This window comes from Saccostrea echinata, unplaced genomic scaffold (assembly GCF_033153115.1).
Source record: "Saccostrea echinata isolate AGI-Se365-2 ecotype Australia unplaced genomic scaffold, CSIRO_AGI_Sech_v1 ptg000014l, whole genome shotgun sequence".
Classification (NCBI taxonomy): Eukaryota; Metazoa; Mollusca; class Bivalvia; order Ostreida; family Ostreidae; genus Saccostrea; species Saccostrea echinata.
The window spans coordinates 1,057,687-1,129,775 of NW_026889763.1; the positions used below are offsets into that span (position 1 = coordinate 1,057,687).

At 34.4% G+C, this 72,089-nt stretch overlaps 3 protein-coding genes across 3 annotated transcripts; 2 read left to right on the forward strand and 1 right to left on the reverse strand.

Moving 5' to 3' along the window:
* Nucleotides 1-5,894: 5,894 nt before the first annotated feature.
* LOC133186610 (exportin-7-like) lies at nt 5,895-34,065 on the forward strand. Its single transcript, XM_061321839.1, has 29 exons — nt 5,895-5,934; nt 7,440-7,586; nt 7,762-7,855; nt 10,288-10,358; nt 10,798-10,893; nt 11,439-11,516; nt 12,870-13,019; nt 13,172-13,298; nt 13,694-13,767; nt 14,134-14,253; nt 14,852-14,998; nt 15,406-15,581; nt 15,933-15,990; nt 16,138-16,267; nt 16,656-16,761; nt 22,164-22,299; nt 22,743-22,816; nt 23,272-23,416; nt 23,734-23,893; nt 24,241-24,308; nt 24,525-24,613; nt 25,047-25,237; nt 25,417-25,471; nt 27,022-27,181; nt 27,744-27,882; nt 29,025-29,179; nt 30,831-30,929; nt 33,164-33,291; nt 33,535-34,065. Exons 1-29 carry the CDS (start codon nt 5,920-5,922, stop codon nt 33,641-33,643), a joined length of 3,297 nt encoding a protein of 1,098 aa, XP_061177823.1. The 5' UTR covers nt 5,895-5,919; the 3' UTR covers nt 33,644-34,065.
* A 3,634-nt stretch (nt 34,066-37,699) lies between these two features.
* On the forward strand, nt 37,700-40,974 carry LOC133186612 (uncharacterized). The gene is made up of 2 exons (XM_061321842.1): nt 37,700-37,870; nt 40,307-40,974. The coding sequence occupies exons 1-2, from the start codon at nt 37,724-37,726 to the stop codon at nt 40,778-40,780; spliced, it is 621 nt and encodes a 206-aa protein (XP_061177826.1). The 5' UTR covers nt 37,700-37,723; the 3' UTR covers nt 40,781-40,974.
* On the reverse strand, nt 40,897-52,166 carry LOC133186611 (uncharacterized). The gene is made up of 19 exons (XM_061321840.1): nt 52,095-52,166; nt 50,840-50,953; nt 50,359-50,452; nt 49,947-49,992; nt 49,732-49,859; nt 49,493-49,588; nt 49,317-49,378; nt 49,092-49,188; nt 47,701-47,908; nt 46,995-47,312; nt 46,566-46,693; nt 45,410-45,489; nt 44,579-44,905; nt 44,144-44,340; nt 43,542-43,731; nt 42,813-43,210; nt 42,471-42,596; nt 41,877-42,003; nt 40,897-41,483 (listed from the first exon to the last, which is right to left on the reverse strand). The coding sequence occupies exons 1-19, from the start codon at nt 52,157-52,159 to the stop codon at nt 41,411-41,413; spliced, it is 2,874 nt and encodes a 957-aa protein (XP_061177824.1). The 5' UTR covers nt 52,160-52,166; the 3' UTR covers nt 40,897-41,410.
* Between the last annotated feature and the right edge of the window lie 19,923 nt (nt 52,167-72,089).

Genomic DNA, 72,089 nt, shown 5'->3' on the forward strand with positions numbered 1-72,089 from the left:
ACAGTATTAGATAATTATGTGATTATAGAAAAGTTGGTATGTCTGGTGGTTTGCTACAATCATGTTTAGTTTTCTTTAAAAAAAAAGTTTAAATTTAGATTTTTTACAATATGCTACACAAGCTAGAGAAAATGTTAAAGGTTTTCGGCCCCCAAAGACACCGACCCAGGCTCTTCCCTGGCAGGTCTTTCACAGTGTCACTTCCAGGGCATGGCATGGCACCAACTGTAATGGGAGAGGAGAAAAATTTGATGCACCAGACCGGGATTTAAACCTGGGCTCCCTGAATCTCCAGTCAGGTGCTAGGCCTTTCAACTGCCGCTAGGGTTCGATGAAAAGAACGATAACCCATTACCGGAACTTGTTTAGAGCGTGTCCGAGGAAGCTAATTGTTTTTAAGGATGTCAAGTTTTAGCATTTCCCAAGTGTCCCTTCACTGTCAGGGAAATCCAGTGGTTTTGAAATTTAGCTCAAATGTTCAACTTAATTATAATGTAGTTATCGACACTGCACAATAATATATAAGTGAATTTTTTAATAAAAATATAAAGTGCAATCCATCCCCCTTCTTAATTTTGACCTGATTAAATTTTTATACTTGATTGTTCTTCTTCGTGCTTAGTGAAAAGAATAAGATATTTCATTGTTGCATTTAATTGTAGAAATATTTATCTTTATAGATGAAGCACAACAATGCACAAACAAAAAACATGGCATTAAATTTTCCTCTTCATAACAAATGTTAGGGAGAGTTAAAAATCTTGAATATAGTCCGTTCCCCATTCATTGATCCCGTTATTCCAGGTATAGAGTGAAGGCATTCTTGTTTTGGTCAACCCTTTTGTGTACCAAAGAATATAAGGAACCCTTTTGTGTACATAACAATACCAACTGAAGCAGCCTATATGTCATTCCTATAAACGATAACTCAAAAATCGGCACTTTGTTGGTCATGTTTTACATTTGAGTTACTTGTCCTTAAAATATCACATCGTACAAATCAAATATTAATAATTAATTTTTCTATGATTTAATTAAAGGTATGTATAGGTTATGATCTTTTTTGAGAATTTCATGTACCTACAAATGTCTATCAATTGTTTTTTATCATATGTATAACTTGAAAAATTAGTTGAAAGGCCTACAGGTGCTCTACCAACTGAGCTATCTGGGCACCAGCGATCGAACCCGTCTGACCGCCACAATTCATAGACAGACACCTCCACTGATTCTCAAATGACAGTCTGTATGATGGTGATTCCTGAAATCCTAAGAGTACTGGTCTTGCTTCAGGTGCTGCATATAACCCATATTTTACAGATGAGAGGTCAGGTTTAAGTTAATGGAGCATTTCTATTGATTCCTACATAATATAACCCCTAACTGGAAAACCCTAATTGACGCTTTTCAGCTATTTTAAAAATAAAACTAGGCTTTAAACATCAACCAGAAAAACTATAAAAAAAATCAACCTTTAAGCCTATTTAAATCCAATGGGACAATGCAGGGACCTATTTGTACTGTCCAAGATTATTGTGCTCTAGACACTCATAATGAAAACACGTCTATGGCACGCCAAATTCACAAAAAAGCTAATCATAGTTTCACAGTTGATAAACTAGGTTTATCGACTGTAAACTATAGTTTACAGACCGTAAACTATAGTTAACGATGATAATCTATATTTCACATATGTAAACTATAGTTTACATGATAATCTATGTTTCACAAGCGTAAACTATAATTAACACGGAAAACAATCATTTGCTACTGCAAAATATAGTTTATCTGATAAATATAGTTTCACGATTTGTAAACTATGATTTACAACTCTAAACTATACTTAACAAATGTAAATTATAGTTTAGGCTTTGTAAAGTATACTTTACAGACATACAAAGCGCCAAATTCACAAAAATGCGATTAACATAGTTTTACACTTGAAAAACACAGTTTAGGAACAGAATCTCTTATTTTGTATCGGAGATGCACAATTTTCTGTGAAACTAGATTTCACGACTCTAAACCATAGTTTACGATCAAAACTATAGTTAACAATAGTTTTTTTTTTTTTGTAAATTATAGATCGGCTAATCCTAGTTTCAGCATTATAAGATTTTCGGCTATGTAACGACAATTGCTGTTAAATATATATGCATGTATATTTCTTGTTGGCGTTATAAGTAAATGTTCTATTATTTTAAAGCAAATCTAGTTGGAAATAAAAAGAAAAATGACTGGAAAATTATTAAAATTTTATTTTTTTTATTTAAAAGAGAAAAATAGAGACCGAAATACGTGATCTGTCATTAATAAAATACATGTATATCTTATATTCATCTGTAAATAAAGACATAACACAGTACATGTAACATTGCAGGCGCGGAATTTATTTTTCAACAACCGAATTTTCTTCATCATGTTCATACATAAATAAAAGTGGCCTTTCACGGAACAAACACAACAAATATTTGGGACTCCTCTCTCATTCTCTCTCTCTTAAATTCAAAGGAGGACGTTGAAACCCCCACAACCCTATCTATATCCGCCACTGCACTTCCTCTCTTTCAGTTTCTTTGTTTTGGTGATGAGATGTGGGGGATAAATGCTTGGCACATTGTAAAACGCGCTTCACCCTCCTCTCCTTGAGCAAAAATCTCGTAATATTCTGTCTTTTAAAAAATTAAAATTTTATCATATTTCTAAAAATTTCCCCATAGGAAATGTATATATGCACGACATTTTAAAACAAATACAATTAATCCTGTTTAAATAGAGAAAGTAATATTGATTATATATAACTCAGTCTTTGCTTTAGATAATGCCCAACACATGTCCTTAATATTCTCCGCACTGATATACTCCATTATTGCTTCTCGCGATTGGTGCCGGGAAATTTCGAATTGAAAACTCGTTAACAGTTAACAGGTGTTTAGATTCATAAACTATATTTAACAACTCTTAAAAACTATAGTTTACGAGTGTGAATTATAGTTTATTATGATAAACTATGATAGGCAAATGTGAATCATAGTTTAGCTCTCAAAACTATAGTTTACGATCGATAAGTATAGTTTACGTCTGTTAAATATAGTTTGTGAGTATAAATGACAGTTAACTATAGTTTACAACAGAAATCTATGGTTAACGAATGTAAAACATAGTTTATCTGATAAATATAGTTTCACGATTTGTGAAACTATGATTAACAACTCTTAACTATAGTTCACGATTGTAAATTATAGTTTACAGATGTGAATCTATGTTTATCAACAAAATCTATTGTTAACGTTTAATTACAGACAGATAAACTTAGATTAGCATTCGTAAACTATAGTTAACAACCGTTAAATATAGTTTTACAGATGAAAACTATAGTTACCGAATCGTTAACTATAGTTCACGGTTTGTAAACTATAGTTTACAGTCGATAAACCTAGTTTATCAACTGTGAAACTAAGTTTCGCTAATTTTTGTGAAATTGGCGTGCCATACACGTCTGTTCAATTTAATGCTTTAATTCTAAACTACATAACTAAGCAATTTCACAAGCCACGTGGCTGAGGCTGTCAACATCAATAATTACTGACTTAGTATTAAACATATAACATTCTGCTAATAGAGTATATTCCTATGCGTGGGAAACATTAAATCTGAATGAACTATTAAAGGTATAGATATTACACTATATGCTATATACTTAGTATATGGTCCCTGGATAATGAAAATAATTTCTTATAAATGTCAATTTCATTTTGTCTTCTTAAAAAACTCATAACTAAACTGAATCATGTTTATAAACAGGGCTTGCTGTCAGTGCTTAAAAAGGATACAAAAATTTCACAAATTAAGTTTTTTTAAACTTTTAAAATCAGTAACAGTATACATGGTTTCCATAATAAACATTAGAGGAAATTCGAAATGGTAAAGACGGAATTCTCCAGATTTGTTTCCTTAAATCTATTTCAAATACAAGTTTAATCTGAAGAGTATATATGTTAACTTCTTTTACAACTATTTGTCTCTTCTTTAACTGTATAATGGGAAAAATGTTACCTTTCCTAAGTGAGAGTCCGTCAAAAGCTTGATTTCTAGATTTGGCAATAGTTTTTGTTTCGGATTAAAACGGAAAAGAATACGTTTAAAGTCAGTCGAATGCACGCAATATTGTTTCAAAATCTTAAAAACAAGAACCTGGTTCACACACAAAAGTTTATTATAGTAGATCAATAAATCTATAAACGTAAGAAAAAGTACAGTCAGCTTGAACGAAATGTGCATGTGATTGGAGCGGAAATCTCATATTTTTGAAAAATTATAGGATCTACGATTTTTTTTTTAATTAAGGGGGGGGGGGGTATCCATAATCCTCATCAGTTCAAGTTCCATGGTTTTAGCCTGAACCAAAGCGAAATTAACGCTGGTCTTTATATATTACTCTTGATATTAATAGAAAATAAAAGACTAAATAATAAACAATATAAAATAAAAAATAAAATAACAGTTCGAAAATGTAACCCTTTATTTGCTGTTAGAAAGCAAAATATGTCACAGATTACTAATTTCAATGAACACGCAAGTAGTGCTAGTTAAAAAAAAAAAACATTAAAAAAAAACTTCTGGGGATGGGCTGAATTTCGAGCATAGATGGAAAGGAGGGGGTCTGGAAAAATATATAATTTAAAATAATGAGATTTTTTCCATTTTTCCAAGATTAATTATTTCTTAATAAAATTGAAAATCCCCCCCCCCCCCCCAATATCTAGATAAATATGAAAATTCATTCAAATATGTGTGACAGCTGGCAGTAAGCAGTGAGCAGTTGGCAGTAAGCAGTTGGCTGTCGTATATGGAATTCCATATATAAACTTTATATAATTCCATATACGACAGCCAACTGCTTACTGCCAACTGCTGAATTTTCATATTTATCTAGATATTGGGGGGGGGGATTTTCCATTTTGAAGAACTTTTAGGTCAAAATTCATGAAGAAATCGTTGCTTAAACGGAGAAAAAAGGCTGTTTAAGGTCAAGATCTAGTAAATGAAAGGTGCCTACAGATTTTTCAAATTTGAGAAGGAAGTGTATCAATATTGCCCACAATCTCTCAGAAAATGGTTTTTCGTATCTTCATGACCTCTACTTTAAAATGATATTAAATTGAATATAGGAATCGGAGTTACTTTTGACATGATTTAAAATTGAATTCCATGAAAATGCTTCATTTTTTACATTATTCTATTACAGCCATAAAGTACGGGAAAATTAAGTTAAAATCAATTATGATGTCATAATGGATCTAGCTTCAAAAAGACGATCAAAACTCATTTACTAGATCTTGACCTAAGTCAACTTTGAAAGTTTTAATCACAAGTTGCACATCATGAAGTTTTAGGTTTAAAAATGTAAATCTGAATAATTCAGACATATATAAAGTAAAAAAAAAAAAAAAGTCATGAACATGTATTGTAGGTTGACTTTCTTTTTTTTTTTTTTCTCTCAAAAGTTGTTCTCTTTCAGGCCCGTAGGAAGCAATTTCAGTTTGGGGGGGGGCACAGCCAAACATTTTTCAGTTGACAGTTGAGGGGGCACTACCAAAAATTTTTTGACAAGCAAAAAAAAAAAAAAAAAAGAAAAAAAAAAAAGAAAAAAGAAAAAAAGAAAAAAAGGTCATCAGGCGGTTTTATTGAGGGGGCACAAGCTGATAGTATCTATGTTTACTATAGTAATCTATATATCGGCAAAATTATTGGGGGGGGCACGGCCCCCCCCGTGCCCCCCCCCGGTTCCTACGGCCATGTCTTTTTTCTAACGTTGTCCTGTATAGTGATTCAGGCAATAATTTCCAAATTTATCCGAGTGTTTTTTTCCTTGCGCATGCTTAGCACGTTGAAAAAATTTGAGAGGGGAAAACAAAAATGGCGGAAGAACAGGTAAGCCTTGCGCAAATTCATTTGAAAAAGTGTCTATGCATTTGAACTGTGGATGTCATTTTGACGTAAAAGTAAAAGATCGCGATTTTTAGCACCAAAGAGTTGTTTTTTGCTGAAAACATTATACCTTTATGAACACTGAAATGAATGATCTTCGTTGATATTTTTGGAACCCCCATTTCCAAAACAAATTGCCATTACTCTCCTGTTCAGGGCTGATGTCCGGTTATCAGACCTGTATTTACACACTTCGTATGATTTAACATAATATAGCTGGCTTTCATGGTTAACTCTTGCTGAATCAGGCAACATTTCACATTACGAATAAGAAGATATTGCCATTGACCTATAAATAATAAACTAAAAGTTCTAAATATATGGCAAGAAATTAGCCCCGACTTTCAAGTATGTTCATTTGTAACCCTGTTACAGAACTATTAATCCCGTTACAATGGTAACTAGCGTCCTTTCTCTAAGGCTGAAGAACCTAGACCACAGGCGATAATGTGAAGAAGCAAGGGTGTGAAAGCAACATACAATGGAGCAAGGCTGAAAGTGATTTAAGGAATTGTGACCTGTCTAGATTGTTGGGTATGCCAGGATATTAATGACAATTGGAAACGTGGGATAATTTGTAGGGCTGGGACGATACAACTTTTTCTATATCGATATGTATCACGATATTTGAGCCACAATACGATATGTATCACGATATGTTGACTTGGTTATAAAATGTCTTTTTTTGTATTGAAATGAACAAAACATTTCTCCACAAATAAGAATAATTTATTCAAAGAAGTTGTACCTGTTGTAAAAGAAGATAATTTTACACAAGTAGTGTTAATTATTATGTATTTCATATAATATTTAGCATATTTATATATATTTAACCCAAAATGTGAAGTAAACAAAGAAAAACATAAGTCAGAATTTTTTTGCGATATTTCTTCATACGTATCGATATGCGTATCATCCTCACATTGAATCGATATCTCGATATATCGTCCCAGCCCTAATAATTTGCATAAGGATGAAGTCTGTTATGCATAAATTATCCAACATTTCCAAATGTTGTTAATGTCCCTGGGATACCCAACGAATTAAATAGGGAAATATAGATAAAAAAATGCTATCTAATAGAATTAAAATACACGAAGCATTACATTTCATAGTCCCATCCACTGATGTCAGACATCGTTGAATGAATGTGCATTAGTCCGAATTTTCTCTTTGCACAGGCGTTGTCGTTAGAGCTCGCAGTGACAAGCGGCACTTTGTCTGTTTTTCTGCTCCAAATTATTTTTGGTTAATTATCTTACTTTACTTTACTTAACTGCTAAATTATGAATGGAGAAAAAAAAACATGATGAAACAATCTCTGTTATTGTGTTTAAGCTTTAGTACTAATAATCAACCAACTTCAACAGTTTTTGTTTTTTTTTTTTGACATTTGAAGTTATGAAATTTAATAATGATTATATCACTCTTACACATTGTATTAACAGGAGCTGTTACAGCTTGAACTGCTATGTAAACAGCTTTATGAGACAGCTGATGCAAATCTCCGCACAGAGGCAGAGAAGGCTCTAGTATCCTTTGCCAATGCTCCAGACTGTTTGAGCAAATGTCAACTTCTTTTGGAGAGAGGAAATGTAAGGAAACATTGCATTCAATGGAATTTTATATATTGAAAGTAATTTTCTATTTGATAACAAAATATGTCCAAGGTTGTATCCCTTGACTAGCATTGGTACAAAACTGTTGCATACATCATTTGATGCAGTAACCATGGTAACTAGAATTTTGAATATGCTGGGTTTTTTTCAGTCCCCATATGCACAACTTCTTGCAGCAACAACTTTGACAAAACTGGTGTCCCGGCCCAATGTTACCCTCCCTCTAGAACAAAGGATTGATATTCGTAAGTAGATGTTTCCAAAAATCTACATCATAAACACAGGCACTTGTTTCTGTAATAAATTTTTGACCCATAGTGTAATAATAACACAAGTCAAACTCAACCATGAAATTGTATGTGCTAATCCCGGGCAGAGAGCAAAATCAAAAAAATGAGTGAGTTTAAAAATTCAATTCCAGTGTTTAAGTATTGCAGTGAATAAATGAAATTTGTTTACCTCTCATTTTCCATTAAAGCACTACAACATTTTTATGATGTAATTTTAAAAACAGAATTTTAGCCAATCAAAATCTTTGCCTGGGATTAGCACATACCATTTCATGGTTGAGTTTGACTTTTCCACTTGGCGAGCAGAGTTTTGATGCTGTTTACGGGGATAAAAGAAAATAAAGACACGCATGTCATATATGGTTGTGTAGATAAATTATTGTAGAAGACATAGGTATAAACAGTTTGCCAGTGCATGTCCTCTGAATTTGTAAATGAGTACGATTCTGTGGGAGGGGGTACTCCGTGTAATACAGAGTTGGATACCTTGTGTTATTATTGTACTATGGGTCTAGAATTTATGTTACGGTTCCCTATTTATTCCCACTACTATGGGAAACACTTCTGTGGAAATACACAGTACAAATTAAACAATACTCCCTGTAACATATTGGAATATAAAACGACGAATAATATGTTTTATTAATTGTATGTTTATTTCATCATCAATTGTATAGTTACCATGTTCATCATTGAGACGAGGTCGGTAATTAGCGTTACCCCGAAATTCCTCGACATCTTACATTCCCAAGTCACGCTTTAACTGTTTACGATTGCTTTTGTTTATGTTTACGAAGTTCATCAGCACAAGTCCCAAATATACCAAACAGTATATTATCCGCGCCCTAAGGTGCGTGATTCCTTTCGTCGATCCGATCGGCATGGCAGCATATCAAAGCTTCTTTGCATATAACAAAGATGGCGGGTATTTTCACTTTGTCGTGACGTCACGACAATTGAGCCCGATGCCTATATAAGCCAGCGCAGATCGATCGACTAGTCAGTTTGTAAGTTGACTTTTACAGCTCACATCTCCAGAATATCTGGGAGTGAAAGTCAATGGATAACTCATATTGAAAAATAATTCATTTATGGGAGCTGATGAACTTTGGGCTAATATTTTATTTTTACTTTTAATAATTATATTGTTCTGTGGGAGAAAATTATTGGGAGGTGAAATAACTCTCCCATAACTATAAATTGTATTGTGAAGGGACTCCCAGTATTTTGGGAAATACTTTTATACTTTTTTTGTAAATTTATTTATAATTCCCTAAAACTTAATTCTCCCATTTGAAAATATTTTATTCCCATTTCTAATTGGGAGAGAAATAATATTTCTACGGGAGCAAGAAATAGGGACAATCGTTCAAAGAGATTATGCAAATTAAATACAACAAGCAATAATAAATTTTTATACATTTTAATCCTGACTTAGAGTTCTTTTGTCCAATATACAGACTTGGGAGACCCACAAGTTGCATAAGGGAGAAAACCCCTGAACGGCAACATTTATTACAGAAACAAGTGCCTGTGATCGTAAATCCTGAAGAAACTTGTGTAACAGTATTGTAAGATATCACTTCTGTTCGGACAAGATGGGACATTGTTCACAGATTATAGATGTATTTCTCTCATTCCAAAAAAAAATGTAAAACTGAAAAATGTCAGAAAACAGCATATCCTCTCTATACTGTAGAAGTACTTTTTCCCGTGTGGTATTATTTTACATTATGTATGTGGTCACAAATTGTCCCAGCGTACTTGAACTACATTTAAGGCATATTATGGCAATCAAAGAAATCCGTGTAATTTTCTACCTGAAGATTGCACAGAAATTGTGATTCTGCAAATTATAACCCCATGGAAAATCGTACATTTACAGTATTATGGAAACATAGATCATCTATTAGATGCTTAATTTGAGTGAGTCATCCGTACTTATTCCAACGAGAAAATGAATCTTGCCAGAGAGCTATGTTTTTGTGTTGCTTGAAACCAGGGCTGCATTCAAGATTGTTTGGGCTATGTAGGTCTACATAAAGCTACATTTTTGAACAATATAATTATTGCTACATACATGTAGCAGCTACATAGGGATACCAAGCATTCATTCATACAGCTAAACTAGCTGGCCTGCTATGACCTTGAATACAGCCCTGTTACCTGAATTTATTTTTATGAACTACATTCTGCTTAACCTCAAATGCCATTTTCATTTAATTGCCCAACTGCATAATAATCAATTAAATTTCATGGAAGCAAGTCCAAAATTGAAAAAGGCTACTTTAGAAACTTGACATTTCATCTAAAAAATAGTCTATGATGTTATAGAGTTGTACATCATGTACATATTGAAATAACTTTTTGTGATTTTTTGTTTTCAGGGAATTATGTTTTGGGGTATCTGGCATCACGTCCAAAGTTAGTGCACTATGTTTTACAAGCCCTTGTACAGGTTAGTTTTCCATCATAGTTGTATAACTTGATTATGTATGAAGACAAATACATACGTCTGTACTTGTATACATATCTTTGTCCTATTTAGGAGCTACAGTGTAATATACATTGTACAAAAGTTTAGTATGTTTGTTTTGTACTTTCTGAGATATGACATCATGATCACTGATTTAAAACAAGGATGCCATACATTCAGTGACTTGTATACTATGACAGTTGTCGGCTATAATCCTTGCAGTTAATTCTTGTACACAAGTAAATATTGACTCTAATCTTCTTTTTTTTTTAGCCAAGACTTTGTTTTTAGTGAGTCCTCTTTTATGTCAACTAAATGATTTTAACCCTGATTATTCATTTCAGATTTTCGTAGGTTTGTCCTGTATGTCTTGTTCAGCCTTGTATTTCTTGAATTATATTTTGTTCTACATTGATTTCAGCTCTTTGCTCGTATCACAAAGCTTGGGTGGTTTGACATTCAAGACAAAGATTATGTTTTTCGTAATGTCATCACAGACGTGACCAAGTTCATACAGGTATGATTTGAAATCATCTTAAAAAGTGAATGTTTAGAATCTGTTTAAAAAATTGTGCGTATAAAATAAATGTAGTTTTGTCTTGTTGTAATGCTGTATTATATGATTTAAAGTCTACAAAATCTTCACAGAAAATTTTGAGATTTTAGTATTTGTGACCATACAAACACAATTGCTTTATGAGAAGTCTAAATCTTAACACTGGTTCAATAGCTGACTCATTCCCTCTAAATATCTCACCTTCAATCAAACAATCAAAGCCATGTCATGTTTGCTTATTCACTCGAAGAAGGGGGAACTGATTATAAATGTTTTGATTTTACAAATTTAAAGCATTATTTTCGAGAATGCCTGGCTTAAAATATGGAAAATGGAATGTGATAAAGAGGTAAAGTGTGACCATACATAAAACTATTTACTTCCACTTTTTCCCACAATGTAGGCCTTCAACAAATACTAGGTGGTAGATTGTTTGAGTCGACTTCTTATAGTATATGTAACAGAGTTATGGTAGATCATAGCAGTGAAGATGTTTGATTTTACAGAGTGGATCTACTCAACATGTGATGATAGGGGTCCAACTTCTATCTCAACTGGTGTGTGAAATGAACCAAGTCAGTGAGGTAAGGGTCACAAGTCACGGGTCAACTGTGCAGAGAGGATTAAAAATATATACACAGTGTATAATTATTCATTTATTGACAGGAGAAAATGTTCTAGGGAAAAGTTATTAATACAGAAATTCTACATTGTACATTAGCATGACTTAGAGATTTATTTTTTAGTTTGATTTCCAAACACAATTTTGAAAAAAACAATATGAGTATTAGTAACACCTTGATAAAAGTATCTAGGGATCTGATTCTGTGAAAGTGTTTGATCACAAATTGTGAGAGGTTTTGATTCTCTGCAGGACGATGATGACAGTGAGGTAATATGGGGTGAATGTGTGTGTGTGTCTCTTTCATTTAGCATTATTTTATGTCTTAATATTACAAATAAAAGTCATGAGAACTTGTTTATTGTTGGATCAATTATTTTTGGAAAAAACATGTTGAAAATTGAAATATGGTCGAACTTCATTATCTCAAACTTGATGGAACCAAGTAAAATAGTTATGACATATCCAAGACTTCAAGATATCTTAAACAATAAATGGTTTGGGGCCTCCAATTCACTTCGATATATCCATGGTATTTGAGATATCAGTGTTTGAGATATTGAAGTTCAACTGTACAAAGAAAGCAAAAGAATTACATTGTAAAAGAGTGCTCTCTGTCAAAATGTCTCAAGAATACAGTTCACATTACATGTGCTTATGTTACAAGGAGTGATGATACCTGTAGTTCTATTGGACTGATAATTTTACATAATGCTCAGTTTTAAATTTTGGTTCAAACTCATTTTATTACAAAGGTTTGTTTAAATACAATGTTCAATTTACTTGGTAAGTTAAAGCATTTTAAGTGTACATATTGAATTTATTTTTTTTAAGTTGTAATAACTTGATTTTAGGGAGTGCTGCTGTTTGGCTAGCAAACACATTTCTGTAACATGGGGATTATGTAAAATTTCAGTCTTTCTAGAAGATTTGTTTTTTTCATTAATCAAAATAATCCATTCTTTTTCATGCTATAGTATTAAAATCACACTTTCATTAATTTTAATAAAAAAAAAAAACCCATCACCTAGACAATATTCACTCTTTTTTCCACTGTTTAGTTAAGACGATATGAAGGGGTGGGTGGGGGTAAATGCTAACTTTATTTATAGCATTATGTAAAATTATTGGTGCAGAAAGAAGGGTAATTGAAATGTTTAATGGATGTCCATTTCTAGGGAATAGAAGACTTTACTGATAAATTCATGTCCGAATTGTCATTTTAGGAATAAATAATTATCTTACAAAAAAAATTAAACTGAAGAAAAAAATTAGTAACACAGACTGTTTTAGATTGTTTTTCCCTTGTTTTCAGGCAGATTCCAGCAGGTCCTTGACCAAACACAGAAAAATTGCCTCGTCATTCCGAGATCTACAGCTGTTTGAAATATTCCAGTTATCTTGTGAACTGTTACAGACAGCAGCTGGGAATATAAAGAGTATGGACTTCTCTGACGATTCGCAGGTAATGCTGACATTTGATTCATTTTTACGTGGCAGGACTCTTAATTACTTCAAATGTATAAAATGGTCCCTTTGTTACTTTACACTTTATTCAATGTTCAGAAAACCTATGTATGTTGGCTATGTATGATTTAATATTTTGTTGTCTTTTAGCATGGATTGATTTCACATGCATTACGCTTGGCTCACAACTGTTTGACCTTTGACTTTATCGGCACCTCAACAGACGAGACAGCTGATGACCTTTGTACAGTTCAAATACCCACAGGCTGGAGATCTGGTAAGAATTTAAATTAAAGAAGAATTAAATTATTGATTGTAACTTTTAATGAAGTATTACATTTTATAAACCAAAAAAATAAGAATCGTATGCTTTGTTCTTTCTCGAAAGATACTGTAGATTTCATAGTAGCATTGTAAGGTTTTATAAACCATGTTAGGTAGAGAAAAGATATAGTGTTCCCCTGGATGGATCACACCTCACATTTAGGTGGTACACACAGTGTAGGTCATGATTTTGGTAAAGTGTCTCTGAAAAAGTGTACATCATTTTACTATACCAGGATTTTAATTAGCTTTAAATATGTTAAACCAACCAGTCTAGCTTGATAAATTACTGAGCCACATAAGGTAGATCAAGGTGGGAGTAAAATGTCTGAATGTCTGTCTTTTTAGCTTTCTTGGATGGGGCCACCATGGAGTTATTCTTCAGTCTGTATTCCAATCTTCCTCCATCTCTTTCTTCAATGGTAAGATTCCAGTAATGGTGACATATTTATTTATCAATTTCTCCTTGCTAGTTTGAAAGTTTTGATTACGATTCATGGGTTTCTTTGCGTAAGTTCAAAAATCAAACTTGAAATTGTGGCCAGTTCAACTTTAATTTGACATGTTACATAATGTTTTAATGATTGTATGAAAAATAGTCTTCTGAACAAAGTAATTATTCTGGAATTATCTTTGGAGTGTAAATATTTGATATTTTTCATTCCTAGTGTTACAGTAAGTTATCTAGGAATTATAATTTTTTGTTGTGGCTGAATCATTTGTAGACTAGATACATGTACATGTACTTCACACTGTCTTATGGTTGTTTTTTATTCTCTGTCCTTTAGGCCTTATCATGTCTTGTACAAATTGCATCCGTTAGACGGTCATTGTTCAACAATACAGAACGTGCCAAATTTCTCAATGAATTGGTGAGGGGTGTCCGCACCATTCTAGAGAGTCCACAGGTATGGCACAAAATTACAGGTTCTTGTAACAAAGCTGGAATTGGACCAATATTTGCTAACGTTTACCATATCTGTATGATAATATAAAGTCTTTATGTACATAGATTGAGTAATGTTTTAGATGGTAATTCCAGAGTTAATTTTTTATAACATTCTACAAAGACTTTAACTCCTCTACAGGTATAATTTCTGATTAGTAAGAAATGTTCGTTTTTATTTTGTATTCTAATTTTGAGTATCGTAGAGAATAATGTGTATGAAAAAAGAAATTGATCAGGAAGAGAGAATTTGATATACATGCATTTTATGTCAGCCACTGTTGCTTTTAGGCTTTCAAAACATACAGTTAAACTTTGGTATCTCAAACATGGATATCTCGAATACCATGGATATGTCAAAGTGATTCTGAAGTCCCAACTGCTTATTTCTCAAATATTTTACCCTGGATAACTCGAATCCTTGGTTATCTCGAACTATTTTCTTGGTCCTGTGAAGTTCGAGATAACAAGGTTTGACTGTACATATATATTTATTCTATGATTGTATGTATTTTAAAAATTGACTTTATAATTATAATTTCTTATTTGATGTTTTCTAGGGTTTATCAGATCCAAGCAACTATCATGAATTTTGTCGACTGTTGGCGAGACTTAAGACAAATTACCAATTGGGAGAACTTGTCAAGGTGGATAATTATCAAGAGCTGATCAAGCGTATTGCAGAGTTTACAGTCACAAGTCTCAGGGTAAGGAGTTTGTGTAATGTTTTTGCCCATGGTTTAAAAGTAGGTCACAATGACCTCATTTAGAAATTATATATGAATTTCACCCTTATCATATCTTGCACACTGTGAGAACAAAGATGAATTTGCCTTGTCAGGGGATCTGAAAACTAGAGATATATATACATGTATGTTACAGGTGGTAGAAACCAAATCACTTACCTTGTTTTTGAAATACTCTGTACTTAGTAATGATGTGAAAGAACCATTAGACTTATCTAATGTTGATGAGTGAATATTAAGTTCATTTACCTATGCATATACCTAGTTTTTGAATTTCACTGTACTTTATGCAGTCAATGACGTGAAAGAACCATTTTGTAAAGTTGTAAGTAACTGCAGTTTTAATGATGGTATTCTTCATCTTGTAGCAAATGTGGCAGTTTGCTCCCAACAGTGTTCACTATCTGCTGAGTCTATGGCAGAAGATGGTGGCCTCTATGCCATATGTAAAGGCCAACGAGCCACACTTACTAGAGACCTACACACCAGAAATCTTCAAAGCTTACACCATGTCTCGGCTCGAGTCAGTCACTGTGGTTATCAAGTAAGTTTAGCTTTGTAAATTTGAAACTTTCGATCTGAAATATATACCTGTTGTAAATGTTGAAAGTGTTTACTCCATACATGTATGCTTTATATTTACATGTATATGTAGGTATTTCAAGGCTATAGTTTGTCACTTTTCAGTTGGGTGTTCAGGTGTTGTACATACACCTATTTACATTATGTTGGTTGGAAAATATATATAAAGATGCAAAATGTAAAGCTTTAGGTTGAGTTTGATTATATACCCAACTCATTAATATTCCATGGAAAATTTGTCTGATTTAACAATTTATAAAAGTCAGATGTTGTGCTTTATATGGAATTGAGTGACACTGTACAACTGTTTTAGAGATGGATTAGAAGATCCTTTAGAGGACCAGGGGATGATAACACAACAGCTTGATCAGGTTAGCTAATGAGGAGTGATAGATGTAATTCATTAGAGAATTTTTGGAAAATGGCTGGGTTTCATTAGATACATGCACAGTAATTTCAGAAAGGTTGTATGGAATCACAGATTTAACATTTTAAATGATAGAAACATTTCTCTGTAGCTCTCCACCATTGGGAGGTGTGAATATGAGAAGACTTGTGGTCTTCTTGTTCAATTATTTGATGAGGCAGCACAGAGATACCAAGAGGCTATATCCTCAGGAACCCAAGTAGATATCACCGTACAAGAAGGTAAGGGTCATCACCATGGGGGTGTGTAATCAGGAGGTACAAAAAGTACAAAAAGGTAAGGTCATTACCATGGAAATGTATAATCACTAATCAGGGAGTACAGAAAAGGTCAGGTCATCACCTTGGTGATGTCTAAAGTCATTGTTCCAGGTGTGCTGTTTTTCTTTTCTTTTTTTTTTTTTTGTTTAATGCTGAGCCTTTTTGAACAGTTCTACAGGTCATATGGTAGATTTACATTTACATGTATGGGAGTGTTTTTCTGCAAAACCCAGTCAATTTTCATCAAAACAGTGATACATTTTGTGATTTCTTAATTCACAGGTATGTATTTCATCTACACTTTTCAGTTTGAAATAGATGAACAGAGGTTTTTTACTTTCCTTTGTAGGTCGTTTATCTTGGTTAGTGTACATAATCGGAGCTGTGATAGGTGGACGGATTTCATTTGCCAGTACTGATGAACATGATGCAATGGATGGGGAGCTAGCTTGTAGGTAAGGGGAGATAACTCATCAAAACGCAGTCTCACAGGAATAACTAGTGAAGTTTGAGTACATATAATGATGATATAAATATAAGACACATATATAGCTGAACTTTGATATCTCCAATACCATGGATATCTCATAGTCAGCTGGAAGTCTCAACTACTTTTTCTTTGTGTATTTTAACCTCAGTATCTTAAATGCCTTGATATCATGAAGTTTTTAGCTCACCTGAGCCGAAGGCTTAATTGAGCTTTTCTGATCGAAATTTGTCCGTTGTCTGTCGTTGGCGTTGTCGTCGGCGTCGTTGTAAACTTTTCACAATTTCATCTTCTTCTCCACAACCACTGGGCCAATTTCAACCAAACTTGCCACAAAGCATCCATTGGTGAAGGGGATTCAAGTTTGTTCAAATGAAGGGCCACGCCCTCTTTCAAGGGGAGATAATAGAGAATTGGTGAAAAATAAATAGCATCTTTTAAAAATCTTCTTCTCAAGAACCACAGGGCCAGGAAAGATGAAACTCATGTGGAAGCATCCTCAGGTAGTGTAGATTCAAGTTTGTTCAAACCATGACCCCCGGGGATAGGGCGGGGCCACAATGGAGGATCAAAGTTTTACATAGAAATATATAGGAAAAACCTTTAAAAATCTTCTTCTCAAGAACAGCAAAGCCATGATGAGTCATATTTATATGGAAGCATCGTCAGATAGTGTAGATTCAAGTTTGTTCAAATCATGACCCCCGGGGGTAGGGCCGGGCCACAATGGAGGATCAAAGTTTTACATAGCAATATATAGGAAGTATCTTTAAAAATCTTCTTCTCAAGAACAGCAAAGCCATGATGAGTCATATTTATATGGAAGCATCCTCAGGTAGTGTAGATTCAAGTTTGTTCAAATCATGACCTCCGGGGGTAGGGCCGGGCCACAATGGAGGATCAAAGTTTTACATAGCAATATATAGGAAAAATCTTTAAAAATCTTCTTCTCAAGAACAGCAAAGCTATGATGAGTCATATTTATATGGAAGCATCCTCAGGTAGTGTAGATTCAAGTTTGTTCAAATCATGACCTCCGGGGGTAGGGCCGGGCCACAATGGAGGATCAAAGTTTTACATAGCAATATATAGGAAAAATCTTTAAAAATCTTCTTCTCAAGAACAGCAAAGCCTTGATGAGTCATATTTATTTGGAAGCATCGTCAGGTAATGTAGATTCAAGCTTGTTCAAATCATGACCCCCGGGGGGTAGGGTGGGGCCACAATGGAGGATCAAAGTCTTAAATAGAAATATATAGGAAAATATCTTCTTCTGAAGAACTGCAAAGCCATGATAAGTCATTTTGATATGGAAGCATCCTCAGATAGTGTAAATTCAATTTTGTTCAAATCATGACCTCCAGGGGTAGGGTGGGGCCCAATGGGGGATTGAAAATTTTACATAGGAACATATAGGAAAATATCTTCTTCTCAAGAACTGAAAATCATGTTTAGTCATTTTGATATGGAAGCATCCTCAGGTAGTGTAAATTCAATTTTGTTCAAATGATGACCCCCGGGGCAGTAGCGGATCCAGGAAATTCGTAACGGGGGGGGGGGGGGGGGTTAGATGCAGTGGGTCTGGGGGCTGCATTGAAGCCCCCAGTGGGTCTAGAGCAAGGCCTTGGTAGGGATCTGGGAAGCTGACAAATTTTTACAAAGAAGAGATGTTTTTTTCCTTGATTTTAGGATAATGAACATATAAGTTCAATCTACATGAAAAAAATTCAAAAGGGGGGAACATGCCCAGCGCGCTGGCCCTGGATCCGTCTTTGCGGGGGTAGGATGGGACCCAATGGGGGATCGAAAGTTTTACATAAGAACATATAGAAAAAAATATTCTCAAGAACAGAAAAGCTATGTTTAGTCATATTGATATTGAAACATCCTCAGATAGTCTAGATTCAAGTTTGTTCAAATGATGACCCATGGGATAGGGAGGAGCCACAATGGGGGATCAAATTTTTACAAAGGAATATATGGGAAATTTTTTTTTTAAAGCTTTTCAAGTACAACATAGCCATTTGTTAAATTGACATGGAAGGTAATTTAAAATTCAAGCCCCCCCCCCCCCCCCCAATCTTTTCAATACTGAACTGATTTGTGCTTTTGCCTAACCAATGTGCTCAGGTGAGCAATGTGGCCCATGGGCCTCTTGTTTCTTGGTCCCACCGAGTTCAAGATAATGAGGTTTGACTGTAATTATAATACACATGTACATGTAGATGGGGACAACTAGGGGCATTTTTTACTAACCTGTTTGTTGAATGAGAAATGTATTGTATTCTTGGATTTTTAGCTCACCTCAACGAAGTTGGGGGAGCTTATGTAATACCCTCGGCATCGGCGTCGGTGTCGGCGTCAGCGTCCCAGGTTAAGGTTTTTGGAGCAGTTTTCTTTTCAAGTACCGTATTTGGCCGAATATAATACGCATTGGTGTAAAATACGCACCCCCCTTTTTGAGCCTGAAACTGGGGGAAAAAACGCAGTTCGGTTGTATTATACGCAGCAGAAAATTTTACCAAGCGGTGTTCTGAACTTCTGAAAATCGCGGTAATTTGCTATGAAAATCGGCGCGAAGATAAAGTGCCGAAAATTTACAGAACACGATATTTTATTCAAATGCGTTTTTATTTCGTAATCTTGACTTTCCATATCGCGGCAATCTGGAGAAATTATTTATTTTTAACAAAGCACGAGATAATGTTGCATTAAAGTATTAACAGAGTTTATTATTAATTTTTTTAGCATACGGTGATATTGAAATTATACGTCGCCGTATACTATTCTTTGTAGAAATAATTTTATTTCAACAAAGCACGAGATATTGTTGCAAGTTTAACAGTTGTCATATTTATTTTTAGTTTAAGGTAATCATGTTGAAAATTACGTAAATTTAACAGGGCAAGCGATATTGCAACATAAAAGTATTCATAGACTACGATTTTCCTCTTTTGAATTTGAAATTAATTAATTAAATAAATAGCTGATGTTATAAAAAGAAAATCAAAATTTAACAAGCGTGTAAAGTTAACACATCTCCAAAGCTGTGAAAAATGATGTACAAAGGTGGGATATATGTCTTCATACATCGAGGTAATCTTCGTGGATATCTTATATTTTCTACAGAGCACGGGTAAATGATAACTCTTAAGTTTCGTAAACTTCGTGGACAACCAGAGTGGCAGCATATGGCAGAGCTTCCGGAGGATCGGTGTAGACCATGTCCCCCATTTTCTTGTCATATTTCCTTTTTTTAACTCTCAATCATTTTAACACGAGGCTGATATAAGATAAAGTAAAATTTCATTTAACAAGCGTTTAACTGTTTAATGTGTCGTAATCACATACGAAAGATCATAAACCAACCCCCGATTTTTAACATAGAAAATAATCAAAGCCATTAATAAGGACAGTAAATAATCAGTGCTCTAACTGTAAAAACAATGCTTTGGAGTTGGTAAACAATTTAATTGCAAGGAGGAGTGTTGAGGGGTAATTATCAGGTGACAAGCGCACGTGTTCACAGCATTGGCTTCCATTCATTGGGACGTATAGAGGGGTGTTTATGTTGAAATGAATTTTCACTGAGTTATTTAAAACCTAAAATAAATTTTATTTTATTGTATTTCATTAAAAAATGACTTATTACTTTTTTGACCGGTGTCTGACAGATTAGGTACATGTGTACGATGATTACGGAAGCACGTGGCAAAGGAATGTGTGAACATCTATAAATAACATCGTTAATGGCGGCCTACACGGAGACGATGAACATGCAGCTCAAATTAATTTGAACTTGCTTTTAAATTTAATTTAACTATCAAAACGTTATAAATATAACATTTTTAACAAGCCTACATTCCAACAATAACTTTCCGAAGTTATAAATACGGCGATAAACAGCAAGAAATTGCATAAGTCTCTAGGTAATACTACGGTATGTGCGTATGATAGCCGTGTTTCACATGAAAGAAAAACCTATCAAAATCCCATTGTGGTGTAAAATACGCACCCCTTTCTCACAGAAAATTATTTTGGGAAAAAAGTGCGTATTATATTCAGCCAAATACGGTACTTCTATGGCCTATATTAGTCAGAGATGCATGGAGGATGCTTCTAGTGTGTTTTATTGTACCAGTCAAGGTTTCAGATGCTGCAATTTCAGCTAAAGAATGACCAGGTTAATGTTTTTGGAGCAGGTTAAAGTTTTTGGAGCAGGTCTCATTTCCAAGTAACTATAAGCCCTATATTGACCAAACTTGCATGGATGATACATCTAAGGATGCACACTACTGGACTTGCTTCGGATGCTGGATCTGACATATATTTTCCGGATGAGTGACCAGGTTAAGGTTTTTGGAGCAGATCTCATTTCCAAGTAACTATAAGCCCTATACTGACCAAACTTGCATGGATGATACATCTAAGGATGCACACTACTGGACTTGCTTCGGATGCTGAATCTGACCTATATTTTCTGGATGAGTGACCAGGTTAAAGTTTTTGGAGTAGATGTCATTTCCAAGTATCTATAAACCCTATATTGACCAAACTTGCATGGATGATACATCTAAGGATGCACACTATTGGACTTGCTTCGGATGCTGGATCTGACCTATATTTTCTGGATGAGTGATCAGGTTAAGGTTTATGGAGCAGATCTCATTTCCAAGTAACTATAAGCCCTATATTGACCAAACTTGCATGGATGATACATCTAAGGATGCACACTACTGGACTTGCTTCGGATGCTGAATCTGACCTATATTTTCTGGATGAGTGACCAGGTTAAAGTTTTTGGAGCAGATGTCATTTCCAAGTATCTATAAACCCTATATTGACCGAACATGCATGGATGATACATTTAAGGATGCACACTACTGGACTTGCTTCGGATGCTGGATTTGACTTAAATTTTCTGGATGAGTGACCAGGTTAAAGTTTTTGGAGTAGATCTCATTTCCAAGTAACTATAAGGCCTATCTGAACCAAACTTGCATGGATGATGCATCAAGGGACGAACAATCTCAAAACTTGCTTCGGATGCTGGATTTGACTTACATTTTCTGGATGAGTGACTAGTTTTAAGTTTTCAGATAAGTCTATTCCCAAGTAACTGCAAGCCCTATCAGATCAAAATTGCATAAATGTTGCATCTAGGGATGCACACTCCTAGATTATTAGTTTAGTGTGGGACTTTGCCTTACTTAAAGACAACATTCGTTGAGGTGAGCTCTGTAATCTCTGATTACCTATGTTTAATATATTGAGTCATTTCTGTGTGAAAAAATGAGCATAAATTAAGCTTGAGATGTAATTCTTCTGTATTCTGACACTTGTAAGAAAAGAATTATGTTTCTTTTGCAGGGTACTACAGTTAATGAATTTAGTGGACTCCAGGATATCTCAGTGCGCATGTGAAAAATTAGACCTTGCCATCTTAAGTTTTTTTGAACAATTTAGAAAAATATATGTCGGGGACCAAGTTCCTAAAATGTCTAAGGTAAGATGAAAGCATTTTACAACATTGTTAATGATATGAAAAACTTTTTGTAATGCACACATTTGTATGAAATATATATATATATATATATACATGTACTGTAAACCACCTATTATTGCATCATCTTTTATTCCCATTTCGTCAGTTTGAAATCAATCTGTGACAATTTTCGCGACTGAGGAAGCATTCTCTAAAAATACAAAGCAAAATAATTGGTTTGCGGCGATTAATATTCGCTACTTAAAGTAGGTCACAAAACTCGCGGATATTTCTCTCATGCGAATAAAAGTTGGTTTACAGTGTATATTGCATTTCAAAAAAAGAACATGGTTACATGTAGTTTAGGATAAGGAGTTTTAAAGGTTGAGAAATGAATTAAACTTTTAAATACAAACAAAACATTGTTAGAGTGTGAATGTCTTTAATTGCAGTTTGCTTTGTAGGTTTATCGTCGTTTATCAGAGGTGTTAGGATTAAATGATGAATCTATGGTACTAAGTGTTTTTATTGGTAAAATGTAAGTATATTTTGTTTTGAACTTTGATACAAAATAAATTTAAGATGCAGTTTCTGTCAGTGATGTTGTTTCCCTCAGTTTTAATTAATTACTGTTGAAAATGAAGAGAGGGAATATAAAATTTGTATACTGTGGAATCATTTTGATTTGTTTGGGTAAAAGTTTGTGGGCAAGCAAAATTTTACTTGGTTGCAGGGACCTAATTTCATGGGTATCTTGTTTATACAGAAGATAAAATGAATTAATACGCTGAGAAAATAATCATTCATGGGGATGTTAATTCATGGGTAAGGGTAACCCACAAAATCCTCGAACATTTCCTCCACCCCACCCCCCCACCCCCTCATGTACAAAGATGATTCCACAATAATTTTTAATTTTAACAGACATCTAAATAAACATGTACATGTATATCCACATTTGACTGAAGATCTGAATTTTGATCTACTTTACAGAATTACAAACCTAAAGTATTGGGCCAGAAGTGAACAAATAACCTGGAAGACTTTACAGTTGTTGAATGATTTGTCTGTAGGGTACAGTTCTGTCCGAAAACTGGTCAAGTTAGACGCTGTACAGTTTGTGTTAAGTAATCATACAGTGAGTAAAAGATGTCTCTTTAAAATCCAGTTACAATGTTTTATGGTATACAGAAGATTTCAAGTTAATATTGTCATGAATTATTAGATCTGACAAATGATCATCTTCATACAGCATATGCATTTACGTGTAAGTGCATGTAGAAGTCAAAGGTGTAGATTATCATGTACTAGGAGCAGAAGAATCATATTCAGGAATATATTCTTGAGAATCTTTTTTAAAAGAAAATTCTTTAGAAGTAAAAATTAAGCAAAATAAATCAAATTCTTCCTGTTTCTGTTAATGTATAATTTTGATTGGTATTATAATTTTTTCAGAATGAGCATTTTCCATTCCTTGGTTTGAACATGAACAATCGTTCCTTTGCTGATATGCGATGTCGGACCACGTTTTACACAGCGTTAGCTCGACTCTTAATGGTGGATCTCCGCGAGGATGATGAGGACAAGTTTGAAGAATTTATGATTCCTTTAACATGTATGTCTGTGCTGTAACTAAGAACTTATAGTAATAATATTGAAAGGTTGGTTGTCATGCAGGGGCACCTGCGGAATATTTCTTCATGTAAATTTTACAAAGAAAATAATAAGGTTACATACCATCATATTTTACTCTCATGGCTTTGTTCCATCAAAATTTTCTATGTATATTGAAATTAATATTGTGGAAGAACATTTTACTTGCTATTAGAAATCTGTCATCTTTTACAGCATTATCAGACTTTAATAAATAAATTATTAGTTCTACCCTTAACAGCATTGCAAGACATCAAAATTGATCAATACATGTTTTCAATTTGATAATTTTTTCCCTTCAATTGAAAGCTGCCTTTGAGTCCGTGGGAACAATGTTGACAAATATGGACACACCTCAAAAGGAAGATGAAGCAAAGGTCAGTACACAAAGTTTAAGGGTCAATAACATGTACATCTATGTTGTTTTTCTAACATTTTATAAATGTGTTCAAAAATCTTGTGTTATATCACTTTTCTGTTGACAAGAATTGCAACTGATTATGTTCAGTGGATTAAATTCTATGTTGTAAAAGGTAAATCATAATGGTTAAAGCTTTATAACTTTAGTTGATTTATTTTTTTTTTTGAAACAGAGAGCTGTCGTTGGATTAGCCAGAGACTTGAGGGGAGTGGCTTTTGCTTTTAATACAAAGACCAGTTATATGATGTTCTTTGATTGGATGTATCCTTCTCAGCTTATTTGAATATACTTTCATTGTGTTACAATGATCACATAAACATGCACTAAATGTACTTTGTACATCATAAAAAAAGTGCTTCTGTATACATAAGATGTTCCCATCTTATATGGGGTGGGGTGGGATGTTAAAATGCCTATACAAACATACTTGAAAGTATGTTGTACATATATATGTATCATTGAATAGATAAAGTATCCCAGACATAAATTGGCTGTTGCATAAAGTGAATTGAGTCTTATAAAGCAGTACAGAGGTTCTTTATCTTTGATTTAGCAAGAAGATTTAGTAAATAAAAAATAACATGCATTCCATTTGTGTATTATACAATTATACATACAGCAGGTTATTGTTTATATGATCTGTATAAATATTGTTTAAAAGGAATTATGAAAAAAGTTTAACTTAATGGTTCAGATACCCCTCCTATACCCCCATCCTACACCGAGCCATAGAGGTGTGGTACCATGACCCAGCTGTCACCACCCCAGTGCTTAAACTGATGGCAGAGCTAGCCCAGAGTCGCTCCCAGAGGCTGCTGTTTGATGTCTCCTCTCCAAATGGGTACCTCCTTTTTAGGGAGGTCAGCAAAATGATTGACAGCTATGGTTGGTTCCGCCTCCTGTTTTATGTTTGTTACTCTGTCTTCCTGAATGTTATGCTTGAAATAATCTAATTCAAAAACAGTAGAAATTAAGTGATTGGCTGCAAATTTAAGCCTCGTAGTTACATTTCAAGTTTATATTTTTGATGATTTTGAATGTTTCATTTTCTTCTTTTTTTTCAGGGTCAAGATTATTAACACTAGGAGAAGTTCCTAAAGATCAGGTGTACACAATGAAATATCCTTTTTATCAGTCATTTATCGGGGGGGGGGGGGGGGGGGGGGGGGGGGGGAATTGTAGATGAAATTCATGTTGAAGGAAATCTGTTTTTAACTTGATTATGATTAATTTGATTTTGATGCCTTGTGATTTTACTAGAGAAGTTGCGATTTAATAAGTATTGTGACATGACCCGGCGAGTTTTCCTTTGAAGTCAGCCGTACAATAACTGCGATCTGCGATACAGAACACTTTTAGTGGGCGTTTCTTATGCAAATGAGCAGAAACTGTACTGTATCTGAAAAATATCAACGATACAGTACGATTTATTTTTAGCGATGACGGAACAGAATCCGTATCTTAAATAATATAGAAATAAGAATCAATCAAATCGCAAGATAGCGCTGTTAGTATTTATTCAAAATCTGAAATGAATTTAGAATCGAATTTTACAACGTAAAGTTACCAGTGGCTGATTCGAAAATTTTAGAAAGGAGGGAGTGGGGGCAGTACACAAATGGTTTTCTTCGAAAAAAAATGTCCAAACTAGAAAATCGGGAGTTTCGTGGTTGGTAGATTCATAAGCAGGCCAGACACTATATGTGCGTGATCATTTCGTGTTGATAAATTAAAAGTATATACAAATTTAGCAAACATAATTTTCGAAAGACAAAAAAAAAGAAAAAAAATAGAATGGGGGGGGTGTGTACCGACGTGCGTGAGTGAGTGCTGGATCTGCCTTTGTTTCTCTACATTTTGTTTCAAACATGAAGGTAATATGCCCCCTTTCTTACATCTGTTTATTTTAATTCGGAGCCAAGAATTTTGTATACACATGTATGACGACCGGTCAATGACATTGTCGGACATTTCTCTCAGAATACAAGCTCCCCGAAACATTTTTGCTTCAAATACAATTTCCCATATATGATTCTTATGTATCAAAATGTTTTGCACCAAATTCGTAGCTTAGGTTTAAAAAAAAATTCTGCAAGAGCTAAATAGAAATGAAAAAAACCTACGCAATCAAAATAAATTAAATTTTGGGAAAACACATTATATAATGCATCTCATAATTATAATTATTTAAATTGCTATCGCTCTCGCCTTAAGCCCCGCCCTGTATCTCCGATACAGTAAGAAACTCGTACTCTAAATATAACATAAAAGTTGAAAAGTCAGTATTTCAAAGTATTGATGAAATGAAGCATAATTAACAAATTTGGACAGATTTTAGTTGTCCCCCTTTGTTTGTCTGGATGATACATGTATTTGCAAAAAAAAAAAAATGTAATAAAAGTAACGAGACTTGTGGGGCTAATTCTGAAGGAACAATTAATCAGAAAATGAGCAGGGGTAATAAGTTTGTGCACTAGTTAATGCTTATGTAAATGAATCTCAACTTTACTATGAATTATTTGGAATGGTGGGCCTCTTGCCAAGAGACATTTGACTATTCAGATAGACAGGGTTTGTTCATGTACAGGGTATGTACATGTATCTATCCAATTTTTTAAGAAAGAAAACGGCTATTGTACTGGCTGTGTAACTCCTTAACTGTCCTTTACATTAAAAGGTATATCAGTGTGTTTCTCTATGCTGAAGGCAGCACTCTGTGGTAACTATGTCAACTTTGGTGTTTTCCGTCTCTATGGTGATAACGCCCTCGACAAAGCCTTTGGCATGTTTGTGAAGTTACTACTGTCAGTCACACAGAGGGATCTAATGGTGAGTCTGTGGATGCAGAATATAATATGGAGAGAGTGGAAAAATTGGTGTGCAGAGTCAGAGTACATGTAGTGTAAAGTGTAGACATACATTTTTATGTGTTGTATTAATTAACGCTATGTACGTGGTCACAAATTTTCCACTTTGTCCACGGAAATTTGTCACCGCGTACTTAAAGTATCTAAGACATAGAATGACAATCCAAGAATTCAGCATAATTTTCTACCCATGGATTGAACAAATTGTGATTCCGTGGAATTATGACACCGTGGAAAATAGTACATTTACAGTATTTGAATTTCAAAATGTACTATGGAATCATCATTTTTCATGGGGTCCAATAGAGACTGTCTTACCCAGAAATTTACATCCCCATAAACAATAGTTTTTCAATGTATATGGTCATTGAATATTCTTTTTATTAAAGTGCCACGAAATGCATCAAATCCCCATGTAAATGTTACTGACATTTTAACACTGAACCCTCGCAGTATAATGATTCCACAGTACTTGTTTTTATGACAAGTCATAAAAGCAGTGACAATTTGTTGATCTTTGACAGGACTACCCTAAACTGAGTCAGAATTATTATGGACTTCTAGAGTGTCTGGCCAATGATCATATGGCATTTATCAGCAGTTTAGAACCACAAGTCTTTCTCTACATCCTGGCCACGATATCTGAGGGCCTAACAGCATTAGGTAAAGACATTAACAAAAAATTGATATCTGTATAGAGAGAAATAATTTATGTTTAGCTATTGTTGATATACCTGTATACATGTACATGTATTTGCTTTTTCAAGAAATTTTTTAGAGTCGAACAATGAATGTGTTATGGTTAAGTAGAACCATTGTATTAAAAAATTATGAAAAATACTTGCAATCAGGTGCAAAGGGTGGGTGGGGGTAACTGACATTTTAAATTTTACTTTGCAGTATAGCTGAAATTTTGAGTTTGCAAGGATTGTAAAGTTTTGCTGTGTCAGAAATGACCTTTCAATTGATAAAATGGAATGGGGTTAGATCTGTGGAAAAATTTCTCAATATTTTTATCCCTCAGATTAAGAATAAACTCTCCATTGTATTAATAGTTAGCAAATGGAGCTCTGTTCGAGGTAAGATGTCACAGACTTCAAAATACATGTATTGTTTAAAAGTGAAAATGTATACCCTCTCTTTTGCTTGGTTAATTTTAGAATGTGTACCGTGCACTCTGAAAATCATTTTAAATATACCTGTTTATTATTTATTGTCATGTCCTAAAGCTTTGTTTGGAAGAAATTGTTTTAATAATCAATGGTTACAGGGTGGCTGTTTGTGAAACATGTATTTTTATTGAGTATTGAAAGTGACATATAATTTACAGTGTTAATTTTTGAAATGCTGAATTGTGTTGGTACAAAAATATTTGAATGATGATTGTTTATTAAGCAAAGTTCAGTTGTGCTAAGTGCATAGAAATACAGTTAAACCTCATTATCTCGAACCTGAAAGGTGTTTTGGGAAATTTATCTTTCTTTAAACAGCTGATGCAAACTTTCTCCTAGCATGATCTATGAGTAATAAATATTACTATGAAATTACTAATTTTCATGGAGGTCGTTTTTTTTGGGGGGGGGGGGGGGGGGGGGAGTATGAAGAGATCCACAAATTCATCTTCAACACAAATTGTAAAATTCCATTTATATAACTACGCAAACAAGTCTTCTTCCATGAAATCAAATCCCCACAAACCCATATTTTTTCCTCAAACCTTGAAAATCTGACCCCATAAAAATATGTGATTTTACAGTATGTGTCATATTCATAGCAATGAATTTTGTTAACATTATTTTGTGTAGATACAATGGTGTGTACTGGGTGCTGTGCTACACTGGATACTGTCATCACTTACTTGTTTAAGAACCTCACAATCAAAAAGAAGAAACGAAATCACATGCAGCAAAACGAGGCTTTTCTCCGAATCCTAGAACTTCATCCTGAAATCCTTCAACAGGTAACAGGGCTGTAAAAAGGCACTTAACTGTAAACATGAGTTTATGTGCTGTAAAGAGACATTAACACATGGTTAGGAATTACTGTAGACATGAGTCACTGAAGAATGTAAACTGTACATATTAGTTACTGCAACTTTGGGAATACTTTTTTTGTGCATATACATGTACATGTATGTACTATTTTAAACGAGGATTTTTTTGGGGGAGGGGGGAGCTATTTACAAATCGACTCTGTAATAGCTATCATTTTGTTATGCCCCGCCATGAATATGGCCGGGGCATATAGTGTTTGTCATGTCCGTCTTCCGTCCTTCCGTCCTTCTGTCCTTCCGTCACACTTTGTGTTTAGCTCTGTTCAAAGCTCAGTTTCAAAGAAACTATCCAAGATATTTTTATCAAACTTCATATGCTGATAGATATTGATGAGGGCTATGCAACTGCATCAACATTTTTTGACCTTGACCTTTCCTTTGACCTTGACCTCACTTTTCTTAAATTAGTGTTTAGCTCAGTTTTAAAGATACCATTCAAGATAGTGTAATCAAACTTCATATGTTGATACATACTGATGTAAGCTATTCAATTGCATCAACATTTTTTTGACCTTGACCTTTATTTTGACCTTGACCTCATTTTCTTAAATTAATGTTTAGCTCTGTTTTAATGAGACCATTCAAGATATTTTTAACAAACTTCATATGCTGATACATACTGATGAGAGCTATTCAACTGCATCAATATTTTTTACCTTGACCTTTCCTTTGACCTTGACCTCACTTTTCTTAAATAAGTTTTTAGCTCAGTTTTAAAGATACCATTCAAGATAGTGTTATCAAACTTCATATGCTGATACATACTGATGAGAGCTATTCAACTGCATCAACATTTTTTGACCTTGACTTTTCCTTTGACCTTGACCTCACTTTTCTTAAATTAGTGTCAAACTTCATATGCTGATACATACTGATGAGAACTATTCAACTGCATCAATATTTTTTGACCTTGACCTTTCCTTTGACCTTGACCTCACTTTTCTTAAATTAGTGTTTAGCTCAGTTTTAAAGAAACCATTCATAATATTTTCATCAAACTTCATATGCTAATACATACTGATGTAACCTTTTCAACTGCATCAACATTTTTTGACCTTGACCTTTTCTTAAATTAGTGTCAAACTTCATATGCTGATACATACTGATGAGAGCTATTCAACTGCATCAATTTTTTTTTACCTTGACCTTTCCTTTGACCTTGACCTCACTTTTCTTAAATTAGTGTTTAGCTCAGTTTTAAAGAAACCATTCATAATATTTTCATCAAACTTCATATGCTAATACATACTGATGTAACCTTTTCAACTACATCAACATTTTTTGATCTTGACCTTTCCTTTGATCTTGACCTCACTTTTCTTAAATTAGTTTCTGAATCAAACGTCATATGCTGATACATACTGATGTAAGCTATTCAACTGCAGCAATATTTTTTGACCTTGACCTTTCCTTTGACCTTGACCTCACTTTTCTCAATTTGTGTTAAAATGTTGCATTACTAATATACCCTTGGCGGGGCATTCATGTCCTATGGACATATTTCTAGTTTTCAGAAGTAATTTTGATTGGCATACCTGTATTTTACTCAATATTACAGATGCTGTCCACTGTACTTAACATTATCATGTTTGAAGATTGTCGAAATCAGTGGTCAATGTCACGGCCTTTGTTAGGTCTGATTTTGCTCAACGAAGAGGTGAGTACATTTTCCTTCACTTGAAATCTGTTGAGCTCATTGCTACTGTAGCCTTCATTTTCCAATACGTTTTATTTCCATTAGTGAACTCTTCAAAATTAGAGGCGCGTTTGGTCGTTTGATAGGGACAGCATGGCGTTGCGGATAATACAAAACATGCCAATCTCAATCCAATTTTAATGTTAAATGTATTTGTCATTCCAATTAAAGAATAGAAGAACTAAAAGACATATGTAAGAGAGCGAGAACCCTACATTTATCATTCATTAATAAAAAATACGACATTTCCTAGGCATGTGTATTGTATTTAGATGTACCATACGATAAATAGATACATACGATCACCAATAGATATAAATTGATATCGTTGTCATTCCTACTCTTGATGTATATAAAGTCCACAACAATAAAATATTTCATTTGCATTTTCTTAGGATTTGTTCATCGACATTCAACATATTGTTTACATGTTTACGTTACGTTTGTCCCTGAAATCCCGCGAGATTTGTACATTTTCCGACTTTTTCACAAAAGAGCGCACTAAGAAGTATAACTCTTTCATAGTGGAAATATAACGTATTGGCTGGAGGACTTCCTGTGAAATCACTAATTTTGATGGGGTTTAATTTTCATTGTTTTTGAGGTATGGAGAGTAGCACGAATTTAAGACCACCACAAAATGTAAAATTTCATATGCATTACTACTAAACGTTCTCCAACCATGAAATCAAATCCCCAAATACCAATTTTTTTTTTCCTCAGACCTCAAAAATTTGACCCCAGGAAAATATGTGATTTTACAGTAATAGGTTTAGCTTTCTTAGGGATATTGTATGTTTGTGTGTGTGTTGCAGAGGAAAGAATTTCATGTTTCTTTATACACTCGTAGTGAAAGACCAAAATACTTGTATAAACTGTAAGGATTAAAATTGCAGCCAATGAAGAAGAAATGCTTGTTATTCATAAGACTAATACAATTTTTCTTTCCCTGCTGAAAGTCATTGATTTACTTAGATAATTTGAAAATAGCAACAAGTTTGCTTTTTTAGCTCACCTGAGCTGAAAGCACCCGTTGTCCGTCGTCCGTCTGTCTGTCCGTCCGTCCGTCTGTAAACTTTTCACATTTTCAACTTCTCAAGAACCACTGGGCCACTTTTAACCAAACTTGAAACAAAGTATCCTTGGGTGAAGGGGAGTTCAAATTGTTAAAATAAAGGGCCAAGTCCCCTTACAAGGGGATATAATCAAGAAAAGACAAAAATAAAAAATCTTCTTATCAAGAACCACTGGGCCAAAAAAGCTGAAACTTATGTGGAAGCATCCTGGGATAGTGTAAAATTTAAATTGTTAAAATCATGACCCCCTGGGGTAGGGTGGGGCCACAATAGGGAATCCAGGTTTTATATTGAAATATATAAGAAAAATCTTTAAAAATCTTCTTCTCACGAACCACTGGGCAAGAAATGCTGAAACTTATGTGGAAGCATCCTGGGATAGTGTAGATGCTAAATTGTTCAAATCATGACCCCCGGGGGTAGGGCGGGGCCACAATAGGGAATCCAAGTTTTACATTGAAATATGTAAGAAAAATCTTTAAAAATCTTCTTCTCAAGAACAACTGGGCCAGAAAAACTGAAACTTATATGGAAGCATCCTGGGGTAGTGTAGATGCTAAATTGTAAAAATCATGATCCCTGGGGGTAGGGCGGGACCACAATAGAGAATCCAAGTTTTACATTGAAATATGTAAGAAAAATCTTTAAAAATCCTCTTCTCAAGAACAACTGGGCCAGAAAAACTGAAACTTATGTGGAAGCATCCTGGGATAGTGTAGATTTTAAATTGTTAAAAATCATGACCCCCGGGGGTAGGGCGGAGCCACAATAGGTATTACAAGGGGGAAATCTGGTAAAGAACAGCATGGCCAAAGTTACTCAGGTGAGCGATGTGGCCCATGGGCCTCTTGTCTCCATTTTGCTTGGTGCAGTTCCAAGAAGTAGTCCTGGTATTTTTGGATGTCATTTTCATGAAGTGCAAAAGAAGGGAACTTGCATATTGGAGATGCATTTACAAGTTCTTTCACCATGTTCACATGGCATAAGTTTAACCCCCACCCCCTCACCCCAACTCACCCACTCCACAATTTGATTCCACTTTTTACAGCATGCTTGTCATGCAGTTTGCTACTCATCTTCTGGAGCTGTGATTTTATCAGGTATAATATTTTATTTCAGTATTTCAACAAGTTGAGGGACAGCATAATTGCTAGTCAACCTCCAGATAAACAACAGACAATGATGCAGTGTTTTGAAAATCTGATGAGTGGAATTGAAAGGTCATTGCACACAAAGAATAGAGATAAGTAAGGATTACATTATGTAAAAAATATATATATTGATTAACGTAATATTGACATTACGTAAAAAAATATATATTGATTAATGTTTGAGTAAAATGTGCAACATGATTCTTTTATGGAAAGAAATAAGTATCTAATTGATTTTGAAAATTTTTTAAAGTTTAGTTTAAGTCAATATGTACATGTAGTTTAAACACTTGAGCCCATAACCATTGTCACTTTAAAAATCTGAATGATTCATTTTAGATTTACACAGAATCTATCCCTGTTCAGAAGAGATGTGAATGATTCCTTGAAAGCTCCCAATGGACAGAGTCCCACAAACTCAACACATTTTCTGGATATGATGAGCTAGTACAGGGACATCACTCTGTAATCATGTGACAGAGTGAGCCAATCATATGTGTTCACATTGACATTCCTGATCATGTGTAAAATGTGATGAGATTGGTGAATAGATTAATAATGTAAAAAGCAATGTGACTGGTTGATATACTTAAGCTTTCTTGTCTGGTGATGAAAAAGGTGCATGTTAGTGCTATTTAATACAATATCATTTCTGAAATGAGGAACTTGGATGAACTAATTTGTTGTGAATGGATGTGGTATACTTTATGGGTGACATCATCTGCTATTGGTGTAACTAAGTGCTACTGTGTAGGGGGTGTACCAATAGTGCTTTGTGTTTATTGTTATGGGTTTTTATTTGATGTTATAGTGCCAAATATTTGGTACTAATGCACCATATGGTGTGGAATAAAATTCAAACTGAATTTACTTGTTTTATTTTTTTGTTTTTTGTTTATTTTTTGTTTGTTTTTATTGTCAATTAACAATGGCTATTTCCATTCTCATGTCGATACGATATATCCTTGTGAACTTGAGATAAAAGATACCACAGAGTCTGACACATGTGTTTCATATTTGGATATTTTATTTGAAAAAGACGTTAATGGTAATCTAACAACCAAGCTTTATGATAAACGTGATGACTTCAACTTTTCAATCGTCAACTTCCTTTACTTATGCAGCAATATACCTTCATCACCTGCATACGGGGTATATATCTCTCAGTTGATTCGATACGCAAGAGCATGCTCTACGTATGTACAATTTCTAAAACGAGGTAAATTATTGACAAATAAGTTGATGAAACAATTATATCAGCTGTCTCGTTTAAAGTCATCATTTCGTAAGTTCCATGGTCGATACAATGACCTTGTCAGCAAATACAATTTATCATTGAATCAAATGCTGACTGACATTTTTCACACTAATTGTTAGGCCATTATTTACACACTGAATTGTCGACGGATTTTTCCGTTATTTCCCGATCATGACAAGGAGCACACGGCGGGTGTGACCGGTCGGCAGGGGATGCTCACTCCTCCATGGCACCTGATCCCACCTCTGATGTTTGGAGGTCCGTGTTTGCTCTGCTCCTATTTTGTATTGATTAATGGACTTTTGAGCTTGAATACTGTTCGTTATCTCCATATATTTCATTTTCTGCATTTCTTCAGAATTTTAACATCGGAATGTACATTATTTACCATATTCATGGTAAGTGACTTGATATAACCTAAGTACAGTGCCCAGTATATTTGTTATTTTTTGCCCTTTCACATTTGCAAACAATTTTTGCCACCTGTTAAATTCATCAAGAAACAATTTTGTTAGAGATAATACTACCTTCCTTGAATTTGAGCTGTTTTAAATCCACCTGCTTGTGACAAGGGGAAGGGGAGTGAAAATAAAATGGGGGCAAAATTATCCTGTACACAGTATTACACCACTGTATTGAAGTTGTTGGAAAAAATCCCAGGATTTTTTTTTACTGTTTGTCCCTTTTGATGATTATAGATACATGTACATTATGATAGCTGTTTTATTGAGTGGCATAGCTACAATCACACTTGTTCATTTTGGGTCCTTCAGTATTGTTTATGATGGATTGCTAAGAAACTTGATGACACGACAGGGAGCGTCATTGCTAAAGGGATATGTAGTGATTAGAGTACCGTGAAACACTGATAATTTCAGCAGACAGCTGAAATTAATTCAATGATTCCATTTATTGTTAAATTTCAGAAGATTTCGGGAATTGTCGGGGGTTGGAGATGCATTTCAATTAGTAAACTTTCACACTTTGAAATATTTCTAAAAAGTAAAATAAAAGCGAAATTTTCAACCATGAATATCCTTTCATATAATAAGAGGGGTTTGTGTTGGGGGATGTTAGCTGGAAATATTTCTGAAAAGTGAAATAAAAATTGTCATCCATGAAAATCCTTTGATATATTAATGTTGGTGGCTATCACAGAAAAAACGTCTTTATTTCATGCTGTACATGCGAAATCTTTGGAGGGGTACTTTTCTAAAATGAGGGGATCCAAAGTTATTTATAGCTAATTTGACCATACCAGTTTAAATTCAACCCTGAAAATTATAAAGGGGGGGGGGGGTGTAGTTCCAGGTCAACTGCTTGGTCCACTCTTCATTAATATTTCCTCATTACCTTGGCTCAACAAAGTTGAAATTATTTTCTGCTATAAACTTGGTGTCAGCAACCTTTGTACAAGTTTATGGAGCAGGTCCTTTCCCCAAGCAACTAACCCCCTCCCCCCCCCCCCCCCTTACTTTAATCCAGCATTATGTGAGTACTGAATCCACTACCGATATTGTCAGTTTTCATCAGATCTGTTTTAGTTTTACATCCGTCAAATCCCATTTGAGGCAGGATTACTGTAGTATACCTGTTCATTTCTTGATACATTATGACTACAAGTTTGGTCCAGGGAGTGACATTGGCAGTATACTAGTTCCAAACACATTAGCAGCTAGCTACTGGTACAGAAAAAAAGCTGCATCCAAATGAAAGCATGACTTGTAGTGACGGAGCATTTTTATGCTTCACCACTGCAATCTTAATATATAAAGCTCCTTACCATTGAAACCGTATTCTCTCCATCTGTTTGTCTTTTGACTTGTGAGTCGATCTATGCTGACAGTTCCTATTTCATTCACCTTCAATCATTTTTACGAATATGCAAAATCTCAATTGAAGGGGAGAAGGGCAAAAAAAAAATTCCAGAAAAAAAAAAACGAAAAGCAAAAAATAAACATTTTGAGGTGGGGGGGGGGGGTGTAGGTTTTAAATATTTCGTTATCGTCGAAGAATTTGACCAGACTGCAACAAAATTAAAGTGGAGGGTGGGAAACTACACTGTAGCTGTTTATGACATTTTCCTATTTAATAGCTAAACATTTTCAGAAAAAAGTGGGGACCAGTTCCGCTACACCCCCCCTTTCACACCCTCCCGATAGTGCGTGCCTGTTAGTGTCTGTGCATTTGACGTGACTTGGTTCATTGTGTATTTGTCGAGTTCGTAAACTCTATTTTTGTTCTGTTTGTTTGATTTTGGGTTGGTTTGTTTTTACATAAACAACTGATTCATACAATACTTTTAACAGATCTAGAGTCAAGCAGCTGGATTTTGTTACAAACATGCATGTTTTTACTATACGTTTCCTCTCTATGAACGTGCTACAGCATATTACAAAAGTAAAAATCCTATAATAGATCTGCTACTCGTCTTTCGTCGTCTATAATAAAGATTTCTTTAATATACGCACTGAGGTGTTATCATAATATTGCATCTGCATGATCACAACTGATAACTTTTTGTCAATATCTGTTTATATATTGAAAAGGCGCATAACTATAAATATTAAGAAGGGATGCTACATCAAAGTTTTATTCATTTTTTAAAATTATTTTATTACAATTATGTCATTTTATCGACGAAACTATGATTTACGCTAACTTGGAAAATTTTTTTGGGGGGGGGGGCGCCGGGTGCCCCCCCCTTAAATCCACCAATGATGACATCTTTTTTTAAAATATGGTTTCAGCATTGAAAGACCAATATTAGCTCCTATTAATTTTATTGGAATTTTTTTGCATTTTTTCCGAGAAAATTTTTAAAAAATGTTTTATTTGCAAATAAGATGCATTAGAGTTTACAATTTCTTGTTAATTTTAAAAGTTTAATTTCGATCGACCTTGGTCCAAATTTTAAAATCGACAATTTTAAAAGTGCTAATATATCTAAAATTTATGAGAATGAAATACAAAAATCAATTTCAATTCGTTGAGTGCAAAAAGGTCGATTTCCTCAAATCTATTGATGTTGAATAAGTCAGCGTTTGATTTCAATTACATGAATGTCAGGGAACCTGAGTTACATATATATGTAAATAAATATGTATTTACTTCCCCTAATCTTCCAAAATATCTCGATTTTCAGAGATCGATGCATGATACGAAAAAAAAACCCTGATACATCTGTGACGTTTTATCATTGTGACGCCGAAATATTGCGTCATAATTTTATGACAGGCAAAATGGTGGCGCAAAACAGGAAGACGAGAAATGAATATGAATGCCATCAATATCCAGGAGATACTGGAGCAAATAATTGAATTGGAGAAACGTGTTGTTATCATGGATGATATTTATACCATTCTTTTAGAGAGGGCTTATGCTTTGGAACAAATGGTGGAAGAGTGCATGTTGAAAGTAAGTAGGCTTAGGCCTAATTTTTTTAAGCTGACATGATTTAGAATACTAAATAAAGTGTGAATTTCAAAAGTGTCTGTGCCTCGCATGAAAAGGGAAATTAAATAGAAAAAAAAAATATCCAAAAGTATATATTACGTGTAATTATTTGCCATGAAAAACTAAGGTAAGGTAAAAACTACTTAAGGTAGGATAGTGATTTTAGGAAACGAACGGTGTGGGACACAGTCAAACGGCCCATATACATGAACCTTATTAACTTAATTACCCCCCCCCCCGCAAAACCCCCCCCCAATTTATTCACCTTTTTTAGAATACTGTAAATCACTTTTTTATTTGCGAGGACTTTATTTTCGCATAATTACGCAAGTTTGTCTGCTCTCGAAAATTTTATTCTAGCGTATATTTGTATGTTAAGGATTATATACAACAACAAAAAATAGCTTGCGAAAATTTTGTCTCGCTTATAAATACCAAATAACTATCTCGCGAAAATAAAGTGTCACGAAAATATAGTGATCTACAGTAATAAGCAATGTCCTATGGACATAGAACATTTATAAGCTTCTACAATCTTTGCATTTCAATATTATGACCAGACAAATACTTTTATTGAAACATAATCAAAGGTTACTAAGCTCACCTCGATGAATGTTATCTAAAAGTAAGGCAAATCTCACATCATATTATTTTTCTAGTTAGTGTACATCCCAAGATCAATATCCATGCAAGTTTGGTTTAAGTAGGACTTATAGTTACTTTGAAATAGACCTGTTCAAAAAACTTATAATCTGTTTACTATAATCAAGGAAATTTTGGTCAGTTCCAACATCCAAAGTAAGTCTGGAAGTTTTCATCCTTAGATACACCATCTATGCAAGTTTAATCATAACAGGCCTAAATTTTATATAGCTAGGCCTACTCCAAAAACATTACCCTGGTCACTCATCTGGAAAATGTAGGTCAGATTCAGAATCCAAAGCATGTCTGGAAGTGTCCATCACTAGATACAACATCATCCTTGCTAATTTGGTTAAAATATGGCTAAAATTCACTCATGTGGAAAATCTGGGTCAAAACCAGAATCTGAAGCAGGTTAGTTAGTGTACATCCCTAGATGCATCATCCATGCAAGTTTGGTCCAGGTAGGGCTTATAGTTACTTGGGAATGGACCTGCTCCAAAAACTTTAACCTGGTCACTCATCTGGAAAATGGAGATCAGATCCAGCATCCAAAGCAAGTGCGGTAGTGCCCATCCCTAGATGCATCATCCATGCAAGTTTGGTCCAGGTAGGGCTTATAGATCCTTGGTTGTGGACCTGCTTCAAAAACTTTAACCTGGTCACTCATCTGGAAAATCTAGGTCAGATCCAGCATCCGGAGCAAGTGTGGTAGTGCACTCCATCCCTAGATGCATCATCCATGCAGGTTTGTTCCAGGTAGGGCTTAAGCCAAAAAAATAATAGTCTTTTTTCCTGCTACCAGCCTGAAAAAAATAGGGTACGTAGGTAGGAAAATTATTTTATTTTATATTTTTATTTTATTTTTTTCGGACAGCATTTTTGGATATGAACTAATACAAGATCAAATTAAACATGTCACAGGTCAATATTGTCTTTTAAAATTAAATTTCATGTCTTTTTATGCACAACTCAAGTGGTATTATGTGAAAGTCGATATTTAAAACAAGAATTTCATGAAATGCTTGTTTTGTGTTAACACAAAAACCAATTACAGTGACAGAACAATGATATTCCAGAAATTCACGATTTTTTTTTCTTCCAAAACGTAAAAAAAAACTTTAGGGTCAGATGCCAAAAAAATAGGGTAGGTCGAGTAGCAGGAAACAAGACTATTTTTTTTTTGGCCTTATAGTTACTTGAGAATGGACTTGCTCTTAAAACTTTAACCAGGACGCCGACGCCAATGCTGGGGGTATAGTATAAGCTCATCTCGACTTCGTTGAGGTGAGCTAAAAATGTGACCTTGGTCTTGTTCAAATGACCTTGACTAATATCAACAATTGTATCACACACAGTATGATTATAAGAAACCATTTGTTCAACTCAGTTAAGCAATCTGTTAAGAACACCAGTAGCAAGCCCTCACTTAACAGATGAACATGATGATTTCTACCCCCCCCCCCCCCCCCCTTCGAAGAAAAGGTTATGAGCCCTTTTATGATGGTATAAAAATCAACCTGTTTAAAGCAGAAGAAAATAGGTAATAAATTAATAAATAAATAATTTTCTTTAATACATGTACAATTTTTACAATTAGTAGCATTTAGCATTTTTGCTATGTGGCAAACATTAGATCTATATATCAATTTATATATCAATACATATATGTATAATACTTTGAACCCCAATTTTATACTGAAAATATGTATTGGCAGACTTGGTTATATTTAATCAAAGACTTATCTTTTTTAGTACAAGATGGAACAGAGTGAAGTTATTTTGCAAAACTTCTTATTGGACACCTCATCCGAATATTCAAAGCTACTGAAGGACCACATTAAGACATTTTTCCAATTTGTTCACGTCAAAATCACAAATCACTTCAGTCCAACTCCAACAATACAAGATGTGTGGAACCAAATACAAGACCCAGATTACCGAACCAAATTCAATGAAATTTTAAGAAATTTTGGATTCCCAGAAGACCAGCTAAGTGATGTATGTTTAGTTCTGGATGTCATCCAAGGGGATGAACTGTGTGACACTTCCTCTATCAAAACGACATTGGCCCCACCTACAGTTCCGCCCAATTCGCTGATTGACACTGTCACTCTGTCTGATCTATTAATACATCTGGATTTGTCAGATGACCTTGATTTAAGTTTCAAGGATGCATTACAAAGAATTGTGACCATAACCTCTCAAAACTGGGTTGATGCACAATGACAAAAAAATCCACACATATGTATCTTTGTTAAAGCTATCAATTGTTTATTTATACTTTTTTGTATATTAACAATTAATAACTGACACATATTAACTGAAAATAAATAAATGGACAGTAAATTACATATTGGTATTAATTTACAAATTAAAAAACTAACAATCATTAAACTTACAAATTAGAACACAACTGGGATATTTCATCTAAAACCTACAAAACTGGCAAAATGTGCATTGACATTAAAATCAAAGTTTTGAATTATAACATTTTAGTAATACATATATGTGATATATTTTTTATCAATGTATCTCATCATTTGCAAGCACTTCATCTTACAATGTAAAAGTTAAACTTTGAAATATTTTTTTTTCTTTCAAAAATCCCCTAATTATTTTTCATGTGATCTGACAGATTGTACTGAAGATATAAATAGCAGACAATAATATTGCCAGGAATCAAAAACATTTGAATATTGTGTTTTCAGTTTAAAACATAACACCACTGACTGAAAAGTGAGCCATAATGCACTGAGAAAGAGTACACATTAGCACTGTTCACAATCTCTGATCTTGGTCTCGAAAGAAATTGTTTTCGAAAAAATTGTTCCACACATTTTCAACAAATCAGGGGCTCTAATGAAGAGCTTTGACCTCATTTTCTTCATCGCTTTCTCTTTGTTCCTCATCGTCTAGTAGTTCATCTTCCCTACAGAGAAGAATGGAGCAATGTTCAAGTTTTGCAAATGGAACCATAATCAAGTTAACAAATGAGTGTCAGTATGGAATAAAATTTTGTGGGGACAAAAATTTGAGCTTTTTACTTAAATTGATTTGTCTAATTCATACACTAACACAGAACCCTGCATGATCATTGAAGTAAAATTTTTTATTTAAGTTTGTAACACTTATATGAAATTAAACTCTCTGTCAATAATGTCTTGCATATTTGAATTTGACCAAGTGGTGAAATCATTATTTTGCTTACTGGGTTCCCATGTTTCTAACACCTATCACCTTACACTTCATAAACTACAATCATAGAATATTGAAGGTCTATCAATAAAGTGAGAATAATACAAGGCTCGATGGTAATCCTGACCTGAGTCTCGAGTTGATGTCGTATCCCTGATCCTGCTGACTCATCCTACTAAAGGATCGACTACTTCCTGTGCTTCCCTCGTCATCCGTGTCTGGCAGTATACTCATACGAGATATCTGGCCATCAGCTGTCGCAAAATGTGTAACAATATAAATAAATGTTGCAATACATTTTTTTGGGAAGTTTTCATAGTATATATGTAGTAATTTTTGAGTTAGAAAGGATATAATACCAATACTTTTTTATTGCTAAAAAAAACTCCAACTGTATACAGTATTAGATTCTCTGCCTGATACTCCTTCCCACGATATGCATGTACCTGTGTGTGAGTTCAGTTTATTGAATCCTTCCAAACTTCATCCAAAATGCATTATTTTCTCCTGTGCACATGCTCCTTCCTGACTGAATCACTTGTACCCCTTTAACAATGCACACATTTCCCACAAAACCTTTGTTCCTCCTACAGCCCCAATTCTGATTGCCCCCTAAGTACTGACTGTGTAACTCCTGTTACCCTCTGTTACAATATGAGTATTTCAGACAGTACCAATAATCCCCCCCCCCCCCCCCAATTTAAATTGTTCACCACAGTACCTGTGATCCTGCCTGACTCTGAGGCCAGCTCCCACTCCAATTTATTCAAACTCTCCTGGTCTTCCATGTTTCTGTTTTCCTGGTCCCCAACTGCATCATAAGATGACAAATCTTCCCCATCAACAACTTTTAAAAAAGAAATACGTGAAGGTTATTTCAATAATAGTTATAAAAGTATCAGAAGAAAATTAGGAAAATGACGCTCTGCCTATAAGAACTAAATAGAGTCTGGAGAAGCTCAATGCCTTAAAAATAGTCTGCCTATTTTTTCATAATCAATCTTTAGCTGGTTTAAGTTTGATTGTAACTGAAGTTTGATACTTTTGTAGCTGTGATACCTACCTATAGCTCTGGACACTGGTCTCTCTAATCCGTCAGCTCTGGGGGTTTGACCTCCAAACCGTGATGATGCCCTCGCAGATCTTGGAGTTATTCCTGTACCAGATCTACTGACCGATCTCGCCCCTATTTGATCCACACCTCTGCTATGTGGACAACTTCCAAAAGTTGTGGAGGATTGTAAATCAGTAGGTTCTAGGTTATCTGATGGTTTGGCCCCTGGGGTCCCTATTCTGGGGGTGAGGGTCTGATGGGAGGATCGGCTCTTTGAATGTTGGCTGGGTTGTCTAAAGCTTTTCTCTCGTGGGGGTTCTGGTGATCTTTGTTTTGCTGTTGGGTGACTGAAGTTGAAATCTGGTAGTGTGGAATCTCTCAGCAGAGAATCACTTCGACTAGGAGCTCTGAAACACCAAATAAGTACATGTATTTGAATTTGAAATGCTCAGGGAATGGTACACTTGTATCAGAAATCAGAAACATTTAACAAACAGTGATCCAAAATGTCCTTTTTCATATTTTTTGATCTGTTCATTGAGACTAAAAAAATCCACTTTCTTTCCTCATGGGGACTGATGTTTGTCTTTTTATTGCTAAGTATTCATGCTAGGTCTTCACAATTATCAAGTCTTTTTTTTTTGGTTTTGTTTTAACCATTTTTTTCATATATTTTTGTCAAATCCATATCATTAACAAATTTGTATTTTCCCAAAATTGTGTAAAAACAAAGGAAACCTTGGTGTAGGTGTTTCAGCATCCACACCATCAGTGTTGCTATGGTAACTGTTAGCATCCATGACCATATCAATGGCATCAGTTTCCATGGGAACAGCCAATGGGTCCTCCACTGGTTCTACTTGTGCGTCTGTTGCATTTTCTGCAAGACTACTGTCTGGTCTCCAGGAGCGAGGGGCCATCTGGTACACTAGATAAAGGAAAAAAATCATTAAATTTTATTGTATGGAGTGTCAGTAGTATTTAATTAGTACAGTAAAAAAAAAAAATAATAAATTCTTATATCCTTACAAAAATTTGATAAATACAGTACATGTTATATTGACAAAATTCTGCAAAGCTCTTTGATATTGTTTGTAGAATTTTGTAAACTATCACTCTCTTCTTGAGGAAATTAAAGGACATATTTATCCTACACGATCATTGAAATTTTTTTTATCAATAAATAAGTTGTACTGCCAAATTAGTTTTGAAAGCTTTTATCCTGTTGGAAGCAAACACAAGGTAAAGGCATCTTCAGACAAAATATCTGTGTGGGGCGTGATGCGACTATGACAACAGCTTTTCATTTTTTAAAAATTTAAAACCTCCATCTTACTCACATTGGTTGCTAACTTTCATTCTATCATCCTTGGCACTCTTAGCCCTGGATGGGGTCATGACCCTGTCTTGCTGTACTGGGGTTACACCAATCATAAACAGCTCTTCCAATGGTACGCTCCGTTGAACTTTGACCTCTGCAGACATCTGAGCTACCATACTCAGGGCTTCACTGGGGGCTTTTGTCAAGCACCCTTCTCTGTAAATGGTTATTTTCTATGAATATTACTGTAATTTTGGATAAACATAATGGCATACAAATTCATTTAAAAATCAAATACATAACATGCTTTCACTTACTAAAATTCACAGATGTCTATATAGCCTTTAAATTTTTTGTGAATTAAAATACCAAACAAGCATCTCCCAATGTCAGAAAATGTTATTAAGAACACATTCATATTGATCAAATCACTGAAAAGAATCGTAACACTCACCCTTCCATCCTCGATCCTGCTCTACTTCTTGTCCGTGATCCGGGTCTCTGAGAATCTTGTCGGCTCTTTGCTCTACTTGATGGTGGTCTAGATTTGGCAGAGAAAGGTCGCACCTTTCCAGACTTCATCCTACTCTCAGTCCTCGTTTGGTCTTGAATGCTGTCCTTGACCTTTCCTGACCCCAGCCTATCTTCAGTTCTGATTGGTGGTTTGGCTGACATGTTTTCGGGTGAGGTAATAATGCTATTCTCTGTTCTAGATTCTGCTCTGCGTTTTGAAGACTTTGGTGGCTTGCTGCTTCTCTGGGTTTCTATAAAATTGTTCTCACTGCAAAAGATAATCTGTTGTTGAAAAGATGCAACTTACACTGGATATATATCCTTTTATTTTCATCAAAAGTGTGTATTGCATGAAATACGCATTAAAGACCTGTCATTTCAACTGAGATAATTCAGTTCAGAAAAGACCATTAAGATTTATCTTAAACATTATACATACAAACATCAAATTTCAGCTCAGTATCTGCAGGAATGGTGAAAATAAACACTAGCATGGATATAATGATACATGTATATGTCCAAGCAACTCTCTTTGTGTGTGTGTTAGGGGGAGGAGGCTCAAGTTCATGCATGTCAATCACAGGGGAAAATGATGAAGTATGTGAAAACTTCTATGAATTTTCAATTTTAGAAATGAACTTTCTTAATTTCCTTTTTTATCTTTTTTTAAATTACCTTATGAAGATTAAAAAAAAATCTCTTTTACATTTTGTGTAAAACTTGTATCAATTTTCAAGTTCAGATAACAATTGAAAATCTTTATAAAACGAACCTTTCTTTGACTGTCCAGGCCTCCAAATCACTGACCTCCTGAACTACGAACTCTGTGGTTTCCTCAATTGTAGGATTAGTCTGTAAATAGAAGGAAGAAATAATATATGACAGAGAATAAACTTAAAAATCTGATGCATACTGAATGCAGAAAAATTTACACTCCAGTCATCAGTGGTCAAATTCAACAGAGACAGAGTTATTTCCCTTTTAACACAATGGTCTGGGCGAATTCAAATCTGTGTGAAATCATTCGCAATGGCAATAGGATGAAAATAACAAGGAGCAAAAATAATCTTGTACATGTATACAGTAAAAAAAACTGTTATTTATGAAAAGAATATATATTAATCAGTATTTCTGAATCCTCCTACCCCTTTAAAATAGGAAAAATTATATTTAAAGCAGTAACTTTTCCATTCAGACAATTTGATAGATATTATGCATTTTAAATATTTTAATCACATTTTAATGGATTGCTTATCATGCAAATCCAGGGGAAAAATCTCATTGATGGATTAATACATGTATCTACAATGGGAGAAAGTTCGAGTTCACTATGGTTCACTATGGTACTTTAAATGGGAAGGAAAATTATTGTACACACAAACAGTTACTTCTTGCATCAAATTTCTATGAACATGTATTTAGTTTAATAACAGTTTCATCACATACTGTATGAGGTTTTATGAAAATAATACTAATATATGAAAGTTTTGAGCATAAATGTTAAAGATAGAATACACTTATACATGTCAATTATGTTTTTGCAGAGACTTAAGCAGATATTGTGAAATCATCTTAATTTGTGGTGGGTCAATGTTTGTGGGTAACTTAAAATTCTATTGGATTGTGGGGACGTAATTCCATGGGTAACTGGAAGACACAGAAAATTCACTGAACTGATACACTGACAGAGTTGTCATTGATGAGAATGTAAATTCATGAGTAAGGATGACCCATAAAGTCCACAAACATTGGTATGACATGAACAGTACATAGCAAATTCCTGTGTGCAGGCACTAAGTTTATACATGTATTTATGATTCTGTGCCTGAATTAAAATCTTTTGCTCAAGAGAAAACACTGTATGAGATAATCATTGATTTCTTATTCTGATCATCATGTTTAGGAACTGATGTGAAGTTTGAGCTTACGATTACAGTATCCAGTTCAATGATAGAAATGTTGTCCTCATCATGGCGAGATTTCCCTACACTGGTGTTGGAGGAGGCTTTAGACAGCTCGTACAGGGCTTTAAAATTAACTCTTTCTTCTAATTCATCTGAAACAAAGAGAAAAAATTCTAATGCTGTACACCAATTTGTGTGTGAGAAATATTCACGAGTTTTGTGACCTTCTTTTACTTATATTTCATATATTATTTCATGCTGTGAAGTGTTTATTTCATTTTATATTTGTGAAGAATAATTCCTCAGTCACAAAAATTAGTCATCGCAGATACTAGTAGATTTTAAACTAACAATTGCGAATAAAAGTTGAATAATAGTTGGTTTACAGTACTTTAACTTTTCGAATCTTATTGACTTATTTACAAGCTACCAGAATTTATGTAACACACATACCCTCCATGTCCTCTTCCTGATCCTCATCCTCAGTTTTGCTCCTCTGAGGATAAGCCTCAATGCGAGGAGTCTGCTGGCTGCGAGGAGTAAAGGGCATCTGTACTTCACTATGATTGTCGTCTGGCATGGAAGGGAAATTTAGTCGAGGAGTTGCAGGCAAACTGACCCTAGGGGTGTCTGTCTTTTCAATGTCTGTCTGTCTATGTTTCTTAAGGAGAAGTCGTTCAGCATAAGTAAGGTTGGAGGAAAACTTTATTTCCACAGGGGGAGGTTTTTTGGTTTCCGTACCACTGTCAACTCCCATTGGAACTGGTTGACCTAGATTAAACAAAATATCTATCATTTTTGTTAACAGTGGAGTTCTTATTGAGTGCTATTCTTTGAAAGTTCAGTAATTTCCTTTAAACCTGCAGGGAAAGTTTTTAATGTAATCAACCCCTATTTTCCACTTTGAGAACTTGAAGTTGTCTGGTGTTTGATAATGACTTATGTGGAATTTCCACTTTAAGAACTTGAGGTTGTCTAGTAGTGTACTATGACTTACGTGGAGTTTCAAATTTAAGAACTTGAGGTTTTCTGGTGTTTCACTATGACTTAAGTGGAGTTTCCACTTTGAGAATTTGAGGTTGTCTGATGTTTGACTATGACTTATGTGGAGTTTCCATTGTGAGAACTTAAGGTTATCTGGTAGTGTACTATGACTTACGTGGAGTCTCCACTTTGAGAACTTGAGGTTGTCTGGTGGTTGACTCTTTAGCTGGTTCCTCGCCCTCAGATTTTCCAGTCCTCCATGCAGCAAGGGCCGCCTGAAATGAAGCTGCACTCTCAGCCTCGTTGTAATCCCCATCAAACAGGGAGGGACCATCAAAAGATCCACTAGCCCCCTCCGGACTGTTCCTCCCTTGGTCATTGAACTACAATTTTTTTAAAATAGATGTATGAAAAATACTATGCACAGCTTTTTTTTTTTCAAGCTTTCCTGACAAAAGGTCCATCATGAATTTCTTGAATTTTGTATTTCTTCTTATCAAATTTGATATATAAAGGTTATTTTAACTGCACTTAAAACATTGCTGTGACGTCATGCCTTTGTTCTAACAGTCTAAAAATTTACCTGTAGCCGTCCGATAATAATAATTAGCAGTCCAATAATATATTATCGGACGGCAGTGATAACAAAATCGGACAGTAGTTAAAAAACAACAACTAGAGTGAAATCAAGGTTTAATTTGTCCAGAAACCCCCAAAAAAAGTTAGGGAAAAAATTCAGGGAAAGTGAACGCGAGGAAATTAAGTTGTTAAAATAGCAAATCCAAGAAGAAACTGGAGTTTTAACCTTCCTCAAAAGTAACACTTTCCATTCGGTTTTTTGCAAAGCGTTTTCGAAACAGCACTGTGAATAAGCCAATTTAAATCCATTTCTGGTAAAGAACCAGTCTGCGAATCTCTTCATTTAACGAGGTTTGTTCGCCAATGACGGCACTTTTAAAACCCAAGATGTTCATTATATCCTCCAATCAAAATTTTAGATAAAAATCCGCATTTTTACTTTAAATGCATATTGAAGATATCATCCAACACTGTATCTGTATCAATGTCAAACACTTAATAAAAAAAAAATATTCCGAATCATAAAAAATTCCTTCATCACCTGACCACTGTCCATAGTTCCTGCTAAGCCAAATGACTGCCATTGAATGAATGAAACAAAAGAGTTCACTCACTGATTTTACTGTCTGAAGAAAAAAAAAACTTTCTCTTTTCTTTTGTCTACTTATGAGATGGTTTCAGGTAGAAAACTATTGATGCCTGAACTCCTATTGTATAATTATTGGACTCCAGGTAACTTTTGGACATTTAAATGGCAATGTTTTAAGTAAGATATATGCCTCATACAATTCTGTATGTAAAATTATCAGACTGTTTTCGGCCCTAACGGGCCTCAAACAGTCTGATAATTTTACATATAGAACAGTATTCGGCATATATCCATTACATATTTTTTATGCTGATCACTTAATAACACTTACTTCAAACAAAAGTTAGTAACATATCTGCTGCTGCATTTATGAATATAAACATCATGCATACACTCACCCGTACTCTGTTGATGCTGGAGTGTGCGGGGTGGATCGCATTTTCTGAGGGGTAACTGTCAAAATTTTCAGAGGAATGATTGTGACTGTCAAAATCTCTGGAAAGAGAGAAAATTTATTTTTGTACATGTACTTTAAAAAAAAAGCAATACAAACCAATGATAAGCACCCCCCCCCCCCCCCACTTCAAAAGAAAAAGAAAACTAAGGAAAAAAAAAAGAAATACCCATTGCCATTGGTAATTGGAGGGGTAGGTCTTGGAGACATACACTGCCTTGGGCCTGTTGCCTACAAATATACAATAAATTGGATTTTTTTCAGAAACTGTAATAATATATATTGAATTATTGATTGGTTTATAGTTCATGTAGTATACTTAAGTTTCAAGATAAATGTACTTACAGACACTGGTATAGACCTATGCTTTTTCAGGGCTCCTTTCAAATGGAATGCTGCGAAACAACCAGGACAATACAGCTCCGAGCACTGGACACACGACTGAAAATATTACAATGAAAATATCTCTAAAATATGATACCAGGATACTGTGAAATTGTATTTAATTATTAATACATAGTACAGTAAAATAAATCATTGTTCTGTTCAATACATCATTTTAATAGGGAATATTTTTTTCATACCACTGCGGCTTTTTTCTCCTCACACTGCCCACACTTTGGACCTTTGACCTTTTGTCGTGGTGTTGAGGATACGTCTTGTTTGGCAATGTAGGCCATTGTTCCTGGTTGACTTGGCCTGTCTGGGACGTCTGTGAACAAAAAAATAAAATTTACTCAGGATTTGGCATGTCCATTATCATAGGAAGTACAAAGTTTCAAATAAATCATATAATTACCAAGTGGAGTGTCTTTTAGGACTTTAACTTTCTTTTTACCAGAACTCTGGAAAAAAAAGGAAAATATAAAGGTACTTTTCCTCAAGGTGGACATATGCTGCTAATTACATTCAACCCAAAAGCAATGAAGATTTAAACTTCTATACTTCATCTTGTTTTTCTTGTACAAGTGAAAAAATATTCAGGGAAAATTGAAAACTATATTAAATGGTGGCTCAAATCAAATTTTAGAAGAAAGTACACAGGGACCAAGTTCATATGATTGATCATAAGTAAATGAAGAATGCTAAAGTTCTTGAGGACCTGAACTAACTTGTGCTATATTGAGAAAAAAAACTGTGAATATCTAAAGACAAACAAATACTGGCACTAGTCAGTGGAAGAACAGAGATTACAGGGGACCAGGATCTACCTTGGAAGAAGAGGAAGGTTTGTTTAGGACATCTGTGGCATATGAGTTCAGGTTCCCTGTTTGACCTCTGGACCAGTAACCCCCACCTTGTCTTCTGAAAAAAAATTAGATTAATAATACCTAGTATTTCTCACCAAGTTTATATAATTATGTCCATTCAGCTTTTACATCATTATGGGTAAAATTTTAAATTACTGTCCCCTATACTGTAAACTGGTGAGTGAAAAAACCTTACACTAACAAAACAATAAATGAATAGATAAGATAAAATAAACTTAAATAAAATATGAACAGATGGATTTTATGATGTTGTACTATGTTGGTAATTATATGTTATTTTAATAACTAAATGATATACAGTGGTAATATACAAAATTTTAATTGCTGTAATACAACTGCATTGTTATGGTATCATGGTGTTTTAGTGGTACTGCTATAATACAGCTGTATTGTTATAATGGTGCTACAGTGGTTCTCTTACTCTCTCTCCTCCTTCTCCTTGTTCATCGCCAGTCGGAGTTCCGCCAGCCTCTCTTCCATTTTCCTACTCTCTGTTTCCAGTTTCTGAGTCTCTTCACGTGCACGTTTGACATTGCTTAGAAAGAAAAAATGTTTAATAATATAAGTCAACATAAAACACTGATTTGTCGGAGCATTACATACAGCATATATTTTGCATTAAATATAACACAATCTCAGTCAAGTTCAATTTTGCTTTGTAAGTGACATTTCTTTAGTTTTAATTCAGTTTAAATGTGCAGTACAATTGAATACCTAAATTCCTAATTTTTCCATTTATGTCTTTCAAAATAAGCATTCAGAGAGAGAGAGCAAATTTGTCTAAGAATAATGTAATATTGTTACAACTCCATAAATGTAAATGAATGTATTTCCTAATTTATTTTGTATAATAAGTAACTGATATATCTACAGTGACACTATTATGAAGAGTTCAACCATTCTTACAACATATTTTTGTCTATGTTTAAAAACAACTTAACCCATTCACATATATTTGGAAAACAGGCTTATCAGAAAACAAAGTGTGAAAAAAATCAAACAAAACCCAGATGCAATTCAAATTGTAAATCAAAAATGACTTTAATTACCCATTTCCATGCATGTAACAGAATGTATATCATCTCGTCAATCATACCACAGCATGCAATGCTAGTATACTTATTATAATGCTAATGATTTTATTGTTTTAACTTTTACAGAAGATGTACACCATTGTGAACAATCTGATAATATCATACAAAGTGCATAGCAGTACAAAAGGAAGAAACACATGCACAAGACACAGAATCCAGCTATCATTCATATATGGATCCAACCACTTGTTGAATAACTGCATAACTATGAAGTGTTCTGAAAATCAAGATGGCATCTACGGACAGATTTCCTGAATAACTATACATATATATGTACTTACTGAAAACGGGATCTATGTATTACAAAAATTTCAAGTGTACAGAAACAACTTAGAAGAAATAACTTCTTCAATTATTGAATTGCATATCAATTATTTTAGGGTTCTATAAAAAAAATATTAATTTAATTAGTGTTATTTATGCATGACAGCTGTAAAATTGATGACCCCTTCAAGAATAATGAACATTATAGTAAATTGGTTATATTTTTTTAATTTTACATTCATTAATTCTATGGAAACTGAAATAAGGTCTACATCAGAGAAAATGAAATGCTATTTTATGTCACTAGTTCCCACTTACTGTTGCTTAAGTCTAAAGGAAATATCCTCTTTAGATCTTGTGTTTGTATTGAATCCAAAAGACATGATGAAGCCCAGCTATAATAAAAATTAATGTAAAATTGAATATGAAAGCATATTATGCTTTAACAGATTTCTATTTCCATAAAACTTTAATGCTACCCGGTAACGAATTTAAGGAAATTCGCGCTATCATAAAATTGGAATTCTCTTAACTTCGAGAAGTATATGTATTGCTTTGCATAAATTTGATAAACGACATTGATATCTATGATATACTTATGTAAAACTTACCAAAGATTTCAATAAAAATTGAGTTAATAAGACGTCTGTTAGTTTTAGCACCTTGTTAACATGGTAAACAAAACGGAATGCAGAAATCTCGTAAGTCACCAGATCTCGTGATATTTGATAGCAGGTAGCAAGGTGACTCGGTATTAGATAATTTCGGTCCGGAGTGCCAATCCATAATTTGTTCACGGATATATTTTAATTATCTTGGAATCTTTCATTAAGTGTTACAAGGTTTCATCATAACTTGTTTAACACATCTCGTCGTTCATCGAAAGAACAAGGTACGGTTTCTATACAAATCTGGCCCTATATATATTTTCCCCCTAAAATATGAAAATTAAGAAATTAAAACTAATGCTTAATGAATTGTTGAAATCCCATGCAGTAAGATCAAACAAATTGTTTTTCTCATAATTATGAACTCCTGTACATTGTAAATTCTAATTGTGACGTCATGAACTTGTGCATTTCTTAAAGAGTTGCAGAAGACATCAATTTTCTGTAGAATTATCTTTCAGATACATCATTTTGAGGCTTTTTCTGTTTAAAAATTGTAAATGTATCAAATTAATGAACCGAAAAATGCAAAATCATATTTCTGTAATCGTGGTTTATATTTATGCCAAATGTCGTTTTACTTAGAAAAGCTTGGACGGTTTGAGATTGACATTCAAAATTTTTATAGTGGCCTGTTTCGAATCGAATCACCTGGTGGCATACGTTTACTTTTATAAAAACAGGTTTGTGTATTTCACTATAATTTTCTACCATAAATGTATTTTTTTCCTTATGAGATAAACGACATTTACGAGAAAGCAGATCATAAATATTATTCTCTAAAAATAAAACCAATCAACTGGAACTATTCCACAGTGTAAGCATACTTTGTTTAATTGAAGACAAGAATTATTCACTCTTTCTTACTCGATACAGGAGTCTCATCCCCCCCCCCAAAAAAAACCCCAAAAACAAATAAACAAACAAACAAACAAACAAACAAATAATATAAAAAAAATGCGTGATTGACATGTAGTTGATCATATACATCTAAACTCGGAAAAGTTTCCTAACAATTCAACCAAAAAGAAATCGCAGAACTAATCAGTGATATGAGGGACAGAATATCGTCAAAATTTTATTTTAAGAAGAATATAAATCTATTAAACGAAGATAACTTTTTTTCTAACAGGTCTTACGTATATGATTAGATTGAAGATCTGGGGCCGTAACAGAAAGCATGCTATTAAGATTTCAATTGACTTAAATCAGGGTCACAAGTCTAAAATATATGAAATTTTTCTTTATCAAATAAATAAGCTGTCAACTATTATTTGATAGAGAAAAATTTCATATATTTTAGCTTTTAAATTTTATCATTTTTCTTTATCTTTATATGGAGCTCTTCTTCTTCTATTAAAGGAGAGCAATATAGTCTAAAAATGGCCATGATCCCCCCTCCCCCCCAGCCCTCTTAAGAGGAGTTGCGCTTACAAACTGTTCATATCTATATTCAATATATGACCAAAATTTTAAGATCAAAAGGGCCGAAATTCCCAGAAAAATATAAAGAAATTAGAATTTCTTGGTAATATGCACATCTATACATTGTGTCCTAATTACCTACAAAGTTTCATGAATTTCTATGCAGCGGTTTAAGTAAAGTTGTGCTAATAAAAAAATAAAATAAAAGATAAATAAATAAAGAGGACTGACGGACTAACTGACGAGTCAGAAACATTAACCACTCGCAACTTGTCGTTATTAAAGTAATTTATAATTTCTCTCTACATTTAAACAGTGTTTCTAGACGATATCCTAAATAGCCCTTAACTCTTGATAATACCATTTTAAGCCCGAAATTAACAAGGCTATAAAAATAGGCAAGGTCACATGTCAAGGTCAATATACTTTATTGCATAAAATTGTTATCCCTCCTATTCTATAATTTGTGAATTGTAACAAACTAATAGTTTAACAGATAAACATAAAATAAACTATATAAAATCCCTAGTTCGAATCCTGCAGAGGAATTTGTCTGTATTTAATGAATACAATTTTTAAAAATCGCATTTTTTATCTAAAAATTGTTTATTTTTGCTTATTTGACTTGTGTACTTTTTATGCATCATGCTATCTTTCAACAATTCTTGATAACTACATATTATCTCGTACGTACGACATTATCTTGTATGTACGACTTATTATCTCCTAAAAACGATTTAGTATCTCGTAAGTACGACATATTATCTCGTATGTATGACTTAGTATCTCGTACTTACGACTTTTAAAATATCTCGTGCGTACGGCTTAGTATCACGTACGTACAACATATTATCTCGTACGTACGATTAAAAAAAATATTTTCAATTGGCAGCAATACGCTTCCGTAATTTTTAACAGGCCGGGGATTTTCTTTTTTAAAACACTCTTCGTGAAGGGAAGGAAAATCGTAAGTTTTGCCGCACTTCTGATATTCTCACACTGTGAGATCCTTTCACACTAGTACTGTGTCAGAATATCACTTTTATTCAGTAAATAAATTACAGTATTTCACTGTTGAAAATGTAATAAAAATATATTCACAACTTATAGTGTTATCTGTGATTTACCATTATTTCAATGACCATTCACACAAAAGCTTTTTTATGTTCATGCAGCCATAATCGCCTCGTTTTTCGTTTTAACGTTGGGCTCGATGCTAAATGATGTTCTAGAAGTTTCCGTGAATATTAAGATTACTGAATGACGAAAACAATTTGCACATTTTCCTTTTTAATCGGTTATCACAACCTATTTCTTTTCTATCACTTAAATCAAGTTTTGATTGAATAATTCAGTGAATACGTTTTATGAAATAAATAAACGATTGCTTGTTGTCAGTTTCATTAAAAATTGTCAGTAACTTAGATCCGCCAACCAGAACCGGCACCGTACTCACGTTTTTGCTATTTCATGGCTGTTTATAGAAAATGAAAGTAAACTTTTAATTTAATGTACAATACTTACTATGCAAGTGAAATCTGAACAAAGTTTACGGACATCATATTGTAACTAGCTAGTGTACTCATAGAGGAGTTAGTGATCTGGTGCTCCCGTTTCGGAGTTTATTTGCAAAATTTATTAATTTACAAGTAATAGCTTTTCAAAAAGCTTGCCTGACTAATCAATCAATATCTATGGAACGTATATGCAGGAGAGGTGCTAAACGTTTCCGTTATCAAGGAGCGACATAGTTGCGATACTTCATTATACAAGATGTACAGTTGACTTTCTCAAATTTCATAACCAAATACTACAGATTAACGAATATCTAAGACATGCCACTATTTGGGCATTTATTAGTTAGCCCACGGGCTGACTAGTTACGTTGGGATGAAACTGAAGTGCGTTAGCGTAGATTATAATCAAAGGCGGATCCATCACAGGCGCGCCGGGCGTGCCCCCCCCCCCCCCCCCCCGTTTGAATTTTTTGTATGTAGAACTTATATGTTCATTATCCTAAAATCAAGGAAACAACGCCTCTTATTTGTAAGAATTCGTCAGCTTCCGGGAGCTTCGCCCCCGAACCCCCATCAGAGCTTTGCTCTGGACCCACTGGGGTTTCAATACAGCCCCCAGACCCCCTGCCTTCTACTGCGCCCTCCCGTTATGAAATTCCTGGATCCGCCACTGATAATTCTGGGAAAATAGTTAGATGATTCTTTTTAAAGAAATTCATATTACATGTACTCTCTTACTAGATGGCGCACTTCTTCATGGTCAGTGATAGATTGATGAGACGGCCTCTATTTATAGACTGGTCTGTTTTCCGTCGTTCTCGACGACGAAGTAAATTATGAACAGTTTTAACTGGGAAACTTGTCTTGAAGTGTTTGAGACAAAAATGCTTCAATGCTACTCTAGAAATCAAAGTAAATAACCTGTACACTTTATAGCTAGCGCAAAACAAGATACTAATACCCCCCCCCCCCCCGGACAAAACTCACGCGATGATGGTCTTACCATATACATGTATTATAAATGAGCTTATACATCTTTATATACAGTTTTGAAATTGTTAGTTTTTCTTTTCAATCGATTTCAGGACCTTTCTCATAATTAAAATAACTTGCTTTTTTATGAAATGAAAACCAGGACAGATCATGATGTCTTCTTCATTTTGCCGATTCTTTACTTTACGGGTACTGACCTACACTCTTGTCATTGTATTAAAAGGAAACCCTTGTTCATAACAAAGCTTGAAATAATATGCTACTCGCTGACTTTTTAAGATTTTTTTTTAAAAAACCTTACCTTGTAACGTACATTATTAATAAATGTAATGTTGAAAGAAAGGCTAGGTGGAAAACAGAATCAAGAAGGGATGTCCCATTTACTGGGTGGAGGGAGTTTGTTTATGATTAGACTAGTCCACTTATGGAATAAATAGTAAGAATTATCAGCAAATCCATTGCTTTAGTGTTGCCTGTCCATATACAATGTGTTCTCTTAAAAAATGAGATAAAATTTACTGTTAATAAAAATCTGGAGCTTAAGAATCATGTTAAAGGAATAAACCTTATTTATTTCCATAGAAGTTATCACACCCATTCAATAGAACAACCCAAGAAAAAGGCGCAAAGATAATTTACATGTGACACTTGGCGCGAAATGATTGTGTCACCCCTTTCGTAGAAGGCAAATGGACTGATCCAGTAGTTTAGAAACGCAGAAAAAAATTTACACGGACATGTTCGTACAAAGAATAGCAAAGAATAAATATGTGCATGCAAAAAAATTGAAGGAATTAAACACATCATTATTTTGCATCAGTTATATGATTCTTTCTTCTGCAAACTGTATTTGTTTAAATGCAGGTAACAAATTCCGATGTAAATCAGCTTGCAGAAAATCTAGTTCATTAAGAATGATCACTTAGTTTCGGATCCCTGAAATATTAATCCTTATACTGCCTGACGCACGTGGCGTCAGGCAATAAGTATAGATGTTATACGATTGATTTAAAGTGCACATGGGAAGAGGGGGTCTCAGTAGGGTAAGTGCACAAACATTCAAGAGCATTGCGTGGTTATACAATTTTAAAAACCAGAACGAGTGGTGCCGTATCTGATAACCATGATATATGTCTCGTTTGTCGGTTCTTTTTTAAAAGTCCGACAATAACTGAAAGAGTTTAAGTATTAAAATATTATAAATTAGAGGGCCCCTGAGATGAGTAGCAACTTGCCAATTTGGCCGACAAACAGGAAGAAAGGCATTGAATTTGATTTTCAGGTCTGTGGAATCTTAATGTTATATTATTTTATAGGTTTTAAATTTGGGCTGACGATTTTGGAATTTTATACCCCATTCATACGACGAAAATTTGCTTATGTGTGCAAATTTACAGATGAGTAAATTTACACACATAAGTAAAAGTTAATTTGCTATGCGTTCAGACGAGATTTATGTACCATAAGTAAATCCTCAAATTGTCATTTAAAATAGGGAGATGGACCGCTTCAGATTTGTGAATTTTCACAGAAAAAAACTACTATTTGGGTATAGGATTAACTTACTATTTAGGTATAGGATTAAATTTTGGATGTTCCTCAAAGAAAGTAGAAGAAAAATCCGATCTAAAAATTGGTACGACAGAACCGTTCTATATGACTTAAAGGACGAAGATTGGTATAAGAATTTTCGAATGTTTAAGGAAAATTTCATAAAATTTCATAAATTTCATAAAATTTTGTGAGAAGTTGGGAAATGCTTTTGACCCGACCCAAAGACTGTAGAAGAGCCGTTGGATGTAAAGAAGAAGGTGGCTGTTACCATCTACTGGTTAGCGTCTTCAGCGGAATAAGGGACGTACGATTGGAAATCATTTTGGTGTTGGAAAATCTGCCATGTATGATTGCAAACATCAAGTTTACGAGGCCATTATGGAACATATGCTAATAAGATCATTATAATGACCATAGAGTAATTTTCCGTCGGTCGCCATGTTGGGCGCTAACAAGGCCAGATTCCTTCATAATTCAACCAATTTAAACTTCTCATACTGGACAATGAGGCGAAGATAACACAGTTTTTCTTACGAATATATGTTAACAAAGTTCATAGGTTTAGTAATTCAAAGATTTTTGCCCTTATATTTCTGCTCAAATACCAGTTTGATCTCCAAGATGGCGACCAAGGGAAATAACTTGAATTGAAAATGTGTCATATGAAATCTATCTATTTACCAAATGCTGACTTGAAACGAGGTTGTTGAAATCCTTGTAACATAAACTTATCTGTCAGTAGCCTGCCTCAGTTTAAAACCGAGAAAGGATGAAGAAAGTCATCAAGGGCTAAACTATGGTGGAGCGATTGATGGCACGCATATTCCTATCATAGCTCCTAAGCATTCACACGGAGACTACTTGAACAAGAAGGGATTCTACTCATTGAATCTGCAGGGTGTTTGCGACCACAGCTTTATCTTTAGATTTGCCCGCGTTTTTGCATATTCGAAAATTTATTTCAGAGGAGATAATGGTTCCTTGTTTCCAGAGTGGAGAAAGCAGTTTGGAGAAATTACTATGCTAGTAGTACTTCTCGGCGACACAGCGTATACCCTTTGAAGACTTGGCTTTTGAAGCCATACACCAACAGATCTACCCTTACAGTAACTCGGTTCACTTTCAATTTTTGTTTACTTAGCGCAAGACTGACCCTTGAAAATCCACGTATTTTTAGAGCTTTACTTTCTAGCAGCCATGTTTACCGACTGATATTTTACATGCCAATGCATATACAACCATAACAACACTTAAAACGGAGATTGATGCAATACACATGACGAAAAACTTACATAAGTAAATTTGCTGCGTGTTCATACGACAAATTTTACACACGGGAGCAAATATTTTGCGACAACGTGTATGCAAAAGTTAATTTACACCTTGTCCTGACCAGGTGCAAATTTACTCAACTGTGCATAATTTGCATATGAGCAAATCAGTTCATACGACAAAAATTGCACATGTAAGTAAATTTACATATGTGTAAAATATACTGAGGTATGCAAATCGTGTCGTATGAATGGGGTATTAGAGTCTATAATTCGGCTGATTATGTACATGTATACAGAGACATAAATAACAGAGATTCGCAACTCCAACATTAACATGCTTGGTTACTGAAATATGTGACGGTCCTGTAAATCTCCTAAGAATAACTCTTCATTGGTCTTGTATTTCTATCAAAAGTAAAATTAATATCAATTCTATTATATATGGGTTTATGATTTGTAAAGTTTTATTGCTTTTTAAAAGCAAACTAGGCAAATTAAAGAGGTCAATGATCACTGATGATCGAAAGTCGGCAAAATCGCGGCAATATATGGCCGACCAAGAGTCACCTGGTTTAATTCCAGATTTCTCCTTTGTTATTGTTCTAGATAAAGAAACTTACAAAAATATAATATCCTGAATAATTTATTTAAATATAAATTAAAATTTTTACTTTGTTATACCTGATTATTTTAGTTTTATTTGATTTAAGTTGCATGAGATTTGAAAAAAAGTAAACAATAGGGAACGCGAGATCACGCGAGACTTCGAAGAGTTGCGAATCTCTTTTTTTAGCTCACCTGAGCCGAAGGCTGAGCATTTCTGATCAAAGAGTGTCCGGCGTCCGTCTGTCTTCTGTAAACTTTTCACATTTTCGACTTCTTCTCAAGAACCACTGAGCCAATTTCAACCAAGCTTGCCACAAAGTATCCTTGGGTGAAGGGATTCAAGTTTGTTCACAGGAAGTGCCGCGCCCTCTTTCAAGGGGAGATAATTAAGAATTCGTGAGAATTTGGTGGTATCGTTTAAAAATATTCTTCTCAAGAACCACAGGGCAAGAAAAGATGAAACTTATGTGAAAGCTTCATTACATACATGTACTCTAGATTCAAATTTGTTCATATCATAACCCCCTGGGATAGGGCAGGCCCACAAGGGGGGGGGGGTCATAGTTTTAAATAGGAATATATAAGAAATGTCTTTAAAATCGTCTTCTCAAGAACAGCAAAGCCATAATTAGTCATATTATTACAGAAGTATCCTCAGGTAGTGTAGATTAAAGTTTGTTCCAACCATGACCCCTTGGGATGGGGGAAGGGCCACAACAGGGGGTTCAAAGTTTACCATAGGAATATATAGGAAATATCTTTAAAAATCTTCTTTTTAAGAACAGCTAAGCCATTATTAGACATATTAATACAGAAGTATCCTCAGGTAGTGTAGATTCAGGTTTGTTCCAATCATGACCCCTGGGGGGTAGGGCAGGGCCACAACAGGGGGTTCATAGTTTACCATAGGAATATATAGGAAATATCTCTAAAAATCTTCTTCTCAAGAACAGCTAAGCCATTATTAGACATATTAATACAGAAGTATCCTCAGGTAGTGTAGATTCAAGTTTGTTTAAATTATGACTCCTGGGGGTAGGGCGGGGCTACACAGTAGGTCAAGGTTTACATAGGAATATAAAGGTTTAATGGTTAAGGGACATAGGAGTAAAACGCATTGAAGACTTCAAAAAGTGGAATGACCTGACAACCCTTGGAATGGACTAGCCTAAGGGTATATAAGGCAAAGCTTTGGGAAAGTCAGGCATTCAGAAGGTAGCTGAGGATGTTTAAGGATGAATCAGCAATAAAGAAGTTAAGGTATCCCATCCTAATAGCAAAAGATTCAATGAAATTGAATACATAACAGATGTGTAGGTGTTGAATACTCTGTATATTTAAACATAATTCCCATTTATTACTATTAGCATGTAAGGGTGGGATGTGTCCTAATTTATGACCTTGAATTTTAGTAAGAGTTATCTCCCTCTGTTTTTTATTAACCAGAAAAAAATCATTTTAAAAATCTTACCTGGTAAAAAAAATCATTTTCAATTGTCATTCTATTCCTAATGTGTTTTAGTGCATTTTTTCACAACATTTATTGATATTATTTGAATTTTTAAGTTTAAAAAAAAAAATGCTCAATAGACTTCAATGCAATCTTTGTTTTAGTACTTAAGTTCTGGGTGTAGTAAATCTGAAGATGATTGAGACAACTGGTTTTTATCTATCAAAGGGAACCTAGGGGAGAAATTCGGTGCAAGTAGTACCTTACCCAGTCCCCATCTCTAGATAAGAGAAAATTTAAGTACTATTTGATACACCCTCAGACATAGCTGTCTTAATAATCATTCCAATCATTAACTCAGACAGAGTAAAAGGAAACCTACTGTATATATCCCTTGTAAGAACCTTATAACAGGGAATTATTTAATCTTAGACTAATTATAAATCCTGGATTTTCAGAAAATTCTGAAATCAGGTGTAGTGCCTAAAACTAAGTTTGTTTTGCTTGAAATTATCAGTTTTCACTGTAGTAGTTACTATCTAAATGGGTAAGTGTGTATATAAGAAGCTAATCTAATTGAACTATTGTTTATTTTTATTCATTCATGTTTTTAGTGTGTTCCAATTTCATATTTTTATTGTTTATTTTCAGTCATAATTATTATTTCTAGGGTAAATGTCTTTTATGCAGTGTATCTGGTGTTCTACTGTTGTAGCTGTAGAAAATAATGACGCATGCGCAGATGGGGGTTAGTCGATGCCTGGCATCAAAAAACGACTAACCCCCATTTGCGCATGCGTCATTATTTTCTCGCTAAATTCTGCAGTTTTCTGCAATCAAACGGCGATATTAAAATAATCCATCGAATTTCCGTCATTAAATTATGCTACGACTCCACTGTTATCGCAAAACGTTCCTTCCGAGTTGTAGATATCCGTTAAACATTGCCAACAACGCACGGCTTCAGATCATAGTCCCCATGAATGAAGACCCGACTGAAGAAATGACTCGCAGCAAACGAAAATACATACCGATGCGTATTCAGCACGACAACTGCAAACACTTACATATGTTTTCACAACCGTAACAACTTTTAAATCCAACGAAATGGTCAGAAAAACGCAGCGATGTAAACACTACCAAATTTACAGCAGCTTCCTTATGCAGACAACCACTCCTCGACGTCACAGTCGTAAAATACGACGTCACAGGTACACTCTTTTCCCGAACTTTTCTAAAGCAAAATGGCGATTAAGCATTGTACGTAATATAAGGTATACTGTCTTTGTTGTTCAGCACACGTACTTTTAATTGTTTGCAAAAAGTTCTCCTTTAACCAGGTAATTAAATATCACAAGAGGAAAGGAAACTGGAATGTCTTCAGTACAGAAATCGGTCTTTGAAAATTGAAGATCCATGATCCGCCCACTTGTTTCACCTCCAGCTAAGAGGTGCATATTTAGTGTGCAAATCGAGAGTTTTCAAGCCATTGTGACGTCACCCTCAATAATTAGTAACAGATCAGTGAAATCTTACAAATGAATCAATAAAAAAAAGTAATAAAGAGTTAAACTGTGGAAATCATTAGTTTTCAAGTCTTGTGTACTATAAACAAATTATTACTGATTAATCAGGTGTAAGGCACAACGATTCTCCACAAGGCAGCATTGATATAGTAGTACTTGATGTACATGTAATACAATATGATAGTTAGTACTTGATGTACATGTAAATATACTGTAGATAATCCGTTTATTTGAGATACCCCACCTGCCCCCGAAATGAATTTGTATTGAACCCTTTTATCGATTGATTTGTGTATGATCAAGAACTAACGAGAATGGGGTTGACTGGAACGGGGGGGGGGGGTGATTGGAACAGGGGGGTCGACTTCTTATATGTCTTTTATACAGGTGTCTTAGCAAATAGCAAATGGATTTCAGTTAAAATATCTATAAATCATCAGCGATTTTATATGATATTGGATAACGATCCCCTATTTTATATTAAATATTTAAAAAAAAAAAAAAAACAATTCTAGATACCTACCCCCACCAGGAAAAATGCTCCCCTATACTCGGTGAAATTCGTAAGTTTCTCTATAAAAATATCGAAAGCCACACATGCTTTTGTTCACACTTTATTTATATTATAGAGTCTTATAAAAACAAAATTAAGATGTATTATAAGAATTTTTGGTGTGTTTCTGTGTGTATTTGTGTGTGTGTGTGGGGGGGGGGGGGTAGGGGTGTTTGCGGACATCCTCCCCAACATCCCCTTTAAATCCTCCATTGAGCACAGGTGCAAGAGACATTTCTATAAATATTTACCATTGGTTCAGCCGAGATGTATGGATATAAAACCGCTTTTTATAATTTTTAATTAGTCTTTATAGATTAAAAGTTCGACTTAAATCTTAGCTATATTGTCACTTGCCGAAAAATTGGAAGTATATGGAATGAGTAAGATATATGTTACTGTCGACGTATTTTAAATACTTGTATGATATCCCCCGAATATACTATTAGTCGCTCCATTCTCTCCCTATAATTTGTAGCAGATCTGTCATTAACGGGGGGAAAATTCTTCAAATATACAGATTCGGTGTAATACATGTAGCACATTTCCATCAAAACTCTTTTGCTACAATTATCTATTTCATTATGAATAGCAATATAGAGATATAACATGCTCATCAGTTTTACTAGAGCTATTACTAGTATCCCTGCCAGGCCACCTGTGAAGGAAATGTCACTCAGAATTGCCGAGAAAAAGAAGGGCGGGGGGGGGGGGGGTACCAAACATGCTGAAGGAAGTGCTGCGCTTTTATTTCCGTTAAATGACTCATGACTTAGATGACTTCCATTGCTCAATTTCTATCGCCTAAGAGAGCAGTTCTTCTACATTAAAAAATAACATTAAAAACATTTTGAAGTTTAAATCTTTGTTTACGATTTTTGTTTCAGAAAAGCTTAGATATATATTTTATCAAGTGAAAACTCGATCACTAAAAGATACTTTCATAAATTAAATCTATTAGTATGTCAAATGGTCTGTGTAGGTGCTGGCCGCGAGTGTTTTATTTTGTTCTTCGTGCTTGGTTTATTCCTCATGATGCCAGTAAATCATCTGTGAATTCTTTTGAATGAATTTGTTTTCTTTGTGCAATCCAGATAAAAAGTTTTGAAGTCATGGATTTTGTGGCCACAAACATGAATTAATGCTTTACCCTTTGTTTTTAAGGATAAACATATACTCGGACGATCGTCCCTCTCCCCCTTTTTTTAAACACATGATCAATCCACTCTGTAAAGTATGCTTGATAATATTTTCACACAAAACGTCATATATCTAATATACTTTCATTTCATTTTTAAGTGATTATGCTAAATGCCCTTCATTTTCAAGCCCCACAAATACACAAATATAGCAGCTGAGGTTTTTTTTTTCTTTTTAAAGTAAAGATAATATTTGAATATCCTGTGAACTCCAGTTTAATGAATTACAAACACAAACATTAGCATTTGTTTATTATTTTAACTAGTGATTAGATACATGTACTTCATTTTGAGTTAGTCGTTAGGGTGGCACAGTGGTTAGAACGTCTGCTCTAAGGTTGCGGAGTATGTAGTTGATCCTTACGTCGCGGGTTCGAATCCACTACGGGACGTGGAGACCAGTCCTTCGAATAAGATTATATAAACCGAGGTCCCTTGTCGCAGTAGGTGCTGGCACGAAAAAGATCTTTTACTGCTCAATGGCCCTGAGTGCCTAGTATAGATCAAAATTTGCAGCTCTCCACCGGCAAGTGGTGGCGTCTCCATACGAGTGAAAAATTCTTGAGAGGGACGTGAAACAACATACAAACAAACATACAGACAGACATTTTGAGTTATGTATCCAAACTATTTAGATTTGAATGCATGCTTGTTAAATGAGATTGAATGTGCCAACAATCCTAACTATGAAACTCAGAAGAATTTGCTAGAGGAATATCCCCCCCCCCCCCCCCGACGAACTTACATATAGATGGTGGCATAATGCTTTTGTACCGTCTGTCCTTCTATCTGTCTCTATCTGCAAAAACTTCAATTGAAATTTGAAATGCTTAGTTAAGCTCTCCATTTTCACATATTGATGCCGTTTTAAGTGCTGTTACCTTACCTCTCCTGGATTAGCCCAATGTTTGTGTTTAGTACATTAAGTTATTAATGTATGCATTTATTTATTAAAATAATTTGAAGTGTACTTTGCGTTCTCACCATCGGTAACGTTTGAGGAAAATACAGCGAAAATACAACACCATCAAAGTGCAAGTGTGTTCATTTTAGGCATTACCGTGCATTTTAGAATATATTTTTCTTTGTTTATTATGAAAAACACTTAGTCTTCCTTTTGTTGATCCATTATCGCTTTTAAAATAGTAAGAACTATATATTAGATGGGTAGATTTTTGAAAGATGAATGGACGCTAAACAGAAAAAAAAATTAATTAAAATGTTCTTGCTGCCATTTTGCCAATTACAGTTGGAGAAGGAAACAAAGAAAGAAATCGGCAGCAATCTTTCAACGTGTGATCATCATACTACCCTGGATCTATGTTAGGTGGTGATACCAATATTAATGATTACTACTGAAATGTGATGTATCAAAAGTAAATTATCGTGGTGTAACAACAAATTTTACTACATGTTTTCTCTATTATTTTTTGGGGATCGGTTCGCTAGCAACTACGTTACTCTTTTTTTTTCTGGAATACGCATGCTCGACCTCACGGTAGGGCATCCTGGGAATACAACAGTAGATAAACTGTACCATGACAATTTCGTTTCATTATCGGTAAAAGATTCGTGCTTTGTTGTTTAACTTGTACATACATGTAAATGTACGAAATGTAACAGTTACTTAGGTCTTATAATGCAAAGACTGAAGATATCAGTTAATTCTAAAATTATGATAAATATACTACTTTACGACACGCTCGAATAACAACCTCGGATATGCATGCTTGCCGGAAAGACCAGAGAAGATGCGATTGCTACAAAATAGTACCACACTGCATGGAATATTTTAAACTAGGTGCTCATTGGTTCTACTGATCTCTTATTTTTCACCATAAAATTTAAAATACAGTAAACTATAGAATGCTTATAAAATGACTAATGAGTAATGCTATTGCCGATGTGAAGCCCACTCTAGATTCACCTTTCTGAATTGACCCCCCCCCCCCCCCCGTTCATCACTATGCCTTTTTTATTTACAATTAATGGATTCAGCAACTTAAACCAATGGTTCAGATATCTACTTGTGTGTTTTATGATGACGACTAGGTCAACTTTCTTTTTAAAGGATTTGCTTGTAGCTGATTCTATGTTACGGCAAATATAAACAATAACTCTTACATTATACGACGAACTACTTTATTTGATATGCACTGACAGCTTAATTATAAATCTATCATTAGCATTTACTGAGATTTTTTTTGGCAATTACTTTGAGATGCAATATTTATCATGTCTATGCAGTAAAAAAAGCTAAAGTCTCAAAACTCAAAACACCTATTTCGAAGGGGGAGGGGGGGGGTTGTACATTAGTATATTTCTTTTTCAACTGCAGGAGTTTGCGAGTGCTCGATCTTAATGCTGTAACAAAACGGGGGAGACTACAGGAAGCATTTAAATAAAGATTTACAACAGTGAAAAACTATACTTACAACCCCCCCCCCCCAAGGTATTCTACGGGGCTGTATTGATAAAAAGAAATATCTCTTTTTATGCATCAGCTGAAACGAGACATTTAAAAATAGCATATAAAGACAAAAGGTTTACATTATTGATAATATTTAATCTACATTAGTATCAACAAAATTAAGGAATTGTAAACCTCCATGTAAAGTGTTAACTGTTGTTCGAAGAAGAAATAATACTGTGCATATTATAAAAGCATCACTCCAGTCTAACAATTTTCCCAGCAAAAAAAGAACAATTATATGATTTTGCTTACATAATGTTACCTTCACTATCATTATTTTATTTTTTCCGAAATATTTTATCAAAATGTGACGTGATCTGTTTCCTATACAATATTGCCACGCGATTGCGAGTTTGAAAATCCAGCACTGCATTACTAGTACTACAAGTCGAGCCTGTGAACATCGACCAGGAAAATCATCATCAATGCAGGGACGCTATATGGAGAGACAGGATTTACATTTAGAAGGATTAATTTATGTGAAATATAAACAAATTAATATTTCTTACATGATGGTGTGCTTTGAAACGTGTGATTATTTTCTGAGGTTAGGAGAATGAAGGGGCAACTCCAACAGAAAAAAAAAATCTCAAATTTTTTGGAGTAGCCAAGAATCAGCGAACAATCTATTTGGGAGCGGGTGTTAGGACATGTAAATGACTCATTCGATCACATTTTACCAAGTGTCCTAAGTGTCTGAGTTTTTTTTAAACGGGGGGGGGGGGGTCATTTTGGTTTACTTTGCTATTTAAATTTTATATCTCAGAAAATATCCGAGGGTGGAGTTGGACACTCCAGATATCCCTCTAAATCTGCGCAATAATAGTTTGTCTGAAAAGAGTCCTTGTATGGAAAATTTCATTCAAAGGCTTACAGCCCCTTTCCATTCCCATGTTGTTGAAATATGATATATAATAGTATGTTTATTCACCAATCAAGGGCCCTCAGAGGGCAAATACAATTATTACAATAAGATCGCATTTAATTAAATAATATTAAAATATCGTAATATGGTAGAATATTAACCATGTTATATTTAACATGTAGGTATAAATGGAAGATTACAATACCACAAATAAGATACTCGTGAAAATGCAAGATTTGTAACATATCCACAATTGTCTGAAACGGGGACAAAAATATTGAGAAGGTAGAAAACCACATGAGGCTAAAGAAAATGATAATAATAATAGATTAGCAGCATACTATTATATAGTGATCGAGCTGCGCAATTTATTATCCATAAGCTAAGGCAGCATCCGACATCGATTCCAATGCAAATTACGTCACTTCCGTTTCGCACAGAATTATCTCACTCACCCACAAACAAACACGCAACTCCGTTGCGAGGGGATAAAACACACACAGAAAAGTCGAACAGTGTAAAAGTCTATCATAAAGATGCACTTTTCTACATGGGAAGAAATTCTGTGGATTTTCTCTGGTGTAGCTGCATGTAGACTGAATTCAATCAAAGCGCAATTAACGCTGGCTTACGCTTATCTTTATGTTATCCAAGACAAATGATGTCAACAGTGTTGAGGGAAGGATCCAAAACTTTTACAGATATAAGATTAAAGCTTTAAATTTTATTTTTAAAGAATAATATGACGCCTTTAATTTTTTTTTCGGGGGGTGGCATAATTTCAATATTTTATGTGCTCAATAATAATAATAATACATTTAAATGAAACATAATTATAGAAAATAAAAGAGTAAACAATAAACAAAGTTAAATAAAAAGGAAATTAAAATAAATGTTGGAATTTGTATGTAACCCTTAATTTGATTTTAGAAAGTATAAGTATGCCACAGGTTACTAATTTACCCCATTTCATTAACCACGCAAAGCGCAGGGTTTTTTCCCGTAAATATGTCTTAGGATTCGCACGGAGTGGGATGGACAGATTTTAGGGCATAGATAGGAAGGAGAGTGTCTGGGGAAAAGAATTAAAATTTCAAATATTGAGAAATGTTGCCTTTGAACGTATGAAGGGTGTAAATAGGCCATGTTTACCTTCTTCTCAATGGGTAAGTGAAATATGCAGAGTATTGGGGTAACTCACAGTGTCTTAGAAAGACTTGCACACTGTGGATTCTCCCTAGATTCAGAAATATTTTAAGGCTATAATAAAAAATAAAAAACACACTAAATTCCAAGGTGCATCAGACATGCCACTGAAGAAAATATTTTTTTTCTTAGATCCACCTCTCCTAGATTCTGCCATAAATGCATTTTTTGGAGGGGGAGGGGGGGGCTCTTTCTTTTGGAAATACTTCAGATTTTTGCTTTATATATTTTTGAGGTCTATTTGATACTTTGCATCAATTTAACTTGTTCAATTCTTTTTTTGAGCCAATACAAATATATATATATTTTGATGATGAAAATAATAAAAATTAAAATATTTGAACTGAGTACTCGATCCGTTTTTCGCCAAGGGGGGGGGGGGGGTATTCTGTCTAAAAAAAAAAATACGTTTGTAAAGTACAAGAAAAGAGGACACGAGGTGGTTTAATCTGACTGGTGTATTCAAATACTATTATTATTATATTTATGACGCAGTATTTTTCTCTGTTCCCCGTCATTGCAAGTTTAGGAGTAATGTCACAAAGGCTTGGGAATTTGTTTATGGTACACAAACTAACGTTTTCCACAGTTTAACTATGTTATTATTATTTTTTTTTATTGATTCATGTGTAAGATTTCACTGATAGATCTGTTACAAATTATTGAGGGTGACGTCACAATGGCTTTAAAACTCTCGATTTGCACACTAAATATGCACCTCTTAGCTGGAGGTGAAACAAGTGGGCGGATCATGGATCTTCAAATTTCAAAGACCGATTTCTGTACTGAAGACATTCCAGTTTCCTTTCCTCTTGTGATATTCAATTACCTGGTAAAAGGAGAACTTTTTACAAACAATTAAAAGTACGTGTGCTGAACAACAAAGACAGTATACCTTATATTACGTACAATGCTTAATCGCCATTTTGCATTGGAAAAGTTCGGGAAAAGAGTGTACCTGTGACGTCGTAATTTACGACTGTGACGTCGAGGAGTGGTTGTCTGCATAAGGAAGCTGCTGTAAATTTGGTAGTGTTTACATCGCTGCGTTTTTCTGACCATTTCGTTGGATTTAAAAGTTGTTATGGTTGTGAAAACATATGTAAGTGTTTGCAGTTGTCGTGCGGAATACGCATCGGTATGTATTTTCGTTTGCTGCGAGTCATTTCTTCAGTCGGGTCTTCATTCATGGGGACTATGAAGCCGTGCGTTGTTGGCAATGTTTAACGGATATCTACAACTCGGAAGGAACGTTTTGCGATAACAGTGGAGTCGTAGCATAATTTAATGACGGAAATTCGATGGATTATTTTAATATCGCCGTTTGATTGCAGAAAACTGCAGAATTTAGCAAGAAAATAATGACGCATGCGCAAATGGGGGTTAGTCGTTTTTTGATGCCAGGCATCGACTAACCCCCATCTGCGCATGCGTCATTATTTTCTACAGCTTCAACAGTAGAACACCAGATACACTGCATAAAAGACATTTACCCTAGAAATATTAATTATGACTGAAAATAAACAATAAAAATATGAAATTGGAACACAATACAAACATGAATGAATAAAAATAAACAATAATTCAATTTTATTAGCTTCTTATATACACACTTACCCCTTTAGACAGTATCTACTACAGTGAAAACTGCTATTTCAAGCAAAACTAACTTAGTCTTCAGGCACTACACCTGATTTTAAAATTTTGTGAAAATCCAGGATTTATAATTAGTCTAAGATTAAATAATTCCCTGTTCTATCATACACGTTATATACGAAATGTCTTTGAAATCTTCTTCTCAAGAACAACTAAGCCATTATTAGTCATATTTATACAGAAGCAACCTTAAGTAGTGTAGAATCAAGTTTGTTCAAATCATGATCCCCCAGGGGTTGGGGCACAACAGAGGGTCAAAGTTTTGCATAAGAATATGTAGGAATCATCGTAAAAAAAAAAACCGCTGCTCAAGAATAGCAAAGCCATGATTAGTCATATTATTATAGGAGCATCCTCAGGTAGTGTAGATTCAAATTTGTTCAAATTTAGGGTGGGTAGGGTGGGGGCCACATTGAGCAATCAGAGTTTTACATAGGAATACATGTGAAATAATCTTTAAAATTCTTCTGTTTAAGAACAGCAAAGCCATGATGGGTAATATTGATTTAGAAGCAACCTGAGGTAGTGTAAATTTAAGTTTGTCCCCCCTTAAAACTTTTCAATATACTGAACTGATTTCTGCTTCTTCCTAGCCAATGTGCTCAGATGAATGATGTGGCCCATGGGCCTCTTGTTTATGTCTCTGACGTATCAGTGCATTTTCGATTTTGTAAGACGTAAGCGACATGTTTTAAATCCATTGTACATCACTACGCAAAGACCAATAATTTATAACTGAATTTTATATATTTAATGTAAAAATTAATTCAAGTTTTGCCTAAATTTGTTGTTAAAAATTAAAAAAATATTTTTGTCACCATGTTATCGTTCACACTTCTTTAAATTCTGATTAAGCCTTTCCAAGTGATCAACGATTGCCTATATATATATGTATATATACATATATATATATATATATATATATATATATATATATATATATATATATATATATATATATATAAAATATGGAATTGGTATGCATAAATATTTTCAAAAGAAGTTAATACATCGTTTTGTCCATATAGAATTGAACAGTTTTTTTTAATTTATGCTCGACACTTTTATACCAAATAAGGGCGGAACTAGGAATTTTTCCCAAGGGGGGGGGGGGGGGCTTCTATACTCCTTTCAGAACCCCAAAAGGGTAGGGATGAAATAGTGGATAAGGTACTTTTTTGATACAACTTATGATGGTCCTAGAAGAACTTTTTATTGACTTTACAGTATAAAAGTCTGAAAATACAAAGGGGGGGGGGGGGGTGTCAGGTGTCAGAAACGCCTCTGACTACGCTCCCCCTACATATCATTCAACATAATTATGTATTTTTTGTGTATAAGAGTAGAC

Excerpts from the sequence above, each read along its gene's own strand:
- LOC133186611 (XM_061321840.1), bottom strand. The coding sequence starts at position 52,159 with ATGTCTTTTGGATTCAATACAAACACAAGATCTAAAGAGGATATTTCC. Across the intron at positions 49,589-49,731 it reads AGGAGAAAAAAGCCGCAGTG|TCGTGTGTCCAGTGCTCGGA; the intron begins GTATGAAAAAAA and ends TAATATTTTCAG. Across the intron at positions 49,379-49,492 it reads ATAGGTCTATACCAGTGTCT|GCAACAGGCCCAAGGCAGTG; the intron begins GTAAGTACATTT and ends GTATATTTGTAG.
- LOC133186612 (XM_061321842.1), top strand. The coding sequence starts at position 37,724 with ATGAATATGAATGCCATCAATATCCAGGAGATACTGGAGCAAATAATT. Across the intron at positions 37,871-40,306 it reads TGGAAGAGTGCATGTTGAAA|TACAAGATGGAACAGAGTGA; the intron begins GTAAGTAGGCTT and ends TATCTTTTTTAG.
- LOC133186610 (XM_061321839.1), top strand. Across the intron at positions 15,582-15,932 it reads TCAGTCACTGTGGTTATCAA|AGATGGATTAGAAGATCCTT; the intron begins GTAAGTTTAGCT and ends CAACTGTTTTAG. Across the intron at positions 27,883-29,024 it reads TGAGGGCCTAACAGCATTAG|ATACAATGGTGTGTACTGGG; the intron begins GTAAAGACATTA and ends TATTTTGTGTAG.